General features: G+C 45.8%; 3 protein-coding genes and 1 pseudogene across 3 annotated transcripts; all 4 read left to right on the top strand.

Annotated features, from left to right (window-relative positions):
* Window positions 1–39505: 39505 nt before the first annotated feature.
* LOC109762267 (transcription factor VIP1) lies at window positions 39506–43318 on the top strand. Its single transcript, XM_020321093.4, has 4 exons — window positions 39506–40114; window positions 40327–40459; window positions 42530–42614; window positions 42765–43318. Exons 1-4 carry the CDS (start codon window positions 39603–39605, stop codon window positions 43025–43027), a joined length of 993 nt encoding a protein of 330 aa, XP_020176682.1. The 5' UTR covers window positions 39506–39602; the 3' UTR covers window positions 43028–43318.
* Window positions 43319–55516: 12198 nt separating this feature from the next.
* LOC109762270 (protein NODULATION SIGNALING PATHWAY 2-like) lies at window positions 55517–59781 on the top strand. The gene has a single exon (XM_020321096.4). The coding sequence runs from the start codon at window positions 56414–56416 to the stop codon at window positions 57836–57838; it is 1425 nt and encodes a 474-aa protein (XP_020176685.1). The 5' UTR covers window positions 55517–56413; the 3' UTR covers window positions 57839–59781.
* Window positions 57898–62090, top strand: LOC109762268 (putative disease resistance protein RGA1). The gene is made up of 2 exons (XM_020321094.4): window positions 57898–60123; window positions 60288–62090. Exon 2 carries the CDS (start codon window positions 60296–60298, stop codon window positions 61781–61783), a length of 1488 nt encoding a protein of 495 aa, XP_020176683.1. The 5' UTR covers window positions 57898–60123; window positions 60288–60295; the 3' UTR covers window positions 61784–62090.
* LOC109762266 (putative disease resistance protein At3g14460) lies at window positions 58818–59781 on the top strand (annotated as a pseudogene).
* Window positions 62091–72089: the final 9999 nt, after the last annotated feature.

The raw sequence follows: 72089 nt of genomic DNA, 5'->3' as shown, positions 1-72089 counted from the left end.
AGGAGCATCAACTGTTGATGGTTAACAAGACCACTAGTCTCAAGAAAAAGGGCAAGCGAAAGAAGGGGAACTTCAAGAAGAATGGAAAGCAAGTTGCCACTCCCGGGAAGAAGCCCAAAGCTGGACCCAAGCCTGAAACTGAGTGCTTCTACTGCAAAGGAACTGGTCACTGGAAGCGGAACTACCCCAAGTATTTGGCGGATAAGAAGGATGGCAAAGTGAACAAAGGTATATTTTATATACATGTTATTGATGTGTACCTTACTAATACTCGTAGTAGCGCCTGGGTATTTGATACTAGTTTGGTTGCTCATATTTGTAACTCGAAACAGGGGCTACGGATTAAACGAAGATTGGCTAAGGACGAGGTGACAATGCGCGTTGGGAATGGTTCCAGATGTGATCGCCGTCGGCACGCTACCTCTACATCTACCTTCGGGATTAGTTTTGACCTGAATAATTGTTATTTGGTGCCAGCGTTGAGCATGAACATTATATCTGGATCTTTTTTAGTGCGGGACGGTTATTCATTTAAATCAGAGAATAATGGTTGTTCTATTTATATGAGTAATATCTTTTATGGTCATGCACCCTTGAAGAGTGGGCTATTTTTGTTGAATCTCGATTGTGGTGATACACATATTCATAATATTGATGCCAAAAGATGCAAAGTTGATAATGATAGTGCAACATATTTGTGGCACTGCCGTTTTGGTCATATTGATGTAAAGCGCATGAATAAACTCCAAGCAGATGGGCTTTTGGAATCATTTGCTTATGAATCATTTGATACTTGCGAACCATGCCTCATGGGCAAGATGACTAAAACTCCGTTCTCCGGAACAACAGAGCGAGCTAATGACTTATTGGAAATAATACATACCGATGTATGCGGTCCGATGAGTGTCGAGGCACGCGGCGGGTATCGTTATTTTCTGACCTTCACAGATGATTTGAGCAGATATGGGTATATCTACTTAATGAAACACAAGTCTGAAACATTTGAAAAGTTCAAAAAATTTCAGAGGGAAGTGGAGAATCATCGTAACAAAAAAATAAAGTTTCTACGATCTGATCGCGGAGGCGAATATTTGAGTTACGAGTTTGGCCTTCATTTAAAACAATGTGGAATAGTTTCACAACTCACGCCACGTGGAACACCACAGCGTAATGGTGTGTCCGAACGTCGTAACCATACTTTATTAGAAATGGTGCGATCTATGATGTCTCTTACTGATTTACCACTATCATTTTGGGGTTATGCATTAGAGACAGCTGCATTCACGTTAAATAGGGCACCTTCTAAATCCGTTGAGACGAGACCGTATGAACCGTGGTTCGGCAAGAAACCTAAGCTGTCCTTTCTTAAAGTTTGGGGTTGCGACACTTATGTCAAAAGGCTTCAGCCTGATAAGCTCGAACCCAAATCAGAAAAGTGCGTCTTCATAGGATACCCTAAAGAAACAATTGGGTACACCTTCTACCACATATCCGAAGGCAAGATCTTTGTTGCCAAGAATGGAAACTTTCTAGAGAAGGGGTTTCTCTCGAAAGAAGTGAGTGGGAGGAAATTAGAACTTGATGAGGTAATTGTACCTTCTCTCGAATTGGAAAGTAGCTCATCAGAGAAATCTGTTCCCTGATGCCTACACCAACTAGAGAGGAAGCTAATGATGATGATCATGAAACTTTAGATCAAGTTACTACTAGACCTCGTAGGTCGAACAGAGCACGTTCCACACCAGAGTGGTATGGTAATCCTATTCTGGAAGTCATGTTACTAGACCATGATGAACCTACGAACTATGAAGAAGCTATGATGAGCCCAGATTCCGATAAATGGCTTGAGGCCATGAAATCTGAGATATGATCCATGTATGAGAACAAAGTGTGGACTTTGGTGGAGTTGCCCGATGATCGGCGAGCCATAGAGAATAAATGGATCTTCAAGAAGAAGACTGACGCTGATGGTAATGTTACTGTCTACAAAGCTCGACTTGTCGCAAAAGGTTTTCGACAAGTTCAAGGAGTTGACTACGATGAGACTTTCTCACCCATAGCGATGCTTAAGTCTGTCCGAATCATGTTAGCAATTGCCGCATTTTATGATTATGAAATTTGGCAAATGGACGTCAAAACTGCATTCCTAAATGGATTCCTTAAAAAAGAGTTGTATATGATGCAACCAGAAGGTTTTGTCGATCATAAAGGTGCTAACAAAGTGTGCAAGTTCCAGCGATCCATCTAAGGACTGGTGCAAGCATCTCAGAGTTGGAATGTACGCTTTGATGAGGTGATCAAAGCACATGGTTTTATACAGACTTTCAGAGAAGCTTGTATTTACAAGAAAGTGAGTGGGAGCACTATAGCATTTCTGATGGAAAAAGTCCATTTTAAACCATGAATTCGTAGATGTTGGGCGAAACGAACCCCAACGTCGAAATCCCTGTCGATTGAACCCTAAACTATGCAATTCAGATCTAAAAAGAACCCTGGGTTCGTTTCCAAACGGGAATTATCGGCGTGGCCGAGATTGGGGCCAGCCCAGTGACGCCCAGCTCGCTCCCCACGGACGTGTTCTACGCGAGGCCCAGCAACCACAGAAATCACGCAAAAGAAAAAAAAACCTCAAGCTAATATTTCCGAGTAGCAAGATACGAACTCAGGTCACTTACATTGACGGTTGTACCCATAAACCACCAGGTCACCTTGACTTAGTTGTACACTATCAGGAAAACATGCCTATTTGCCCCTTATTTAGTTCACACAAATGAAAAAAGATCGGTAGAAATTCAAAAAAAAAACATAGAAATAAAAAAAGTTCATCAATCTTTTTTAGGAAGTTCACCGATTATTATCAATTTTGAATAAGTTCCTCGTTTTTACAAAACAATTCATCGTTTTGGAAAAAGTTCATCGATTTTTAAAAAAGCTCATCAATTTTGATAAAAACAAATCACATATTTGGAAAAGGTGCATCAATTTAGAGTTAACTAATTTTTTAAAAATTCACAGATTTTGAAAAGAAATTCAGGGATTTCGGAAAAAAAATTGTGAAGCCCTCCGGTTATATTTTTTTATGTAGGAAGCATCTCAAATGAAAAGGAAACAATAATGGTACGGGCGGGTTTCGAACAAATGATGTACTGCTACTTGGCTTGCGTGAACAAAGGATGTACTGCTACTTTTTCGTATATATCGGATACATTTTTATACACATTCAACATTTTCCAAATACAAGATTGACAATTTTTTAAATTTATTTATTTATGTATACGTCTATTTTTTTATACACATTCACCTTTTTGGTATTTAAAATATTGTTAACTTTATTTTTTCAAATACAAATATTTGAAACTTACTACGAAAACATGTTAACCATTTTTGGGATGGTATGAAACATTGTTTAAAACTACGTGATATTTTTGCACATTGTATACATTTTTTAGAATATCACGAACATTATTTCAAATTGGGTGAACATTTTCAGAATGTAATGTACATTTTTAAATTATAGATATATACATTTTTATAATGTTTGAATATATTTTGAAATGCCACATACTTTTTTGTAATGGTTGAATATTTTTCGAAATTTCACAAACACCAAAATATAAGTGTAACAAAAAAATGACAAATGGGCCGGCCCTGTGCGGTGGACGGGTGTGCCGTGGTCAACATTGTCGCTTCCTGGCCCACCAGTCAGAAGAATCCCGGTTGACATTTGTCAGGGTTTGATTTGGACCGGGATTGCATAGTTCAGGGTGCAAACGACAGGGATTTCGACGTGGGGGTTTATTTCGCCCAACATCTTCAAGCTCAAGGTTTAAAATGGACTTTTTCTATTTCTAATATTATATGTGGATGACATATTGTTCATTGGAAATGATGTAGAATTTCTGAATAGCATAAACGGATACTTGAATAAGAGTTTTTCAATGAAAGACCTCAGTGAAGCTGCTTATATATTGGGCATCAAAATCTATAAAGATAGTGTCGGGGGTTGGGTGCGACATATGCCAATGGATGGCTTATCATGGTGGGAGCGAGTAGAACGTCGCCGGTGCCTGGAAACGGGATGAGGCGTAGACATGAACGCCGGCGCACTTTACCCAGGTTCTGGGCTCTCCTAGGAGATAACACCCCTAGTCCTGCTCTGCGGGGTCTCCGCATGTTCACTAAGGCACTAGTGAGTACAATGGTGCTCCTCGAGCTGTATGCTAGAGGTAGAAGAAGGCAAGGCTTGCTCTCCTCTTCCCCTAGGTGTGAGTCTAATTCTAACAGGTTGGAACCCTTTGCATGGGTGCCCTGGGGGTTTATATAGGCCTACCCCCCAGGGGTACAATGGTATTCCGGCCGGGCGTAGGACCCGGCTGTCAGTCTCTCTGGCCGCCGGCTTCTCCGCCGGCTGCTGGGGCCCGCCGCCTGGTGGGCCCCGCCAGCTGGTCTGGTACGGCGCCGACAGGCCGCTCCCGCCGCTCGCGGGTCTTGCCGGCTGCTGATTACTGTAGTCGTGATGCTAATGACACAGGCTTGGTCAAGGGGGCGTGGCTACAGTCCCGCCGCCTGGTGGGGGATCACTGTAGCCACTCCGGGTCTTGTCTGGTTAATGGTGCACGGGCCCCAAGGAAGGAACGGGCTGCCTGCTGGGAGCCGGCCTCCCTCGGGTCCGACTGGTGATGCTTCCGCCGTCTTCCAGGCTCTCGCTGACTGGTAGGGCCCGCCGTCTTCGGGCCGTACCGACAGGCGGTCGTGGGAGCACGACTCCGCCTGACGGGAGTGACGTCAGGGGCGGAGTGGCAACAGTACCACGCCGGGCGGAGATCTCCACCTATACGGAGCACTGTGGCCACGCCCGACCCTGGATACGGGGGGATGGGCTGCACTGTAGCCTCACCCTGTCTTGTCGTCTTAATGGGGGCGCGGACTTTGAGGGCGCCATGGGCCGACTGCTAGGAGTCGGCCTCTCTAGAGGCCGCCTGCTAGGAGTCGGCCCGTCTTAGAGCCGCCTTCCTGAGCATGGCCGTCTTCTGGCAGTCGGCTGTTCAGCCAGCCGGCCACCAGAAGGCGGCGCTTCGTCTTGACGTCTTGAGGGGCGCAGCCGACCCCGATGTCTTGAAAGGTTCTGGGACTCGGGTTAGGCTACCCGTGGCCCATTACTCCGATAGTAGTCCCCGAAGCTGGTGAGGTGGCGTTGCTGAAGAGCCATGGAGCCTCAACAGCTTCATCCTCCAGGTGCTCTGGAAGGAAGCTTCATCCGACTCCTAGCAAGTCGGCCGGTAGGAGTTGGCCACTTCTAGTCGGATTCGTCTGAAACTTCGAACGCCACGGCGGGAACTAGGTGGCATGCTAGATAAGCTTCTAGGCCCGCCGCCCATCGTGGGCGCGCCGCGTGGCGTTAGCCAGCCGGGACAGCCTGCCAGCCCACGTGCGCGTTGGGACGCAACTGCAGGCCGGGCCCGCCACCACCAGGCCTCGGCACGCGAGCGGATCCGCTGCGGCCGAGGCGGGCGGTTGAGTTTCCCCGCGGAGTTACTGCGCGCAGTAACTCGCGCGATAAAGGTGGGAACGTGCGGTCGTGGGCACAATTAATCCCACGATCCCACGCCCGCCCCCTCGGCTTCATAGCCCATGGGCTATAACTAGGGGGAGAGGGAGCGGCAGAGCACGCGCGCGCCCCTCCACCCCGCCCTCGCCTCCTTCTTCTTCCTCTCGCCGCAGCGCCCCCGAGCCATGCCGAAGCGCTGCCGCAGCTCGTCTTCGTCGAGCTCATCCGCCCCGAGCCCTCTTGGCCCTGCCCCATTCTCGTCTCGCCCGCCGCGCCATTTCCTCCATCGAGCTCTCCATGGCGCGCGAGCAGGGAGGAGACTGGGACGGATCGAACGTCAAAGAAGACCACATCACCTTCCTCCACGAGACGCGCCGTCTTCCCGGCGCGGGTTACGTGAAGGCGCGCGTGCCGCCAGAGGGAGAGATCTCGCTGGCGCCGGGGGAGGGCGAGCGGGTCGTCTTCCACTCGCACTTCATCTGCGGCTTCGGCCTGCCGGCGAGCGGCTTTCTCCGCTCGTTTCTCGAATTTTATCACCTCCAGCCTCATCACCTCACGCCCAACACCATGATGCTCCTAGCCGCCTTCGTCGCGTTGTGCGAAGGCTACCTCGGCATCCTCCCCACCATCGAGCTGTGGGGAGCATTCTTCTACACCAAGCTGGGCACCTCCGTCCGGGAGGTGGCTGCCCAGTGTGGTGCCTTCATTGCGGTTCGCCGGCCGTCGCCAAAGAACGCCTTCCCCACCATCAAGCTGCCACAGCCGGTGAAGATGTGGCAGCAATCTTACTTCTACGTGAAGAACGTGGACCCGGCCGTCGACTTCATCAACCTGCCGGCTTATGTAGCTGGCCCGCCGGCCGAGCCTCGGGCCAGCTGGGGCTACAAGCAGAAGCCGGTGTCAGCAGACGGCGCCGTCACCATCCAACAACTCCGGGAGCTGACCAACACCGAAGGCCTCAAGGCGTCCGACTTGTTGGTTGCCTTCGTCGCGCGCCGGGTTCTCCGCTCCAAGGCTGGCCACACCTGATCAGCCGGATGAGCGGGCATCGCGACCCGTGCCGGCTGAGCACCAAGGAGATGCCGGCTGCCGAGGTCGCAAATTTGGTGAACGAGATCTCCAGCCTCAAACTGGAGGGGTCTTGGAGCTTTGGCAAGCGGCCATATTCCCGTGCCGACCCGCCGCCTGTGGTAAGTTCTCCAATTCTTTCTTCTGATACTTGTCTTAGTCTCAATCTTAGTCTTGATCAGCCGGCTTCTCGTCATTTGAAACAGATCTACATGTCGGACGCGGCGGCCGCCATCATAGGGGCGGGTGGCGACTACCAGCCGGACCGGGCGGTGAGCGACGTGGACGACCCCGACTTGGGGGCGGTCGCCTTGGAGGACACCGCGACAGGCGGCGTCTACGAAGCAGGCGGCTCCGAAGAAGGCGGCATTGAGACCTGGCCTGATGAGGAGGAGGAGGAAGAAGAGCCGCGCCCTGCGCGGGCCGCCGGCAGGTCGGACGCGGGCCCCTCCGTTGAGCCGACTGTTCGAGGCGGCACTCGCAAGCGCAAACAGGGCGCCGTCTTGTTCGGCAGCGCATCGAAGAAGGCCAAGAATCCGGCCGCCGCGACCAGGCGGAAGGAGGCCGCAGCGAAGGCGAACAAGTTCCAGAGGCTCCCAAAGGCGCCTCCCTTGGTGTCGCGTAAGTATCTTTCCTTGTGCTTTATTTTCCTTGTCAGCTCTTTCTGAACTTCCTTTGCTTTATTTTCTTGACTTAGGGCTCCGCTCTCTCTTGAGAAGTCGGCCGCCGCCTCCATCGTTGGGTCGGCGGAGACCTCCACCACCACCCGGCGAATTGATCCGGCCGCCGACCTTCGGGAGGCGACAGAGCAAAATGCGCGGGAGGCGCGCGAGGAGCGGGAAGCCGCCCGCCTGGAGAAGGCGGAGGCGGACAAGGCGGAGGCTGCCACCTTGAAGAAGCTGGCGGAGGTCGAGGTCGCTACTGCGGCGAAGGAGCAGGCCGAAGAGGCCGCGCACCGCCAGTCGGCGGTATTTGTCATGCCCCTGAACTCCGCGCCGCCACTACCAGAGTTCATGGCGCCTGCTAGGGGAGCCTGCGATGAGCACCCGATCATGGAGAGGGATGGTGGCGATGTCTTCATGTCGGACGCGGTCGTGCCTCCGCCGCCGCCATCCGGAGATGCGCAAGACCAGCAGCCGGCGAACGCACCGGTGCCGCCAGCCGGAGACGAATTGGTGACCGGCCCGACTCCCGAGGTTCGCACACCATCGCGCCGCCAATTTGCAAAGGCGGCCTCGGCGCCACGCCCGCTGGAGACCGGTGCCGCGAGCTCTTCGATCCCGGACTCCGAGGCGACCAGCGCCGCGCCCACTTGGTGGGTGCGGGGAGGCGGGACGGGCCCTTTGAATAAGGCGATCCTGGACGTCCAGGCCAAGCTCCGCGCTGAAGCCGATGCACTTAAGCACTGCAACAATGCGTTCTTGGAGTCGCGAGCAGCCGTCCGGGTATGCTTCTTGCTTCTTTGTTTTTAATTCTTGTATTGCTCCGTGGAAGCGCGCCAGCGCACCCACTCGGTGTAGTCCCCAAGTTTCGGGCAGGCTGCTGAGCAGGCGGCTCGGAACTTTAATTGGCAAGCTCCGAGTACTAATACTGTCTGATATCTTTGCTGTAGGATTATCATAACCTCCGTGCAGCCGCCTTCAACTCCAAAGTCCAGGAGTTGGATCAACGGACCGTCGACTTGATGGAGAGCCCGAATAAGTCTTTTCTTTCTCTGCGGGGGCACGCTGGTGCACCCGCGGGCTGTAGTCCCCGAGATTCGGGCCGACTGCTGAGCAGTCGGGCCGGATCTTCCCGGCAACTGTTCTTCTTCTCTGTTGATATTTGGTAACTTTTTTCTCCGCGGGGGCGCTGTGGCGCACCCGCGGGCTGTAGTCCCCGAGATTCGGGCCGACTGCTGTGCAGTCGGGCCGGATCTTCCTGGCAACTATATCTTTCTTTGTTGATTGTTGATGTCCTTTCCTTCTTCTAATTTTGCAGAGGCCAACGCCGTCCTGCAGCAGCAGCTGGGCAAAGCCAACACCGCGCTGCGTGCCAAGAAGGCGGAATGTAACAAGCTGGCCGAGGAGCGTGACCGGCTGGTCACGCAACTGGCGGAGCAGGCGGAGCTTCTCAAGAAGACCCAGAAGGAGGCGGAGGACAAGGAGGCCGGTCTCCTTGCTGAGTTCGAGACTGAACGCTCCGCCTGGACCGACAAGGAGGCTTTGCTGACCGCCGGCTTCGGCAAAATTGAGGACATGGTCGACGGTGAGCTTCCCTCTTTTTTTTCTTCGAGCTGCCGGCTGCTGACCAAGACGGCCTCTTATTTCTAACTTTGGCTCTTTGGCTTTCTCTTTGAGCAGACTTCTTCCCTCGTCACTCTGACGCTGCCAACTAGGCCATCGAGGCTGATCATGAAGAGCGGAGGGCGGAAGGTGTGCAGATTGCTACCAACGCCCCCGGACCCTCAGCGAGCAACTCCTCAGCATCCAGGCCCGTCTTCGGCCGGCTCACCGGATGTTGCGCCATCTTCAGCGTGTCGGCGCCCAGGCGATCGCCGCCCTGTGGCCGGACATGCCGGCTCCACGCACGCCCAGCGGGATCGCCGACTGGCTTGAGGTGGCGGTCGACCGCCTTGAGGCCTGGAAGGGTTCTTCGGCCCGGGCTGGAGCACGCCGGGCCTTGGAGTTCGTCAAGGCGTGGTACCCTGGGCTAAATCTAGCCCAGTTGGCCACGCTTCGACTGGTAGCCCAAGAGGAGCTGGTGGCGGTGGAGCGTGATCTTGTCCAGCGAGCCGCGGCAATCGCCGAGTACACCAACACCAGCGTCTTCGTTCCGGAGCTGGCTGAGAACGGCACCGAGGCGCCGCAGGAGTGGTTTGGGCTGAACCCTGAGGATGGCGAGGACTCGGCCGAAGTGATCGACTCCAGCGACGAGGGAGAAGGCGAGGAGGACGAGGAAGGCGAAGAGGAGGCGCTAGAGGTCGGAGCGGACGGCTAGCCTCAGCTCGACAGCGCCTCCAGCAACGAGCCACGCCCGAGCGAGCCGGCTGCTGCTGAAGGCGACCAAGCGGAGACCAACGAGCCGGCCGCTCCACCAACCGGCACCACTGACTCCACCGTTCCGCCGAACCCGTCTGCTGCTTCCTAGGCTGCCAATTTACCTTTGTTTTTACCTGCTTACCAGTCTCGACAAACTTTGTTAATTTCGCACAATTCCACCCACGGGGTGTATTTCAAACTTCTGTTGAATGCTGGCCAAGGGCCTTTTGATATGTAAATATTTTTGTCGAGTTCCATCTTTCCTTGCTTTCTGCTCTTTGGCCTTTTTCCTTTGCCGCCTTCCCTCAGTTGCCGTCTTGCCAGCCGAACAGCCGCTCTGCAGACTGTGGCTGGGTCAAGTACTTAGCTACTTTCGGGGAGGCAAGTACTTAGCCGATTAGAGTTTTTTAGCAAGTTAAGCAGAAGCCGGCCGGCCGGCTGCTCAGCAGCCGGTCGGCGATGCAGGAAGCCGACTTGGGCTATGTGTACGCTTTGGGTCCTTAGCCATTTTTCATGCAGACACCCTTTTTGCCTTAACTCCTGCCGACTGAACAGTCGCTCTGCGAGCTGCGACTTCTGGCAGGAGAAAGCTTAAGTGCCAACACATTACTTGTCCGGCTGCAGGAAGCATTACATAGTACAAGGCGGCGAGTCCCCGGGTCGACTGATCGAACCCGGTGCCCGGTGGACTAAATGAAATAACACGCTGATAGGCATAATATGTATCATATAGATAAAAGAGGGCAGTCCCCGAGCTCTTCTCGGGGGACCCAGAGTCTTCGTACTTAATACAAAAGTTGGCGTGGTACATACTGCATCAACTGTAAAACCTTCAAAGGAGGTTTGCATTCTATGGTCGCTCCGTCTCCTTGCCGGAGTCATCTCTTTTGCGTGCTCGAGGCTTCTGAGCGTCGATGAGGTAGTAGGAGTCGTTGCCCAACACCTTGCTGATGATGAAGGGGCCTTCCCAAGGTGCCGAGAGCTTGTGCTGGCCGGCTGTTCGCTAGATCAGCCAGAGCACAAGGTCTCCCTCTTGGAAGGATCTTGGCTTGACCTTTCGGTTGTAGTATCGGCACAGGCTCTGCTGGTAGATGGTGGACCGGCTGAGTGCCAACAGCCGGCCCTCTTCCAGCAGATCGACGCCATCTTGTCATGCTTCTTCTGCCTCCTCTTCGGTGTACATGGTGACTCGAGGGGAGTCGAATTCTATGTCTGTCGGGATGACGGCTTCGGCACCGTAGACGAGGAAGAAAGGCGTAAAGCCGGTTGACTTGTTCGGAGTTGTGCGCAGGCTCCAGAGGACGGCCGGCAGCTCGTCGAGCCAACAGCCAGCCGACCGCTCCAGAGGCTCGACCAGTCGGGGCTTGATGTCGGACAAAATGAGGTCGTTTGCTCGCTCCACCTGGTCGTTTGACTGCGGATGGGCAACGGACGCTAGGTCTAGTCGGATGCCCTGCGTCGCGCAGAAACAGGCCAAGGCGCCTTTGGCAAAGTTTGTGTCGTTGTCGGTGATGATGCTGTGTGGTATGCCATACCGGATGGTGATGTCGGAGATGAAAGTCACAGCAGTCGGATCATTCAATTTTTTAATTGGCTTTGCTTCTATCCACTTGGTGAACTTGTCCACCGCGACAAGCAGATGAGTCATGCCGCCGCGTGCTGTCTTGAACGGTCCCACCATATCCAGCCCCCAGACAGCGAAGGGCCGGGCAATGAGGATGGTCTTGAGTGCAGAGGCCGGCTGATGTGGCTTGGAGCGGAACTTCTGGCACCCTTTGAATTTCTGGACCAAGTCTTTGGCGTCTTCTAGAGCAGTCGGCCAGAAAAAACCGTGGCAGAAAGCTTTGGCCACGAGTGCTCTTGAAGCTGCATGGTGACCACACTCACCTTGATGGATATCTTTGAGGATTGCTTGGCCTTGCTCCGGCTCTACACAGCGCTGGTAGACACCAGTGACACTGCGCCTCACAAGTTCTCTGTTGACGATGGTGTACGCTGCTACCCGGCGTTGCACTTGTCGGGCCGAGATCTCATCAGTCGGCAGCTCTTTGTTCACCAGAAAGTTGAGGATGGGCTGGGCCCATGAAGGTGCTGCAATTTCTTCGACTGCTAGGACTGCTACTTGCACTAGGGCGTGTTGGAACCGGCTGCCGCTTGCCGCATCGATGAAGTCCCCGGGCCGACTGCTGCAGTCCCCGGGCCGGGTTCTTAAGTCCCCTGGCCGGGTGCGGCTGTTGCAGTCCCCGGGTCGCCTGCCGAACTCCTCATGCCGGCTGCTGGGGTCCTCAAGTCAGATCCGACTGCTTCAGGAGGAGCCGGCACAAAGATGGAATCTGATTCTGGCGATGGCTTGACAGACGGCTTGAGGAGGTGTTGCAGGGCGACGCCGGCTGGTATTGCTTGCCGGGTGGAGCCGATTCGTGCCAAGGCGTCAGCTTACTCATTGTCATTTCTTGGCACATGGAGGAACTCGCACCCTTCAAAGTATCCGCTGAGTTGCTGGACGAGGAAGCGGTAGCTGGCCATATTTGCATCCTTGGCGTCCCAGTCACCAGACGACTACTGGACCACCAAGTCGGAATCTCCATAGCACAGGATCCGGCGAATGCCGAGTTCCTTAGCAAGCCGAAGCCCATGAATGAGTTCTTCGTATTCAGCAACGTTGTTGGAGGTGGCAAAGTGAATTTGCAGCACATATCTGAGCTTGTCGCCTTTGGGAGAGGTGAGGACGATGCCGGCTCCCAAACCTGTGCGCATCTTGGAACCATCAAAGTGCATCCGCCAATGGGTGGAGTCTGGCGCTGGCGGCAGGTACTGGGTCTCGGCCCAGTCGACGAGGAAGTCGGCCAGTGCTTGTGACTTGATGGCGGTGCAAGGCTGGTAGTAGATGGTGTAGGGGGGCAAATCTATGGCCCATTTGGCCACTCGGCCCGAGGCATCTCGGCTTCCGATGATCTCAGCAAGGGGAGCAGTGCAGACCACAGTGATTGGGTGCTCTTGGAAGTATGGCTTCAGTTTCTTGGCGGCAAAGTGCATGCCGTAGCACATCTTCTGGTAGTGGGGGTAGTTTTGCTTGGAGGCGGACAGCACTTCACTCAAGTAATACACCGGCCTCTGGACTGGTAGTGCTTTGCCTTCTTCCTTGTGTTCCACCACTATGACTGTGCTGACCACTCGGCTGGTGGCGGCGATGTAGAGGAGCATGGGCTCCTTAGGAGTCGGAGCCGCCAGGACAGGCGGAGTGGTCAACATCTTCTTGAGCTGGAGAAAAGCTTCATCCGCCTTGTCGTTCCACTCGAAAAAAGTGGTCTTCTTCATGAGCTGGTACAGGGGAAGAGCTTTCTCTCCCAGCCGACTGATGAAACGGCCGATGGATGCCAAGCAGCCGGTGAATTTTTGCATGTCCAGCAGTCGGGTGGGCACTTCCATCCTCTCGATGACCTTGATCTTCACAGGGTTGCATTCTATGCCGCGTTCTGAGACCAGAAAGCCAAGAAGCTGGCCGGCTGGTACTCCGAAAACGCATTTCTCCAGGTTGAGCTTGATCTAAAATCGGCACAAGTTCTCAAAGGTCTCCTTGAGGTCTTCTAGCAGTGTTCCACGCTTCTCCGTCTTCACCACAACATCGTCCACATAGACATGGGCGTTTCTGCCGAGTTGCTTGAGGAGACACTTCTGCATGCAACGCTGAAATGTGGCGCCAGCATTCCTCAAGCCGAACGTCATGGTCAGGTAACAGAAGGCTCCGAATGCCGTGATGAAGGCGGTCTTCAGCCTGTCGGCCGGGTTCAACTTGATCTGGTGATACCCTGAGTATGCATCCAAAAAGCTCAACAGCTCGCATCCGGCTGTGGAGTCTATCACTTGGTCAATTCTTAGCAAGGCAAAGGGATCTTTGGGGCATGCTTTGTTGAGGCTGGTATAATCGATACACATGCGCCACTGCTTATTCTTCTTCAGTACAAGGACTGGGTTGGCTAACCACTCTGGAAAGAACACTTCCATGATGAAGCCGGCTGCTAGAAGCCGGGCTATCTCTTCTCCAACAACTCTTCTCTTCTCTTCTGACAGGCGGCGCAAGGGCTGCCTGACTGGCTTGGCATCAGACCGAACATGTAGCTTGTGCTCGGCAAACTCCGTCGTAACACCCAGCATGTCCTTAGGTGACCATGCGAAGATGTCCCGATTCTCACGGAGGAAGTCGACGAGCTCGCTTTCCTATTTGTTGTCTAGGTTTGCACCTATGACAGCGTGCCTCTCCGGGTGCTCCGGGTCCAAGGGTATCTTCTTCGTTTCTTTCGCCGGCTTGAACGAGCCCTCGGCTTCCGACTCCTTGGGGTTGGGTGACATTTCCGGCTGCTTGCCTGCCATAGCCACAACCCGCTCAAGGAGCCGCTTCTCTGCTGCAATCACGAGGGACTCGGCTAGCCGACTGCTGTCTGCTGCACAGGCGGACGACTTCTTGTAGTCCCCTGCTATGGTCAGGATTCCCTTGGAGCTCGGCATCTTCATTTTGAGGTAAGCATAGTGGGGGACCGCCATGAACTTGGCCAGAGCAGGCCGGCCAAGCAATGCATGATAGGGGCTCTCAAGGTCCACCACCTCAAACCAGACTGGCTCTCGGCGGAAATGATTTTTGTCCCCAAAGAGGACATCTATCTGGGTCTTGCCGATTGGTGAGCAGGAAAGGCCAGGAACTATGCCATGGAATACTGTCCGACTGGGCTGAAGCTGCCTCTGTTTGATTCCTAACTTCTCCATATTATCCTTGTACAGGATATTGATGCTGCTGCCGCCATCTATCAGAACTCGGGAGAAGCGAGCAGCTCGCCTTTCTGTGGCAAAGGTGGCATCCAACACCAGAGCGTAGGAGCCGGGATTGGGCATCACCTCCGGGTGGTCGGCTCTGCTCCAGCTGATGGGCTTCTCACACCAATGCATGAACTCAGGAGCCTCTGATGCTACTGCATTTACTTCTTGTTGTCGCTGCCATCTGCTGTGCCTGTCGTCGGCCATGCTGGTGAACACGACATAAGCTCCATGCTCCTCAGGGTATTCATCCTGTATGGCGCCGACTGGCCGAACCGCCGGCTGCTGAGGAGGGGGAGGCGGCGGGCCGGCAGGCGGAGTGGGCTGGAGTCCATCACCCTTGGCGATCCTGGTGAGCCAGTGGCACTTCTGAGTGGTGTGATTGGACGGCTTCGCGCCGCTGTTGAACTTGCAGGGTGCATCGAGAGTCTGCTCGTACGAGAAGGCGGGTAACCAATTGGGCTTGTCGCCCTTCTGGCATTTGGGAGGAGGCTGCCCTTCAGGCTGCTGATCTTCGACTGTTGCCACCTGCCGGCTCATGGAAGCCGGCTGCATGGCCTTGCGCTTGTTGTCGTTTGGTTGCTGTCGCCGACTGGTGTCACCAGCCGGGGTCCGAGGAGCTTGAGGGGCCACCTTGCCCGACGCATTGACTTGGATTTCTGCATTCATGGAGGAGTCGGCCGTGGCGTACTTGTCTGCTATGATCAACAGCTTGTCGAGGGTTGCCGACTCGTCGCAGAGGAGCTTGTGCTTGAGGAGGGTGCCCTCTTGGCACCCGGCAGTGAAGTATTCAATGGCCTGCACCTCGTGCACGCCCTCGCAAGAGTTGCGCAGCTTGGACCAGCGCGTGAGGTAGTCGCGAGTCGGCTCGTTGGGGCCTTGGACGCACAAGGACAGCTGGCGAGGCTTGGGCAGCCGCTTGTACGTGCTGGTGAAGTTGCGGATGAACGCTTCAGTGAAGTCAACCCAGCTGTTGATGCTTCGGGGCTTCAGGCTGTTCAGCCATGTCCGGGCTGTGCCCTGGAGCATGAGCGGAACGTACTTCACGGCAACGCGCTTGTTGTCGTTCGAGATGCTGATGGCTATAGAGTAGTCGACCAGCCAGTCCTCCGGCTTCACAGAGCCGGTGTACTTGGGTGTATCTCTCGGGAGCGTGAACCCTTTGGGGAAAGGTTCGTCTCGGATGCGGGGGCCGAAACAAGGCGGACCCAGCTCATCATCTTCTTCTAGCGCCAGGGATCGATTGAGGCGATCGATCCGGAGGTGGGCATCGTTTTCTCCGATTCCTTATCGGCGGCCAAGGCGGTCACCGAGTGACGGGTGATCAACAGGCGGCGGGGAAATGGGCCTCTCCCTGCGGGGAGGAGGAGGCGAACAGTCGTCTCGTTGCTGCACTGCTTTGGGGCGGCCGTCTTGGTCGCGCTCGATGGTGATGCGAGTCCGGTTACGGCTAGCAGCCGGCTCCTTGTCTCTTCTGTCACGGACGCCGACGGGAGGTCGCGCCTTGGTCCCGGCGAGGAGGCGGGTCGTCGTTTCGCCGGTTGGGCACTTCAGTGCGGCTCCCGGCCTCTTGCTGCTCAGCAGCCGCGTCGAGGAGCTGCTGGACTCGCTCCGTCATGCGCGACGCTCGTCACCCTCGAGCTTGTCTAGCTCGTCTGCTGCCGCCTGGGCAGCGCGTATGTTCTCTGCAGGCGTGGCATAGACGGGACGATCTGTCCCGAACATGCTGGTGATGGTTGCGCCACGCTGCCGGACCAGGCCAATGCGGCTAGGACCACCAGGAGCCGGCGTGCCGCCGATAGCACGGTCCATCTCCCGCTGGTAGGCCTCCGAAAGGCGTCTCATGCTGGCCAGCCGGTTGGCGCTTTTGACGAGCTAGACGCGGCGTGCCTCCAGTGTCTCGGCGTCGGCGTCTTCCGGGATGGGCGCAGTCAGGTCTTGCATCGCCACCTGCAAAGGATCCTGGCCACCTCCGCCAGAGTGCTCGCCGTGGCTAATGACGAGCACTTTCGTGACGGTGCTGCCGCCACTGTCTGCGCGAGGGAGCGGCTCGTCATATACCACCACGTTGGTGGGGAACGCGTCAAGCGACGCCGTGTCGGAGTCGACCAACATTGGGTCGGTGGAGCCAACCGACTCCAAGTCAGCAGCAGGCTCGCTGGTGACGTGGAGCTGATCGAGGAGGCTCACGAGGCGGCTCTCAGGGCCATCGGTGCCCGCATCAGACGCGGGCTCGTCGGAGAGGCGAATCTCGCCAACAAGATCGGCGAGGCAGCTCGCCGCAGGCAACCTCCGCGCCGTGCAGCGCATCGGCGCAGACGCCGTCTGGCGTGCCGGGCTGGCTGCGCTCGCCGGGAAGGAATAGGGTTCCCGTCCAGAACAGATCTTCGGGAGACGGTGCACCTCGCCCCACGGTGGGCGCCAAATGTCGAGGGTTGGGTGCGACATATGCCAATGGATGGCTTATCATAGTGGGAGCGAGTAGAACGTCGCCGGTGCCTGGAAGCGGGATGAGGCGTAGACACGAACGCCGGCGCACTTTACCCAGGTTTGGGGCTCTCCTAGGAGATAACACCCCTAGTCCTGCTCTGCGGGGTCTCCGCATGTTCACTAAGGCACTAGTGAGTACAATGGTGCTCCTCGAGCTGTATGCTAGAGGTAGAAGAAGGCAGGGCTTGCTCTCCTCTTCCCCTAGGTGTGAGTCTAATTCTAACAGGTTGGAACCCTTTGCATGGTGCCCTGGGGGGTTTATATAGGCCTACCCCCCAGGGGTACAATGGTATTCCGGCCGGGCGTAGGACCCGGCTGTCAGTCTCTCTGGCCGCCGGCTTCTCCGCCAGCTGCTGGGGCCCGCCACCTGGTGGGCCCCGCCGGCTGGTCTGGTACGGCGCCGACAGGCCACTCCCGCCGCTCGCGGGTCTTGCCGGCTGCTGATTACTGTAGCTGTGATGCTAATGACGCAGGCTTGGTCAAGGGGGCGTGGCTATAGTCCCGCCGCCTGGTGGGGGATCACTGTAGCCACTCCGGGTCTTATCTGGTTAATGGTGCACGGGCCTCGAGGAAGGAACGTGCCGCCTGCTGGGAGCCGGCCTCCCTCGGGTCCGACTGGTGATGCTTCTGCCGTATTCCGGGCTCTCGCTGACTGGTAGGTCCCACCGTCTTCGGGCCGTACCGACAGGCGGTCGTGGGAGCAGGACTCCGCCTGACAGGAGTGACGTCAGGGGCGGAGTGGCAACAGTGCCGCGCCGGGCGGAGATCTCTGCCTGTACGGAGCACCGTGGCCACGCCCGACCCTGGATACGGGGGGATGGGCTGCACTGTAGCCTCACCCTGTCTTGTCGTCTTAATGGGGGCGCAGACTTTGAGGGCGCCATGGGCCGACTGCTAGGAGACGGCCTCTCTGGAGGCCGCCTGCTAGGAGTCGGCCCGTCTTGGAGCCGCCTTCCTGAGCATGGCCGTCTTCTGGCAGTCGGCCGTTCAGCCAGCCGGCCACCAGAAGGCGGCGCTTCGTGTTGACGTCTTGAGGGGCGCAGCCGGCCCCGATGTCTTGAAAGGTTCTGGGACTAGGGTTAGGCTACCTGTGGCCCATTACTCCGACAGATAGATCAAGACGCTTAATAGGACTTTCACAAAGCACATACCTTGACAAAGTTTTGTAGAAGTTCAAAATGGATCAGTCAAAGAAAGGGTTCTTGCCTGTGTTAGAAGGTGTGAGATTGAGTCAGACTCAATGCCCGACCACTGTAGAAGATAGAGAGAAAATGAAAGTAATTCCCTATGCCTTAGCCATAGGTTCTATCATGTATACTATGCTATGTACCAGACCTGATGTGTGCCTTGCCATAAGTCTGGCAGGGAGGTACCAAAGTAATCCAAGAGTGGATCACTGGACAGCGGTCAAGAACATCCTGAAGTACCTGAAAAGGACCAAGGATATGTTTCTCGTTTATGGAGGTGACAAAGAGCTCATCGTAAATGGTTACGTCGATGCTAGCTTTGACACTGATCCGGATGACTCTAAGTCACAAACCAGATATGTATTTATTTTGAATGGTGGAGCTGTCGGTTGGTGCAGTTCCAAGCAGAGCGTTGTGGCGGGATCTACGTGTGAAGCGGAGTACATAGCTGCTTCGGAAGCAGCAAATGAAGGAGTCTGGATGAAGGAGTTCATATCCGATCTAGGTGTAATACCAAGTGCATCGAGTCCAATGAAAATCTTTTGTGACAATACTGCAGCAATTGCCTTAGCGAAGGAATCCATATCCTATATACCTAAGAAGTTCACCCTCACTACCTTATTTATCTCAACATGCAAGCTGTCCACATCAGCAACCATGCCATCTAAGCAAAAAACTGATTTTATATGTAGCCACATCATCACTAACACAACAGCTGGCGCCCACACAATCCATCACCAAATCATTAGACTTGGTTTTTCATTAGTACGACGCAAAGATCCAGGTCACTGAAGCGACCCATTATTTCCACAAGATTATTTTAGTACGCAGCCATTGTTTCCAGGTCACCGAAGCTATCCTGGTCACTGAACCGATCCTTCATTTACTTAGGGTTCAGTTTTTAATTGATGTGTTTGGAGTCCTGTCAACGAAGCGATCCACCCTTTCCTATTCGTAACGTAAGATGCACCCCTTTTATAACTAGACTAGAAGAAGAGCCCAGATGCATCATCTCTCACTTCCTCACGCATCTCATCTTCCCACGTACGTATTTCTTATCAAGTTGCGGCTGTCAAAACCGAGCTCCAGCACGAGCGACCTCCATGCTAAGATTGGGTTCGATGCAGCGCCACCACATTGTGCATGGACGAAACCGCCGCATGCCAATAGTGCTTCGCTGGCTCCCGCATGGGCTTCGCTCGGATGACCACCGTCGACCGTCCGCATCGGCTTCACCCACCCGGCACCCCCGCACACTCGTGGCGTCACGAAGAATCTTGCCGCCGCCGCCCATGGTACAGCCCTCAGTACCTCCTCCTTTTCCTCTGGCTTGGAGGACGGCGAGCCGGTCGGCATGGTTTGCAGCGAGAGAGGAAGAAGAAGCCCTATTTGCAGTTGAGATCTGTTCGCGTGTACTACCAAACTACTTTCCATACTCATGTCTCTCCTGTCTTCTCAATACCGCTAGCGCCACCTTAAGCACATGGAATTTTATCACAGTGTGCAAACTGAACTCCTTCCTATCGTTGGCGTCAATGTTCCCGTGTGAAAGCTAAATGGGTAATGCATGACTCTTTCCCTAATTCCTTTTTCATTTTGGAATCTAAAGGACAATAATTTTATTATTTACATATTGCACTTGATCTTTTGTTTGCGAAATATATTGCACTTGATTATGAATTAGTAACCAATTAACCATCACATATTATGATTGAACGATCTGCTTTGTTGCATCTATACATATATGTGCATTGGGTTTTGTTCAAAGAAGTTTGGATCTATACTTTTATGAGAAGTCCATTGCTCGATCTCTTTGTATCTATTATTTGTTGATCTCCCAATAGTTTCTTAATTAAAGAGGGAAGAATGGATGAAGTAGAAGATTAATTAAGTTCAGTAAAGGCATCCAATACTTTCCCTTTGATGGTCAGAATCATTGCAACATGAAAATACTTTTATCAATTTGCATGAATTAGTCCGTTCTTTTCATGAATATTCTGCAGAGAATCCATTTTCTGTGCTATTTGCCCTTTCTTCAAATAAAATCGGCCGCTTAACTGAAAGTATTGTCAAAGTAATACCTTCTATGATTATTGGTTACTTGCTTGCATGTGATTGTCATTTTTAACTACATGGGAATATGGATCTTAATGCTTACCTATGTATAAGTTCTTATGCTCTTCATATATTATACGATGCTATTTTCATTTTCTTTTAGTTGTCCTGGACATGTTTTGATTGCTAACGGTATATGTCTAATTTTCTCATGCTTTTTTCAGGAATAGTATTGATGTGTTCTGTCCTCATGCTGCCTACCAAGGGGTTGCCAAGGTTTAGAAGTAGGCTACGGGTAAGCTCTTCTCAACTATCAGCGCTTCTCACTCCTTTAGAATAATGATGTGTTTATTAATTCCCAATCCATGGACACGTGCTTCCTATCCATTCAATTTGTTCATGTACTAGACAAAGGAGTTTGGATTGAATGGGAGGAAGCGGTTTATGTTTGGCTGTGAGTACTGGATACATGGTGAACGATGTCCGAGGCAGTCCTCTCACTCATCTTGACCTGCAATCTCCTTTTGTCAGTTCGATTTGTCGTGTACTCATATAACTCTATTTTTGTGGAATTGTACCCTTTGTAATATTTTGTTCGCTAACAATCCTTATTTTTAAGTTTCGTCCATATAAAAAGGGCCTTACGCTAATTCCTTGCTTTTTCCAGAGGAGTATTTCTATGCAGAAGTATAGATTATGAGTACACCCTCCTCAGTTACATTTAGTCTGCATGAAAGAATTTGCAGTAGAGCCACAAGAGGAAGCCATGATAGAAAAGAGTTTTTTTGCAGCAGGCATTTAATTTAGATTATCTCTTACAATCATGGGAACTATAGGGATAACAGAAAATTGCATGATTTTGTTAACTTACATGATTGATGTGTTTACTTCACCTTATTATGATTGCTGTTGCCTGGTAGGCCCTCTGTGCAAGAAAAGTTGATATATACTCTGTCCATTTCACATTGTTGTTGTTGGAATTGTCAGTGCCAATTTAGCCTTATATTCCTTTTTCTTAAACAAGACCCTTAATGTCAGCGAAGAATACCACATCAATTAGTGGACCACCATCATATTCTATATAACCAAATATATTATTCCAGTAATATATATCTCGACACATGTACATATATATGTAACCTTAACAACTAATAAATAGTAAAATAAATTGTATGTATTTTTTAGTTTTACTTCTCTACCAATAAAATATATGTTATACAAAAATTAAATCTCATCAAAATATATTGTAACCAATTCCCGCAGCAACGCGCGGGGTATTATCTAGTTTCACAAAAGAACCAAACACATCAAGAGACGCTTCAACTCCATCCGTGATCAAGTCAAGGAGGGAGACATAGAGATTTGCAAAATACATATGGATCTGAATGTAGCAGACCCATTGACTAAGCCTCTTCCACGAGCAAAACATGATCAGCACCAAGACTCCATGGATGTTAGAATCATTACAATGTAATCTAGATTATTGACTCTAGTGCAACTGGGACACTGAAGGAAATATGCCCTAGAGGCAATAATAAAGTTGTTATTTTATATTTCCTTATTCATGCTAGAATTGTATTGATCCGAAATCTAAATAGATGTGTGAATACATAGACAAACACTGTGTCCCTAGTGAGCCTCTACTTGACTAGCTCGTTGATCAAAGATGGTAAGGTTTCCTAACCATGGACATGAGTTGTCATTTGATAGCGGGATCACATCATTAGGAGAATGATGTGATGGACAAGACCCATCCGTTAACTTAGCATAATGATCGTTTTGTTTTATTGCTATTGCGTTCTGCATGTCAAATACATATTCCTTTGACTATGAGATTATGCAATTCCTGAATACTGGAGGAATGCCTTGTGTGCTATCGAACGTCACAACATAACTGGGTGATCATAAAGATGCTCTACAGGTATCTCCGAAGGTATTTGTTGAGTTGGCATAGATCGAGATTAGGATTTGTCACTCCGAGTATCGGAGAGGTGTCTCTGGGCCCTCTTGGTAATACACATCATAAGCTTGCAACCAAACGATTAAGGAGTTGGTCACGAGGTGATGTATTACGGAACAAGTAAAGAGACTTGCCGATAACGAGATTGAACTAGGTATGCAGATACCGACGATCGGATCTCGGGCAAGTAACATACCGATAGACAAAGGGAATAACATATGTTGTCATAACGGTTCGACCGATAAAGATCTTCGTAGAATATGTAGGAGCCAATATGAGCATACAGGTTCCGCTATTGGTTATTGACCGGAGAGGTGTCTCGGTCATGTCACATAGTTCTCGAACCCGTAGGGTCCGCACGCTTAACGTTCGATGACAATATTGTGTTATATGAGTTATGTGATTTGGTGACTGAATGTTGTTCAGAGTCCTGGATGAGATCACAGACATGACGAGGAGTCTCAAAATGGTCGAGAGGTAAAGATTGATATATAGGACGATAGTATTCGGACACCGGAAGTGTTCCAGAGTGTATCAGGTATTTATCGGAGTGCCGGAGGGGTTACCGGAACCGCCGAGGGGAATATATGGGCCATATGGGCCATGAGAGGGGAGCACACCAGCCCACAAGGGGTGGCACGCCCCCCTATGGTAGGTGGACGAATAGGAGAAGGAGAAGAGGGGGTTCGCCCCCCCCCCCCTTCCTTCTCTTCTTCCCCTTGCTTTCTTCTCCTGTGGAAAAAGGAAAGGGGGGCACCACTTGGGGAAACCCCAAGTAGGATTCAGATCCTACTTGGGGCGCCCCTGGCTGCCTCTCCTCCCCTCCCGCCTATATATATGTGGGGAAGGGGCGTCTAGAACACACAACATCAACTGTTAGTCGTATGCGGCGCCCTCCTCCACAGTTTACACCCAGGTCATATTTTCGCGGTGCTTAGGCGAAGCCTTGCGAGGATCACTTCACCATCACCGTCACCACGCCATCATGCTGACGGAACTAATCTACTAACTCAACACCTTGCTGGATCAAGAAGGCGAGGGACGTCACTGAGCTGAACGTGCGCAAAACTCCGAGGTGTCGTACGTTCGGTGCTTGATCGATCGGAGCTAGAAGAAGTTCGACTACACCAACCACGTTGTCAAAAGCTTCCGCTTTCGGTCTATGAGGGTACGTAGACACACTCTCCCCCTCGTTGCTATGCATATCCATGGATAGATCATTGCGTGTGTGTGGAATTTTTTTGTTTTCCATGAAACGTTTCCCAACAGGCAGATGCGTGGACGATTACCATGACGGGCCGCCGCATCGCGCGAGGCTGCCGGGTCAAAGAAGAGGATGGGTGGTCGCGCCGGTGTCGTAGTAGAGGTGCGAGGGTCGACGACAGCTGTGAGCGACACAAACAGATCTTATATCCAAAAACCAAAAAGAAACACCGATCAATGCGACTGGCGGGAGAGAGAAAACCAGATCATAGGACAGGGAGAAGACTGTTTAGGGCAGCCGATCAACACGATCGACGGATGAACCCTAGGTACGGCGGTGCGACCCCTGGTGGCGATCATGGAGATCGATGCCCCGAGGGCGGCGTGGTAGGGAAGCGGCGACAACGGCTAGGGTTGTGGATCGAGGTTAGGCTGATTGATGAGGACATGGCTACCTTGAATATGATAACAAATATTGCATACGCGTATTTATTTGAGGTGATTTCTGATAAAAGTTATGCAATAATTTATTTATGTTATATGGAACAAAAATACTTCACCTCTTTTTGTTTCATGCCTAATTGCAGAACTACCGGACACTTGTATAATCCACATACGAAGATAAGGGGGAAAAGACGTTTAGGTGTTGTTCAAGAAGTTCTCTCACGTCACTTTTAGTACAAGAGAAGATAGAGTTCAAGTCTCTCATGTTCTAGACTCAGATTCGTATTTCACAGACATACCTGACTCAAAACGCCAATATCTCTTTCATCCGGACTCCAAATTGGGTCAATCTTTTTTTTGTTGGAAAGTAAATTTCGTGCATTTTCCAACCCAATTGGACTCACCTTCAAATTCGTCCGGAGCGTTGAGATATTGATGAAACAATCTGACGCTGCAGCAGAATCCGGGTCAAACTACAAGTCCAAAGGTGTTACATCACCTCCAGTTGGGCCCATGAGCCTTGTACGACCTAGGTTTAGTTTTAGGCTGCCTTGGGACATCCTCCCACCTCCTTGGCCGCCACCCCTTGCTCCTATATAAGTAGATCCATCTAGTAGCTTTTTCCTTGGGATTTGTTTAGTTAAAACTTAGCCATTGCAACTTCGTGTACTTCGTTTGTGTCCAATGACCAGACCAGGACCGCTTTCGAATGCCCACCCTTATTAATACTTCATACATATTCACAATATTCAGATTGCTTTTATCATATGCTTGCACGTTCTTCGATTGCTTGTAGGAATAGACCTTCGTGGTTGATGACCCACAAGTATAGGGGATCAATTGTAGCTCTTTTCGATAAGTAAGACAGTCGAACCCAACAAGGAGCAGAAGGAAATGACAAGTGGTTTTCAGTAAGGTAATGTCTGCAAGTGCTGAAATTGTAAGTGGCGAGTAGTTTGATAGCAAGGTAATTTGTAATGAGCAAGTAACGATAATAGTAACAAGTATGCAGCAAGGTAGCACAATCCTTTTGAGGCAAAGGACATTCCAAAACGGTCTCTTATGATAAGCAAAGCGTCCTTGAGGGTACACGGGAATTTCATCTAGTCACTTTCATCATGTTGGTTTGATTTGTGTTCGCTACTTTGATAATTTGATATGTGGGTGGACCGGTGCTTAGGTGTTGTTCTTACTTGAACAAACCTCCTACTTATGATTAATCCTCCCGCAAGAATCCGCAACTACGAGAAAAGTATTAAGAATAAATTCTAACCATAGCATTAAACTTTTGGGTCCAATCGGTCCCTTACGAAATAGCGCATAAACTAGGGTTTAAGCTTCTGTCACTCTCGCAACCCATCATCTAATTGCTACTCCACAATGCATTCCCTTAGGCCTAAATATGGTGAGGTGTCATGTAGTCGACGTTCACACGACACCACTAAGGGAATCACAACATACATACTATCAAAATATCGAACACATATCAAGTTCACATGATTACTTGCAACATGATTTCTCCCGTGACCTCAAGAACAAAAGTAACTACTCACAAATGATAATCATGCTCAAGATCAGAGGGGTATTAAATAGCATATTAGATTTGAACATATAATCTTCCACCAAATAAACCATATAGCAATCAACTACAAGATGTAATCAACACTACTAGTCACCCACAAGCACCAATCTATAGTTCCGGTAACAAGATTGAATACAAGAGACTAGGGTTTGAGATGAGATGGTGTTGTTGAAGATGTTGATGGAGATTGCCCTCCCCAAGATGGGAGAGTTGTTGGTGATGATGATGACGATGATTTCCCCCTCCGGGAGGGAAGTTCCCCTGGCGGAATCGCTCCGCCGGAGGACAAAAGTGCTCCTTCCCAAGTTCCGCCTCGAGACGGCGGCGCTCAGTCCCAAAAGCCTTCTCCTCATTTTTTTCTAGGTAAAAATGACTTATATACCAGAAGATGGGCACCGGAGGTGTGCCGAGGAGGCCACAACCCACCAAGGCGCGCCTGGGGTGGTTATTTGCTTCAATAATTTTTAAATAATCCATAAAAAATCTCCGTGAAGTTTCAGCTTGTTTGGAGTTGTGCAGAATAGGTGGCCTGACGTAGCTTTTCCAGGTCCAGATTTCCAGCTGCCGGAATTCTCCCTCTTGGTGTGTTCCTTGCAAATTATGAGAGAACATGCATTAGAATTACTCCAAAAAGCATTATTATGGATAAAAACATCATAAATAACAGTAAGAAAACATGATGCAAAATGGACGTATCAACTCCCCCAAGCTTAGACCTCGCTTGTCCTCAAGCGAAAACCGAAATCGAAAAACATGTCCACATGCTTTGAGAGAGAGAGGTGTCGATAAAAACAAAATTCAGACATAGAAGCATCATGTTGATTATTATAACAGCAACAAATTTGAACATTAGACTTTTATCATAGAACTTTTATCATATACTTCTCATGAATAAGTAATAGTTCATCACACAATCGAAATATAAAGCAAAAACTCTATTAGAAACCAACAAACTATGTTCTCAGTCAACTTTGCAACTACAATTCATCATCTTTTCGGGAAGAGTCACGTGTCGGAGCCTTTAGGCAAGTCCACATACTCAACCATCATATAGTCTTCTATGATTGCTAACACTCACCTTGTACCCATGAGCAAAACGTTTCAACCGGACACATAGAAAGATAGGGGCTTATAGTTTCGCCTCCCAACATACTCACCTCAAGGGTGATGTCAACAATAATAACCCATGCTATCTATATTCAACTGGACATATGTGCCTAGATCTTTCCTCACCACATGATGCTTGCCAAAGGAGAAAATTAAAAAGGAATAGAAGGAAAACTTTGACTCTTTGCATAAAATTAATACATAAAAGTAAAAGATAGGCCCTTCGCAGAGGGAAGCAGAGGTTGCCATGCGCTTATTTGTTTGCATGCTCGATCCCTTAGTGCAAGAGAACGTCACGTTGTATTGCCCCTTAAGATGAAAACCTTTATTATGCAGTCTGTCGCTTTTATTCTTTGTCATCCAAGTTCGTACAACACTCAATTTTCTCTTACACTAAATGATCTCACACATTTAGAAGCAATTTTTCTTGCCCTTTTGCACCGATGACAACTTACTTGAGGGATCTTACTCAATCCCTAGGTAGGTATGGTGGACACTTGAAAAAGATTTGGGTTTAAGGGTTTTGGATGCACAAGTAGTATCTCTACTTAGTGCGGAATTTTTGGCTAGCAAAGATAGGGGGCAAGCATCACATGTTAAAGGATCTATGACAATATGAATTCTATGTGAATATAAACAAACATAAACCATTAAATTGTCTTCCTTGTCCAACGTCAACAATTTTGGCATATAATATTTTGATGAGGGCTCAAAATCACAAAAGATTTCTAGGATAGTATATTTATATGTGAATCTTCTCTTCCCTTATTAATTCTTTCATAAGTTGCATCATTGACTAATGCTATGTTTGTAAATCTCTAATAAAATTTTCTACTTATACTTTTCCTTATGTGGTGCTATCACCTACCATAGGATTAGTATATAATCTTATTGATTTATTTCCTTTCTTTTATTTATTTATTTTCTCTTTTTCTTTCTTTCTGATTTCTTTTCTTTATTTGCAACATGAAAGTAAAGAAAGCAAAAACTCAAACTAAACTTTATTATATGACTTCACACGATTACAAGGATAAATCACTAAGCAAACTCCTAAAGAAGAAAGGATCGAACTAACTTTTATTTCATTCTAAAGTAAAAGATCGAACTAAGATAAGTAAAAGCAAAAAAGGTAGTGGGATGATACGATACCGGGGCACCCCCCAAGCTTGGCGGAAGCCAAGGGGAGTGCCCATACCCGAAACTCAGTTCTCCTTTGGTGGTGAAGAAGATGGTGGCGGTGATGACAATTGTGCCTTCAGCTTTTTCATATTGTAGTTGAGGAGAGCAATTTCCTCTTTTAAATCATCGACCTCCAACTCCAGCTTCAAGATCTTGTCACATAAATCCCCTTTGCTTTTCTGCCAGAAACGAGAAGGAATAGATCGGTTATTAGACCGTTTAGCTCTCTTAGGGAGACTGGACTTCTTGAACTCCACGTGCATATCCCCGGGTTGAGGTAGAGGGACATCCTCCTCCTCCGAACTTGAATCATCGATCCTCATCAAATGAGCGTCCTCCTCATCATCCGTAGATCGACCATAAGGAGATAGGTCCCCATAGGTCTTTGGGTCAGCAAGGAGATGTGAGACATAGCTCTCTCCGTCGGAGTCTTGGGATGACATATTTTCAGATCTACACAGAGAACAACAAGAAAAGAGAACAGAGGATTTCTTCGCGATATGATGGTTAACAGGTTCGGGAAGTATATATAGATTTCTTATCTTGGGGGACAAGTACACGGAAGAAAAACGGAGTACGAAAGGTGTCCTAGGTGGGCACAACCCACCTGGGTGCGCCAGGCTGGCGCGCCCTGGTGTCTTGTGCCCACCAGGGGACGCTTCCTGGGAGTTTCTTTATTTCCAAAATTCTAAAATATTCCAAAACTGATAAAAAAATATTTTTGCGGATTTTTCGGAGTCCGTTTACTTACCGTATCACGTACCTCCTTATTTTCACGATTCTGAAGTGTTCCGGAAGGACTCTTTTATGTGTTCTTCCGGTGTCAAAGTTTGGATAATATTACTTTCAACACTAATAGGCGTACCTAAGATATAATGCTTTATTCGTTGCCCATTGACAACCTTCGGGTTAGTACCTTCAGAATTATTTATTTTGATAGCTCCAGACCGGTAAACCTCCTCGATGACATATGGGCCTTCCCGTTTTGAGAGGAGCTTTCCTGCAAAAAATCTAAACAAGAGTTGTACAAAAGAACATATTCTCTGACTTTAGACTCACGCTTTTGGATTCTTTTGTCATGCCATCTTTTAACTTTTTCTTTGAATAACTTTGCATTTTCATAAGCTTGGGTTCTCCATTCATCTAATGAGCTAATATCCAATAACCTCTTTTCACCAACAAGTTTGAAATCATAGTTGAGCTCTTTGACTACCCAATATGCTTTATGTTCTAACTCAAGAGGCAAATGACAAGCTTTTCCATAAACCATTGTATAAGGAGACATACCCATAGGATTTTGATATGCTGTTCTATAAGCCCAAAGTGCATCATCTAATTTCTTAGACCAATTCTTCCTGGACCTATTGACAGTCTTTTGCAAAATTAATTTTATTTCTCTATTTCTAAGTTCAACTTGACCACTAGACCGAGGATGATAGGGTGATGCAATTCTATGGTTGACATCATACTTAGCAAGCATTTTACGGAAAGCACCATGAATAAAGTGTGAACCACCATCAGTCATTAAATATCTAGGGACTCCAAACCTTGGAAAATAACTTCCTTAAGCATTTTAATAGAGGTGTTGTGATCAGCACTACTGGTTGGAATAGCTTCTACCCATTTAGCAACATAATCAGCAGCAACCAAAATATGTGTATACCCACTAGAGGAAGGAAAAGGTCCCATGTAATCAAATCCCCAAACATCAAATGGTTCAACAACAAGTGAATAATTCATAGGCGGTTCTTGATGCTTACCGATATTACCTATTCTTTGACATTCATCACAAGATGAGACGTACTTACGGGCATCCTTGAAGAGAGTAGGCCAATAAAATCCAGATTGCAATACCTTGTGAGCAGTTCTATCTCCAGCAATGCCCTCCATAAGCTTCGGAGTGACATTTCCGTAGGATTTGTCCCTGTTCATGCTCAGGTACACAACATTTAATAATACCATCTACTCCTTCTTTATAAAGATGTGGGTCATCCCAAAAGTAATGTCTTAAATCATAGAAGAATTTTTTCTTTTGTCGGTATGTAAAGCTAGGTGGCAAATATTTAGCAACAATGTAATTAGCATAATCAACATACCAAGGAGTGCTATTAGCAACATTTATTGCAGCTAACTGCTCATCAGGAAAACTATCATCAATAGGTAGTGGGTCATCAAGCACATTTTCAAGCCTAGACAAGTTATCAGCTACGGGGTTCTCAGCTCCTTTTCTATCAATGATATGTAAATCAAATTCTTGTAACAGGAGAACCCATCGAATAAGTCTAGGTTTAGCATCTTTCTTTTCCATAAGATATTTAGTAGCGGCATGGTCTGTGTGAACAGTTACTTTGGAATCAACAATATAAGGTCTAAATTTATCACAAGCAAACACCACTGCTAAGAATTCTTTTTCAGTAGTAGCATAATTTCTTTGAGCACTGTCTAGAGTTTTACTAGCATAATGAATAACATTCAATTTCTTACCAACTCTTTGTCCTAGAACAGCACCAACAGCATAATCACTAGCATCACACATAATTTCAAAAGGCAAGTTCCAATCAGGTGGTGAACAATAGGTGCAAAAATTAAGGCTTTATTGAGTGTTTCAAAGGCTTCAAGACAATCATCATTAAAAACAAAAGGAATATCCTTTTGCAAAAGATTAGTAAGAGGCCTAGAAATTTTAGAAAAGTCTTTAATAAATCTCCTATAGAAACCAGCATGACCTAGGAAACTATGAATACCTTTGATGTCCTTAGGACATGGCATTTTCTCAATTGCATCAACCTTAGCTTGGTCCACTTCAATACCTCTTTCAGAAATTTTATGACCCAAGACAATGCCTTCATTGACCATAAAGTGACACTTCTCCCAATTCAAGACAAGATTTGTTTGTTCACATCTCTACAAAACTCGCTCAAGATTGCTTAAAACAATCATCAAAAGACTTCCCATAAACAGAAAAGTCAGAGAATATAGCAGTCATACATCTTTGAAAGGTAGCAGGTGCATTACATAAACCAAAAGGCATACGTCTATAAGCATAGGTTCCAAAAGGACAGGTAAAAGTGGTATTTTCTTGATCAGGTTGAGAAACAGGTATTTGCGAAAAGCCAGAATATCCATCAAGGAAGCAAAAGTGTGTGTACTTAGATAATCTTTCAAGCATTTGATCAATAAAAGGCAAAGGGTAATGATCTTTTCTAGTTGCTTTATTTAATTTTCTAAAATCAATTACCATTCTATAGCATGTGACAATTCTTTGTGGAATAAGCTCATTCTTATCATTAGGAACAACAATTATGCCTCCTTTCTTAGGGACACAATGAACAGGACTTACCCATCTACTATCAGCTATGGGATAGATTATACCTGCTTTCAGAAGTTTTAATATTTCCGTTCTTACCACCTCTTTCATCTTCGGATTTAACCGACGTTGGTGATCAACAACAGGTTTAGCATCAGGTTCCATATTAATTTTGTGCTGACATAGAGTGGGACTAATGCCCTTTAAATCATCAAGAGTATATCCAATAGCAGCCCGGTGCTTCCTTAGAACTTTCAATAATCTTTCTTCTTCATGTTCTGAAAGGTTAGCACTAATAATAATAGGATATATCTTCTTTTCATCAAGATAAGCATATTTCAAAGTGTCTAGCAATTGTTTTAATTCAAATCCAGGATCTCCTTTAGGTGGAGGTGGACGTCCTAGAGTTTCAATAGGCAAATTGTGTTTAAGTAGAGGACGTTGTTCAAAGAAAATCTTATCTTCTTTCATGCATATGTAAATCATTTTCATGGTCTAGCAGATAGTGTTCTAAAGGATTAGTAGGTGGCACAGCAATAGAAGCAAGACCAATTAATTCACCCTTACTAGGCAATTCTTTTTCATGAAGATTTCTACTAAACTTGGAAAAATTCAAATCATGAGACTCATCACCAAAGCTAACACCAACAATTTGTTTCTTACAATCTATCTTAGCATTAACTGTGTTCAAGAAAGGTCTATCAAAGATAATGGGACAAAAGTCATCTTGTGGGGAACCAAGAACAAGGAAATCAGTAGGGTATTTCATTTTCCCACACAAGACTTCAACATCTCTAATAATTCCAATTGGTGATATAGTGTCTCTGTTAGCAAGTTTAATAGTAACATCTATTTCTTCTATCTCAGCAGGTGCTATGTCTTTCATAATTTCTTGATATAAAGTGTAAGGAATAGCACTCACACTAGCACCCATGTCACATAAACCATGATAACAGTGATCTCCTATTTTAACTGAAATAGCAGGCATGCCAACAACAGGTCTATGTTTATCTTTTCTATCAAGTTTAGCAATTCTAGCAGCTTCTTCACATAAGTAAATAACATGCCCATCCATATCTTCTTCCAAGAGATCTTTAACCATAGTAATGCTAGGTTTTACTTTGATTTTTTCATCAGATTTAGGTGTTCTAATATAGCTTTTGTTAACCACAGTTGAAACTTTAGCATGTTCCTTTATCCTAACAGAAAAAGGTGGTTTCTTTGTATAAGCAGAAGGGACAACTGGATCAACATTATAAAGTATAGTTTCTTCTTTAACTGGTACTGGTTCCTTAATTTCTTATTTAATAGGTGGGTGATATTTAAACCACTTCTCCTTAGGGAGTTCAACATGAGTAGCAAATGATTCACAAAAGGAGGCTACTATCTCTGAGTCAAGTCCATATTTAGCGCTAAACTTTTGAAAAGCATCGGTATTCATAAAAGATTTAACACAATCATACTTAAGTTTAATACCTGACTCTTACCTTCGTCGAGTTCCCAATCTTCAGAGTTGCGTTTAATTCTTTCCAAATGATCCACCAGAATTCAATAGTCTTCTTCATAAAAGAACCAACACAAGAAGTATCAAGCATGTTTTGATCATTACGAGAAAGCCGAGCATAAAAGTTCTGGATAATAATTTCTCTTGAAAGCTCATGATTGGGGCATGAATATAACATTGACTTAAGCCTCCCCCAAGCTAGAGCGATACTTTCTCCTTGACGAGGCCAAAAATTATATATATAATTCCGATCACGATGAACTAGATGCATAGGATAATTTTTTTGGTGGAACTCCAATTTCAAACAATTCCAATTCCATGATCCAATATCATCGCATAGCCTATACCATGCCAATGCTTTTCCCTTCAAAGATAAAGGGAAAACATTTTTCATCACCTCATCCCTGGGTAAACCTGCAAGCTTAAACAATCCACAAATTTGTTACACATATATCATGTGCATATCAGGATGTTCAGTTCCATCTCCTGCATAAGGATTAGCTAGCAGTTGTTCTATCATACCCGAAGGAATTTCATATTCAATATTTTCAATAGGTGCAGTAGGTTGAGGGGTAGCTAATTGTGGTTCCAGACGAGGTGAAGATACCCCGAACAAACCCCTCAAAGGATTGTTTTCCATAGTAACAAGTGACAATAAATTTCAGCACACTATATAAATGTTTCCTTACCGAATTCCATTACCAAAGGCGCTTCACTCCCCGGCAACGGCGCCAGAAAATAGCCTTGATGACCCACAAGTATAGGGGATCAATTGTAGCTCTTTTTGGTAAGTAAGAGTGTCGAACCCAACGAGGAGCAGAAGGAAATGACAAGTAGTTTTCAGTAAGGTAATGTCCGCAAGTGCTAAAATTGTAAGTAGCGAGTAGTTTGATAGCAAGGTAATTTGTAATGAGCAAGTAACGATAATAGTAACAAGTATGCAGCAAGGTATCCCAATCCTTTGGAGGCAAAGGACAGGCCAAAACGGTCTCTTATGATAAGCAAAGCGTTCTTTAGGGTACACGGAATTTCATCTAGTCACTTTCATCATGTTGGTTTGATTTGTGTTCGCTACTTTGATAATTTGATATGTGGGTAGACCGGTGCTTAGGTGTTATTCTTACTTGAACAAACCTCCTACTTATGATTAACCCTCCCGCAAGCATCCACAACTACGAGAAAAGTATTAAGAATAAATTCTAACCATAGCATTAAACTTTTGGGTCCAATCGGTCCCTTACGAAGTAGCGCATAAACTGGTGTTTAAGCTTCTATCACTCTCACAACCCATCATCTAATTGCTACTCCACAATGCATTCCCTTAGGCCCAAATATGGTGAAGTGTCATGTAGTCGACATTCACATGACACCACTAAGGGAATCACAACATACATACTATCAAAATATCGAACACATATCAAGTTTACATGATTACTTGCAACATGATTTCTCCCATGACCTCAAGAACAAAAGTAACTACTCACAAATGATAATTATGCTCAAGATCAGAGGGGTATTAAATAGCATATTGGATCTGAACATATAATCTTCCACCAAATAAACCATATAGTAATCAACTGCAAGATGTAATCAACACTACGAGTCACCCACAAGGACCAATCTATAGTTCCGGTAATAAGATTGAATACAAGAGATGAACTAGGGTTTGAGATGAGATGGTGCTGTTGAAGATGTTGATGGAGATTGCCCTCCCCAAGATGGGAGAGTTGTTGGTGATGATGATGACGATGATTTTCCCCTCCGGGAGGGAAGTTCCCCCGGCGGAATCGCTCCGCCGAAGGGCAAAAGTGCTCCTGCTCAAGTTCTGCCTCAAGACGGCGGCGCTCCGTCCCGAAAGCCTTTTCCTCATTTTTTGTAGGTAAAAATGACTTATATACTAGAAGATGGGCACCGGAGGTGGGCCGAGGAGGCCACAACCCATCAGGGCGCGCCTGGGGTGGTTATTTGCTCAAATAATTCTTAAATAATCCATAAAAAATCTCCGTGAAGTTTCAGCTTGTTTGGAGTTGTGCAGAATAGGTGGCTTGACGTAGCTTTTCCAGGTCCAGATTTCTAGCTGCCGGAATTCTCCCTCTTGGTGTGTTCCTTGCAAATTATGAGAGAAAAGGCATTAGAATTACTCCAAAAAGCATTATTATGGATAAAAAATCATAAATAATAGTAAGAAAACATGATGCAAAATGGACGTATCAGTGGTCAGGTTGATCGTGCTCTGGCGTGGTCAATAACCTCACGAGACTGGTTTAGCGATTGCTAATGCGTGACGTCGCGCATGTTTGTAGTCGGATTGTCAAAGTCGTTCTCCACCAAATCGATAGTTATCATCTCATCGAAATATTTGGACACCCTTGCCCCTATCAAGTGGTATCAGTTTTCAGGTTGCGCGGTGAGATTTCCAGTTTTTCGTAGTCTAGACAACATATGTTCTTCATACCTAGAGTCCAAGAAAAAGCCATAAAAAGTTAGATTTGTTCATCCTTTGTCCAAGACAGTCTGAGCCTTTACAGTTTTCTTTTCATTGCTTGCATAGTTGAATTATCGGTTGCATCATCGTGTCGAGTTGCTGGTCTTAGTGTCTAGTTCGTTAGAGTTTCGAGTTCTATTCACATTAGTCACGCCGCCGCTGCATCGTTATCCCTTCCGCTGTCCACCACCCCATCCATCAATTTTCACCATATGCTACCCATCGTTCATTGACATAATCATAGTTGAGGTCGTTCACATCTTTGCTTGATCCAATCTGCATCTTATCTAGTTTGTCTTGGAAAGAGGGAGAGAGAGAAAAAACAAGACAAAGAAAAAAAAGAGAAAAAAAAGGAAAAAAATGGTAGATAAAAAAAGGAGAGAAAGAAAAAGAAAAAAAGTGTGATAAAAAGGAAAAAGAGAAAATTTGGATCTCTCTAGATTCAATCTTGTACCTGAATTCAGATTCAAATTTGTTTTACGCACTGTTCAGTAAAACAGGCATATCTTCCTCATACGAAGTCCATTTTGGCTCCGCAAGTACTCAAATTAAAGCTAGCGACGAGCCGCATCTGAATAGTTGCAGGAGCTAGTTCAATATTTCGCACCTCAAAATCAGCTTAGAAATAGGTCTTTTTGCCCTTCAAAGTTCGCGAACACAGCTTGTTCCAGTTTTTCAGGCCAGTTTTAGAAAAAAAATTACTCCTCATATCCACTCGGAATTGAGTGATTCTTTTTGCATTAGAAAGCTTGAGTCATTAGCATTCTGTAGAAAAATTATCAGGAAATTGACACAAACTTTTCCAGAGGAAAGTTGGAGAGAGAGTTGTTGGTATATCCTGCTTGGGAGTTGTTTCTCATCATTATCTTTATTGCCATTGTGATCTTCACTTATATCTTGCTGTCCAGAGCTACTTCATATCCTTTATTGATGCTAGTTGTGCTATGTCGTGACCTCATTAGTGTTCTAGGCTCGCGTCTTCAGTCCGGTCTAGCCTAGAACTAGCACAGTACCGTCGTTGAGCGTCTATTGAACATTGCATTTCTGAATTGATTATTGCTAATATTTTGCTACCAAATATTTAAGCCTTCCAAGGTAGACATATTTCTACATCGTGTATACGTACGTTCCCATGGCAATCGCTTTACTCATTCTTTGGAGTTATTTGACACCGCTGGTTGCATGTCACCACCTGCTGCATGGTAAGAACTTGTAAGATATTGATATTTGCTTTACTATGAGCGCTTTACCACCACATCCTAGTAGTTTTCTTGAATTTTCTTTCTTGTTTCTACTAGTCATGACAGGTTACGGAGCATCTTCATCATCACAAGAGGTGGGACAACACACGCAAGCACATGGCCAGGTTATCTCTTTACCGTCATTTGAGGGTAGATTTAATCCTGCTATTTATCTAGCTTGGGAGCTTGAAGTAGAACAAGATTTTAGTCACCATGGTTTTTCTGAACTTGAGAGAGTACGAGCCACTTTAGCATTTACTGGTTTTTCTTCTGTTTGGTGGAGTGTACATTGTAAGAAAAACATTAATAACCAACCCACAACTTGAAAAATTTTGAAAGATGTAATGAGACAACAATTTTTTTCCTTCTTACTATCGCCGTGAATTGATTCGCAAATTGGAACAATTAAAACAAGGGAGTAACACTATTAATGCTTACTTTCAGGAGTTCAAATCTTATATGCATCATTGTGACATAGATGAATCTGAGGGTGATACGAAGAGTATATATTTTCGTGGTTTGAACCATGACATTCACGCAAGATTTCCTCATATTCCGCGTTGCATTACTGGTATGTATGTTCGTGGTTGTACCTTTAAGAGACATATGCAGGAAGATGTGTTGGGAGACTACGATAGCTACTACTCCAGTTCATGCTCACCAACACTGGTTGTATCCTCCCTCGATGCACCTGCTACAGCGGCGACACCTCAGATTGTGAGCGCGCCATCGCCTCAAGTCTATGGTACATTACCATCATCTGAGTCATTTCGACAAGGTAACACTAAAGTTATTCATGACATAACTTCACATGAGGATGATGAATGCCTAGTTGACTTGAATACATCATGTGTTGAGTTATCTGTTCACTTGAGCATAACACCTATTTTAGAGAATTTTGCTACTGTTATGAAGGAGTCATGTGATCAAACAACTGAAATACTAAAAAAATTGAGTACACCCATTGAACTAATTATGGATGCAAAAGAACCATGTGAATCAGAGAATAAATCAGATTTAGATCAAATACATTTGAAAATAATTGTGCCAATGTTTAATCATTTTGATATGACCTCTAATCTTGGTGATGATTCTATGTTGAATGACTTGTTGCGTGTTTGCTTATTTGAACATGTTGTAGCATATAATTATGAAACTATTAACGCTTACTCACCAACATTGGGATGGTTTAACGATGAGCATTGTCAATCTTTTCATATGAATAAGAGCTTAACTTATACATGCAAATTAAGTTGCAATATTTTTATGCCTTTTACTTCTTGTGAAAGTTACTCACTTATAAATGTGTCACATGAACAAAAGTTGAGGGAAATAAAAATGGATGACATATACATATACAACATGTACACCTTGTCTCTTTTGTTAGCAACGTTTCAGATTAAGCAACGACGATGATGGCTTTGTTTTCAAGAAGGGGAGGATGATGAGGACATGGCTACCGTGAATATAATCACAAATATTGCATACGCGTATTTATTTGAGGTGATTTCTGATAAAAATTATGCAATAATTTATTTATGATATGCGGAGCAAAAATACTTCACCTCTTTCTGTTTCATGCCTAATTGCAGAACTTCCAGATACTTGTACAATTCGCATATGAAGATAAGGGAAAAGAAGACATTCTTGTGCTGTTCAAGAAGTTCTCTCACGTCACGTTTAGCACAAGGGAAGATATAGTCCAAGTCTCTCACGTTCTGGACTCAGATTCGGACTGCACAGACATACCTGATGCAAAACGTCAATATCTCTTTCATCCTGACTCCGAATTAGGTGATTCTTTGTTTGTTGGAGAGTAGATTTCGTGCACTTTCTAACCTAATTGGATTCACCTTCAAAGACGAAATAATCTGACGATGCAGCAGAATCCGAGTCAAACTACAAGTCCAAAGGTGTTGCATCACCTCCACTTGGGCCCATGAGTCTTGTACGACCTAGGTTTAGTTTTAGCCTACCTTGGGACGTCCTCCCACCTCCTTGGCCGCCACCCCTTGCTCCTATATAAGTAGATCCATCTAATAGCTTTTTTTCTTGGATTTGTTTAGTTAAAAGTTAGCCATTGCAACTTCGTGTACTTCGTTTGTGTCCAACGATCAGACCAAGACCGCTTTCGTATCCCCACCCTTATCAATACTTCATACATATTCGCAATATTCAGATTGCTTTTACCATATTCTTGCGTGTTCTTCGATTGCTTGCAGGAATAGACCTTCGTGGTCAGGTTGATCGTGCTCTGGCGTGGTTAATAACCTCAGAAGATTGGTTTAGCAGTTGTTACGATGCAACGTCATTCACATTTATAGTCGGATCGTTAAAGTCGTTCTCCACCAAATTGATAATTATCATCTCATCGAAATATCAGGACACCCTTGCCCCTATCACTCATACCATGAAAAAGGAATAGAGAGAAGATTGGTGTAATGGATAATGTATTGCTTGAGCCTTGTGAGCATATATATAGAAATACATGATCTATTTAAAGTATAAGATAAGATAGAATAAATCTTACGTTATCCTATCTTTTCTAACTAATCATGATACTCAACGGAAGCTACTACCGCCACAACCAATGATGCATAGCTTGAACAATACTAATCCGAAATTCGCAAAAGGGGATAATAAACTGCAAACAATACAACACTGCAGGTTGAAATTTTAAAAAATGAAACCGAAAGCCCTCTTGGCAGTTGGCACGTACCCTTGCCGCCGATGCCAAGGGGTCCGTCCGCGCCGCGGAGACCGACAAGGCAGCAGCAAAACGCACGGACCAGTTGCTCGCTCCCTCCCGGCAATCACCGGAACGCCACGTACACCCGCTAGCCCCCAAGCCGCCGGGGCCCACATGTCATTAATTTTCAAGTAAAGCGCAAGGAACAGCCAAACAGCGACCGCACAGCGACAGGGGGTGCTCTTTTTCTCGGAACCACGCGGCGTTCCTTCCACGGCCAACGCAGAGTTACCGTTTCGCCCCTCACCCTCCTTTTCCCATACACCCGCCTCATGCACCAGAGACACATCGCGCCGTCGGTACCACGGGCACATTCGCACCCTCTGGCTGCACCATCCTAGACCGGGTTCAGTCAATCTTCGGTGCCCCCCGAGGGGAATTACTGCCACTTCACACCGCCGGATATTCTTCACCTCCCTGCACCCACCGCACAAACCACAGGCCGTATCAACCGTGTACTCTGCCTCGTGATGCGCGCGGGCGGCATCGAGTTCATGCACCGGGTCCACGCTGAAGCGAGCCGCAGCCTCCGCCCTTCCTCCCCACTTTGACTCTTGTACCAGCCCCCCCACCTCGAGCTCCCCCCCCCCCCGACGCATACGCCCACCCGCATCTACTCCCCCTCCGGCTCCGAGCGAACCACGCGCCGACCTTGACCGCCGCCATGGACCCTCGCTTCCCGCCGCCGGCGCCGTCCTCTGCCGGTGGTGCGCCGCGCGGCCACCGGCGGGCCCACTCCGAGACCTTCATCCGCTTCCCCGACGCGGACCTGCTGCTCGACCCGGACAGCGACTTCTCCTTCTCCGACCTCGACTTCCCCTCCCTCTCCGACGACTCCCCCGCCGTCTCCTCCGACCCCACCCCGCCTCCCCCGCCGCTGCCGCCGCAGCAGCAGGGGGCTGCCGCGTCCCCGTCGCCGGCGCCGCGGCCGCCCGGTGGCGGGGGCGCGCATATGAGGAGCCTCTCGCTCGACGCCGCCTTCTTCGACGGCCTCGCGCTGCAGGGAGGAGGCGGAGGCGGGGCTGGGCATAAGAGGAGCGGCTCCATGGATGGAGCCAGCTCGCCGTCGGACGGCGAGTCTGCGCTGTCCGGTGGGCTGCCGGACTACGCCAAGAAGGCCATTCCCGCGGAAAGGCTCGCTGAACTCGCGCTCCTCGACCCCAAGCGCGCTAAGAGGTGAGGTCCTCTTCAGCTCTTCCCCTTTCGCTTTATCCGTCGAGCGAAGCTTGATAGATCCAAAGGGTAGTTTGCTGCTAGTTCTAGTGCCCTGCGTTACTGGCATCCAGCTCCTTGCTCGTGCTGCTTAATTTTTAGTTTCCAGGGTTTCCTGTGGTTCAGTCGAGTTATATTTTAGGTGTGGTTTCATGGCGGTAGTCTCTGGTATGCAGGATTCTGGCCAACAGGCAGTCGGCCGCGAGGTCCAAGGAGAGGAAGATCAAGTACACCGGCGAGCTGGAGAGGAAGGTGCAGACGCTGCAGACAGAGGCGACCACGCTCTCTGCACAGCTCACGCTTCTTCAGGTGTGTATAATTGATCTGTGTTGTTTGTAGTCCATAAACGCAAACTATGGCAGCATGATTGCTTGAGCCAAACCTAATTAATTGACTAGCTGAAGCCAGTATTCTGTCTGATCAGTCTACATTAGTTGGTTGCTTTCCTTAATTGCTGGACAAGTGTGGAAACTGCATTGGTAACACTTGTATGAACCTGACTAACTCAAAGCTTGCGTCCTGAAAGAAGCAACTAGGATAAACAAACGGTTGCCTTCGCTTACAACTTCTTGTCATACTGCTTTAATATCTTAACTTATCTGTTCCCCTCATGAACAGTTCTAATTACTACAGTTGTTGACATTTCTATGAGCATTTCCTTTGAAAAACAGTACTAGCTATTTTCTCTTCTTAAGAGTTAATAAGGACATTCTCTTTTTTATTCTCTGAAGAGAATTTTGTAATATTACACTTTAATGCTGTTCACTTTTATTTTATTATATCTGAGGGTCACAACATATACTGGGTCCGAGATGATGTGTTACCCTCTGTTTTCTGAATCTCATCTTCCATTCGGTGAAGATTGTGTTTTTTGACCCCACCACTTAGTTGTTTCCAATTGTCGAGTTGGTAGAGCTTTTGATAATTGACTGTTCAAGTGTAGTGGATGACATGATCCTAATGAGTTTAACTCTCCGTTTGATAGTTAGTTTACACATATTGCTGTCTGTCACTACGAAATACAGATATCACTTCTGCTTCCTGAGGACTCACCATTTTGTTACCAACTTGTTTTCTTGCTTGTCTTACTTTTGCTTGTTATAGTATATAGATCTTAGGATGCATCCACCCACCTTTAATGAATGTATAGGATAAAATTTTATCATAATTATGTTGAAAGCTTCCTTGCTACACTGAAGCTATAAACTATCAGTCTATGTGGAGAAAACTTGTTGCACTAGGTTAGCTCCCCAAGGTTGATTTGTTGTTTTTATGGCAATCGATAAAAAAATATCATGAATCAAGTACTTCTCTACCTGTATATACTGCCTATTTTCTTTTTGTTTGAATTCTTTCCTTACTAGAGAGGGGCCCGGGGGCTGGAAGAGAAGAACCTTACAATACTACTCCCTCCGTCCCAAAATAAGTGTCTCAAGCTTAGTACAACTTTGTACTGTACTAAAGTTAGTACAAAGTTGAGACAGTTATTTTGGGACTGAGGGAGTAAATTACATGAGGGAGTACAGTACAACTTTGTACTGTACTAAAGTTAGTACAAAGTTGAGACAGTTATTTTGGGACTGAGGGAGTAAATTACATGAGCATGTAGTGGATTTCCTGTATAGCCCTTGAATAGCTAACTGTTGATTTCTAGTTACACACAGATATTGTTAAGGAAAACGTATGACACACATACATATAAATGAATGCTCTGGAGCATAAAAAGCTAGGAACGCAAGCGGACGCGTCCGTGTTGTCCGCGACAGCAGGAGAGGAACTAATGTGTTGTTGCTTTAATAGTGGTGCTGCTCTAATTATACGCTTGTGTATGTATGCGGACACTGTCCGCCTGCATCCCTATACAAAGCTGGTCCTGTAGTTGATGTGACTACTACATGATTTGTTGCACCCAAAAGTAGGTGGGATAATGCAGGCGCCTCTGCTTGATGGCTGGTCATGTCAAAAACAGGGGAAGTGATGGTCTATTTGAAAGCTAATTTGATTGAAGATGTTGGAACCAAATGGGTGGTGTTAGGGTGAAGCTTTGGCTTGGTGGGCAGGGAGATAGTAACAGAAGATTCATCTTTTTCTCTAGAAAGCTTTGCCAGTGCTGAACATCTTATTTACGCTGGAAAAGAAATAAGCAAGCGAAAAAGATTTATTAAGACCTGATCCATAATCAATACTAATAAAATTTTGTATTAGAGCTAGTGAACTTTGTATTCTTGGTAATGCTATTTTCTGAGTATGACGACATCAAATTTATACTCCACTGGCAGTTGTGTTTGTGATTGCTCATCAGGCCTGTGACTGTGATAACCAATATTTTGTTCCATCATCTTACAGTCTCTGTGTTGATTTTTTTTTTTTGTAACCCAGAGGGATACCTCCGGTTTAACTGTTGAGAACAGAGAGCTCAAACTCCGGTTGCAGTCCATGGAAGAACAAGCGAAACTTCGAGATGGTATGTCCTAGTCTTGTTTTCGAAGTTTGCTAGTCGTTGTAATATATAGGCTCAGAACAAAAATCATCCTGTTCCGTGAACATTTAAGGCATCTGAGGGTCGACCAGTGATCAATCAGTCACCTTGTGACCATGTATCTGTTCCGTGCAGCTCTAAATGATGCCCTCAGAGAAGAAGTCCAGCGGCTTAAGATAGCGGCAGGTCAAGTTCCAAACATGAATGGAAACCCCTTCGGCGGAGGGCTGCAGCAGCATCAGCAACAGCAGCAGCAGATTCCGAACTATTTCTCGCAGCAGCAGATGCACTACCAAGGTCATCCGCATCACCACCCCCAAAACCACTCCCAGAATTCTTCGAATGGAGGCCAGTCGCTGAGTGGTCAGTCTCTAAGCGACTCCATGGATTTCATGTGAGGAGTCTCTGGGCAACCTCGGGGCGCATACCGACCACAGTTCGGTAGCTGTAAAGATAACTGATGTATACTGTATGCACATGAATCATTCGTAGGGTAGCTAGATGTTCTTTGTACCATTAATCAAGAAAATTCATCCGTGTGTGTCGCAGTTGATCATCTCTCTTTCTTTTGGGGTTCATGCATGCCTTAGCCTGAAGTCTGAACGAACCATGCTTGACATGTTCCCTGTAGTTGTCACCCTGTAAAGGTGTTATAGTGAATGGAATGGTTTCTGGTTGGAGGTCTTGAATTTTTCTGGTTTCCGGTTGGTGACTGGTGTCTGGTAAGCAGGTGCCGTCAACTGGCGGTGCATACAAAGATTTTAGCTACCGGTTTAGGGGAAATACCGGTAGATTTGACTGCCGTGGGTACTGCCGGTAACCGCAGTTTTACTGTCCAAGAAAATAAATTCAACTGGCTTTGTCTAAATTGTCAGATTCCTGTCACATCTGCTTGAAATGCTTAAGGTGTGCGGTTGGGCTATCTCACTCGCCTGACGGAACAAGACCATATGTCGGGAACTGATGTGATGAATGATGTGCATCCACCTGCAAATATCTGTTCGCCCAGTGTCCACTTTTCTCTCGTGCCTTTCGGCGCGGAAAATAACACTGTCTGGAGACAACTTATCGTTTCTGTTGAATCATCCATTGTACTCCCTCGGTAAAGAAATATAAAACTAAAATATAAAGAAATATAAGAGTGTTTAGATCACTAAGAACATTTCTAACCGATCCCTATAACCGGTTAGTGTAGTAAAATTTCGATTTTACTCCACTAACCGGCACCTAGTCGATCCCCTATCCGCGGTTAGTGGAGTATATTTTTACTCCGGCTTAAATTTTTTCCCTATATTTTACTTCACTGATTGGCGGCCGAGTAAAACGTTCGCCTCTTTCTCGCGTCCGCGCTGCCGCTGCATCTTTGCCGGCGTGCCTCCCGCCGGTCCCTCGCTGGCCCCGTCGCTACCTTGTTCCATCCCTTGCCCTCCGCCGGCGTTTTGCCCATCGGCCAGCCCGTTCGGCCCCGTCGCTGTCGCCCGTATCAAGGTGGGCCGCCGCCGCCGTCGCCATTGTTGATTCGTCCGATTTCTTTCGAGTTTCTTCTTCTTTTAGCGGCCGCCGCATCTCACCTTGCTTGCGCACCGCTGCAGGTCACCCACCGCTCACCGGTTCGGTCTAAACCACGCCAGCCGGCTTTTGCACCACTACCACATCCCAAGTGTTCGAATAATTGACTAGGTGAGTTTTTTTGTTTGTTTCTCTTTGAACCGAGCCGTTTGGATTGTAGATGAAGAGGTTGAGGGAGATGGCATTGGAGGACTCCTCGTCATCCGAAGAGGAGGAAGAATACGACGATGATTTTGACAACGTTTTAGGCATGATTTTCAATGATGATGTTCGGCGGCCAAGGAGAGGATCACAATTGGGCCACATACACATCAACCGTGATAGAGCGGAGGGCCATGCCAAGATCATGAAAGATTACTTTGATCCAAATCCAACCTATCCGGAGAAGTACTTTAGCCGACGCTTTCGGATGCACACAAGTCTTTTTCTGACCATTGCAAAAGTCATTGAGAGATATGATGACTGGTTCAAACTCCGGAGAAATGCGTCTGGAGAGATCAGTGCAAGTCCTCTGTGCATTGCGGCTGTTCGAGTCTTGGCATATGGGTGTTCTGCCGATGCAGTTGATGACTATGTACGCATTGGCGATGACACAATCTTGGAGGCTGTTCGAAGGTTCACCAAAGCAGTGACCATTGTCTTTTGCCCGGAGTACTTGAGAGCACCAACCGAGGAAGACACCGAGAGGCTGATGACTAAGAGTGAAGCAAGATGATGCTCAGGGATGCTTGGATCACTTGACTGTATGCACTGGAGATGGAAGAATTGTCTTCCAGGTTGGAAGGGTCAGTACAAAAGCCACGTTAACAATCCAACGATCATTCTTGAGGAAGTTGCATCGAAGGATCTTTGGATATGGCATTTATTCTTTGGTCTGCCTGGCTCTCACAATGACTTGAATGTGCTATCGAGTCTCTATTTTCCAGGCTTATACAAGGTGAAGCTTCCGCTTGCGACTGCTCGGTCAACGGGCACAACTACTCGATGGGTTACTACCTTGCGGATGGCATATATCCATCATGGTCCACCTTGATCAATACAATTATGCGTTCAAAAGGTAGCAAAAACACTCACTTTGCCCAATGTCAAGAAGCTGCAAAGAAAGATGTGGAAAGAGTCTTCGGTGTGCCTCAGAAGCGCTTTGCAATTGTTCGTGGCCCTACCGAGTACCGGAACTCCAAGGTTCTATGGAGAATCATGACTCGTTGCATCATATTGCCTAACATGATCATTGAAGACGAGAGAGATATGCCTGAGAACTTTCGGTACATCACCAACAGGATTCCGGTTGAGCCAGAGTATGATACAAACAGGATCTTGACATTTCTTGAGGAGCATTGCAAGATCGAGAACTGTCAAGTTCATACTCAGCTCCAACAAGATCTTGTTGAGCATCATTGGCAACGTCTAAGTGAGTCTTAGTTGTTCTATGAAATGCTATTTGCTACATTTGAACCTTCTGGTGTGTTTAAATTTGTTTGTAAACTATATTCGTAATTTGATTGAACATTCAAATTTATGTTTGGTTTGCCTATGTGTGCTAATATGTAGTTGCAATTTATACTAGAATTGCAAAGTTTAGAAAAACAAAAATTTACCCGATTATATTTAGGGGATCGGCTAGGTCCGGCCAAAACTTAGTGGAATATATATACTCACTAAGCCTTTTACTCCACTAAGTTTTAGGAATGGGTTAGAGTTGGCCTAAGTACTACTCCCTCCGTCCCATAATATAAGGGTGTTTTTGACACTATATTTTGGGACGAAGCGAGTAGTAAATACTCTCTCCGTTCTTAAATATAAGTTTTTTAGAGATTCCAATGCGGACTACATACGAAGAAAAATGAGTGAATTTTCTCTCTAAAATATATCTATATATATTTGTATGTAGTTTTTATTGAAATGCCTAAAAAGACTTGGGAACGGAGGAAGTACCTATTACTAATTGACACGGTTAAAGTATGTCCGAAGATGAAAATGCTCTAGCTTTCGCCTCAATATTTCAGTTATCACGTTGCAGCCTTGCAGGTATAAACTTTGAACTCGAATAACTGTAGTTTTTTCACTTACGAATTTGACTTTGAAATGATATCTACTCCCAACGTATATTTCTTGCAAGTAGAGAACGTATAACTCATGATTCTTCCCCATGCAGGAAAAGAAGACACAAAAAATACAAGATTCTTCATTTTAGACGAAAAAGTCCCATGGACTCGGACTTTGACCCATCATCATCAATTCATCATCAGATCGGTGCCAATGCCCAATGACGTCATTAATCGTGGGCAAGTGCAGGGCTGTGTGGTGGTGAAGATGAAAAAAAATACATGTGTTTAAGGGCATATACAATGGTTTATAAGACATTCTTATTTTATCCCTGCCATGTAAAAAAAATTGCGGGGACCTGCCATATAATTTAAATATGGCAATAAAACTAATATACAATGAATTATCTCTTAGTCTTATCTCTAGTAACTAGATATAGCTAAATATGTGGTAAGTGATGTCGTGCTAAGTGATCGTCTCTTAATTAAGAGCAGGTAAACTTTTTCTTCTGATTTGTCTCTCCCACCTCAGCATTTATTCTACGCGGCACCGCTAAGATATTACCATTGTACATGCCATACGACCGTGATGAACCAATTCAAAGAAATGATTAAATATTTTGAATCATTTACATTTTTCTCTAGTTTTTTTAGGACAACATCGCTAAGCTTTATTAATCAACTTTATTTTACAAGAATTGATGTACTCCCTCTGTTTCTTTTTAGTCTGCATATAAGATTTGGTCAAAGTCAAACTTTGTTAACTTTGACTAAGTTTGTAGAAAAAATATCAAGATTCATAATATGAAATAATTAATGTTAGATGCACCATGAAATTAATTTTCATACCATATAGCTTTAATATTGTAGATGTTGATATTTTTTTCTACAAAGTTGGTCAAACTTTACAAAGTTTGACTTTGACCAGATCTTATATGCAAACTAAAAAGAAACGGATGGAGTAGTGTTCATAGGGAACTCCAGGCCACACATGGCGTCCCACACTCAAAGAAATAACATACTTAGCAATGTTGTGAGCTTCATAATTATGATTACGCCGTTCATGGATAAAAGAACATTTTGAAGAAGATAAAACTCAGAATGCTGAGTGATCTCCTTAATAACTACTCCATGCAATCCCATCCCCCCTTGCTTGATATTTCTTGCAAGTAGAGAACGTATAACTCATGATTCTTCCCCATGCAGGAAAAGAAAGACACAAAAATACAAGATTCTTCATTTTAGACGAAAAAGTCCCATGGACTCGGACTTTGACCCATCATCATCAATTCATCATCAGATCGGTGCCAATGCCCAATGACGTCATTAATCGTGGGCAAGTGCAGGGCTGTGTGGTGGTGAAGAAGAAAAAAAACTTACATGTGTTTAAGGGCATATACAATGGTTTATAAGACATTCCTATTTTATCCCTGCCATGTAAAAAAATTTGCGGGGACCTGCCATATAATTTAGATATGGCAATAAAACTAATATACAATGAATTAACTCTTAGTCTTATCTCTAGTAACTAGATATAGCTAAATATGTGGTAAGCGATGTCGTGCTAAGTGATCGTCTCTTAATTGAGAGAAGGTAAACCTTTTCTTCTGATTTGTCTCTCCCACCTCAGCATTTATTCTACGCGGCACCGCTAAGATATTACCATTGTACATGCCATACGACCGTGATGAACCAATTCAAAGAAATGATTAAATATTTTGAATCATTTACATTTTTCCTCTAGTTTTTTTAGGATAACATCGCTAAGCTTTATTAATCAACTTTATTTTACAAGAATTGATGTACTCCCTCTGTTTCTTTTTAGTCTGCATATAAGATTTGGTCAAAGTCAAACTTTGTTAACTTTGACTAAGTTTGTAGAACAAATATCAAGATTCACAATATGAAATCAATAATGTTAGATGCATCATGAAATTAATTTTCATACCATATAGCTTTAATATTGTAGATGTTGATATTTTTTTCTACAAAATTGGTCAAACTTTACAAAGTTTGACTTTGACCAGATCTTATATGCAAACTAAAAAGAAACGGATGGAGTAGTGTTCATAGGGAACTCCAGGCCACACATGGCATCCCACACTCAAAGAAATAACATACTTAGCAATGTTGTGAGCTTCATAATTATGATTACACTGTTCATGGATAAAAGAACATTTTGAAGAAGATAAAACTCAGAATGCTGAGTGATCTCCTTAATAACTACTCCATGCAATCCCATCCCCCTTGCTTGATATTTCTTGCAAGTAGAGAACGTATAACTCATGATTCTTCCCCATGGAGGAAAAGAAAGACACAAAATACAAGGTTCTTCATTTTAGACGAAAAAGTCCTATGGACTCGGACTTTGACCCATCATCATCAATTCATCATCAGATCGAACGTATAACTCATGATTCTTCCCCATGCAGGAAAAGAAAGACACAAAAATACAAGGTTCTTCATTTTAGACGAAAAAGTCCTATGGACTCGGACTTTGACCCATCATCATCAGATCGGTGCCAATGCCCAATGACGTCATTAATCGTGGGCAAGTGCAGGGCTGTGTGGTGGTGAAGAAGGAAAAAAACTTACATGTGTTTAAGGGCATATACAATGGTTTATAAGACATTCTTATTTTATCCCTGCCATGTAAAAAAAATTGCGGGGACCTGCCGTATAATTTAGATATGGCAATAAAACTAATATACAATGAATTACCTCTTAGTCTTATCTCTAGTAACTAGATATAGCTAAATATGTGGTAAGCGATGTTGTGCTAAGTGATCGTCTCTTAATTGAGAGAAGGTAAAATTTTTGTTCTGATTTGTCTCTCCAACCTCAGCATTTATTCTACGCGGCACCGCTAAGATATTACCATTGTACGTGCCATACGACCGTGATGAACCAATTCAAAGAAATGATTAAATATTTTGAATCATTTACATTTTTCTCTAGTTTTTTTAGGATAACATCGCTAAGCTTTATTAATCAACTTTATTTTACAAGAATTGATGTACTCCCTCTGTTTCTTTTTAGTCTGCATATAAGATTTGGTCAAAGTCAAACTTTGTTAACTTTGACTAAGTTTGTAGAAAAAATATCAAGATTCACAATATGAAATCAATAATGTTAGATGCATCATGAAATTAATTTTCATATCATATAGCTTTAATATTGTAGATTTGATATTTTTTTCTATAAAGTTGGTCAAACTTTACAAAGTTTGACTTTGACCAGATCTTATATGCAAACTAAAAAGAAACGGGTGGAGTAGTGTTCATAGGGAACTCCAGGCCACACATGGCGTCCCACACTCAAAGAAATAGCATACTTAGCTATGTTGTGAGCTTCATAATTATGATTACCCGTTCATGGATAAAAGAACATTCCGAAGAAGATAAAACTCAGAATGCTGAGTGATCTCCTTAATAACTACTCCATGCAATCCCATCCCCCCTTGCTTGATATCATCATGACTAGATCAAAAGCCCCCCCCCCCCTCAAAAAAAGATATCATGCTAAGGGATCATCTCTTAATTAAGAGAAGATAAATCTCCTTTTAGTTCCTTTCTCCTCTATCTCATCATTTATTCTATGTGGCACTACTAAGATAACATAATTGTACACGCCTAAGGCCCTGATAAACCAATTCAAAAAAATGGTTGAATATGAATCATTTCCATTGTTCTCTGGTGTGTATATCATGTTCATCACTCGAAAACGCATAGGAGCTCTCGTGTGCCATGCACCCTATATGAGTAGTAAAAAAACTAGGAACAACTAAAAAAATCTGAAGTTTTGGGGTATCAAACGTGGTCGTTCATTCTATTCACGTATGAAGTGGTACTCTTAGTGAAGAAAATAGAGTCAACCTATGATTTATTCAAACAATTTTTTATGTAATCATTTTTTGTCTTTTTTGCTGAGAATACCATGGATATCATTTCTTCATGAAACTTGATACGCGAGTAGACTGTTCGACTAGGTTTGATACCCCGAAATTTTAGTATTTTTTTAATTTTTTAGTATTTTTAATTTTACTATTCATATACGGTGCATGCCCGGGAGCTCCTTTTTTAGACAAACCCTAGAGCTCCTTTTTTTGAGGGGACCTAGAGCTCCTAATCCGAGAGCAACTAGTTAACGAGCGCTTCTTCGGGAGCCTCGCAACGATCGGCGTCACTTGGCGCGCTCTCAGCCATTCGCCACGTGTCGCGCTCTGGACGTTTCCTTTAGATTTTGTTTTTTATTATTTTCCGCACGCATTTTCGGCTTTTTAAACGGTTTTTTTCGGGTTTTTTCGACGTTTTGGTTTTCCCTCGGTCTTCTTAGCTTTTCGAAAAAAAAATTCTTTTGATTTTTTTGCGCGAAAAAACGCGTTTTTTTATTTCGCGAAAAGTCACGGTTTTTCTTCCGCGAGAGGCACAGTTGTGCTTTAGCGAGAGTCACGGCCGTGCCTTTCGGAAACAAAAAAAACGCGTTTTATATTTTTTTTCTTTCACGAGAGTCACGGTTTTACTTCCGCGAGAGGCACAGTTGTGCTTTCGCGAGAGTCACGACCGTGCCTCTCGGGAAGGGAAAAACAAAACGCGTTTTCTGTTTTTTTTTCGCGAGAGTCATGGTTGTGCTTTCGCGAGAGTCACGACCATGCCTATCGGAAAGGGAAAAAATACGCGTTTTCTGTTTTTTTTTCCGCGAGAGTCACGGTTTTGCTTTCGCCATAGGCACGGTTGTGCTTTCGCGAGAGTCACGGGCATGCCTCTTTCGGAAAGGAAAAAAATGCGTTTTTTTGTTTTTTTCCTTCCACGAGAGTCAAGGTTTTGCTTCCACGAGAGGCACGGTTGTGATTTCGCGAGAGGCACGGGTGTGCCTCTTTCGGAAAGGGAAAAAACCGTGCTCCCGGTTTGGCTTTATTCGTCCGGTTTTTTCGTGAAAAAAGTTCGTCAAAACCTATCGACATAGTATCTAGTTTTGAAGATCTCGACGCGAGGAATCCAATGGTGAAAACGGTTTGAGATTTAGACGCACGGTTTAAGAGATAAAACATTTTGAATAAACAGATCTACGAAAAAAGGAAAAACTCCAGGTTGCGACAAGTGGCGCGCTGCATGTGCGCCACTTGTCGTGACCTGGGAAGGTGGAGTGTTCATTGCAACGAGTACTCCGTGATTTCGTCGGTGTCCGTTCACCATTTCCCTATTTTAAACTTGCAACTAATACTACGGCCCATCTAAAACAGCCCAACGAAGGGGTCGCCGTCGCAATTAAACTACGGCCCATCTAAAACAGCGAATCCCCACCACGCCTGAGCTCACCGACGCGTGTGAGCATCTCGGCTCCTCCACTCATGGGCGCGCGTCACCATCTCCATCTCCGCCGACCACCCGACTGTCTCTCCGTCCATCACGGTGGCGCCGGAGCCGGTGAAGCAAAATGGACGACCAAGGAATCCCTTCCCACCCCTCGCGCATCCATATCCGGCCTGCTCCGATCCAGACCCCCCCCCCCCCCCCCCCCCCCCCCACGCGGCGCCGAGTCAGCCGACCACCAACCCCTCCCGAGGTAGGTCACGAAGGTACCTCACCCCGAACCCGAAGGTACACGCACGCACTGACGCCTGCTCCGCTCGGAGCCTTGCGTCACACACTCACATGGTGGCGCGGTGCGCACATGGAAGATGCAGAGACACCTGCCGACCAAGCCGTGCAACCGCAGGTGCCAATTGGGTTCTAGCGATTCCCGCGTAGAGCATAAGTTTGGCGTCTTGGTTCACCACACCCGACGCAAAGGATTCCCTCACATTGGGATTCTGTTTCATATTTCACCGTGGTGATGCATCGTCCCTAGATTTTGGGTTCTAGCGGTTCCCGTGTACTACTATAACCTTGGCGCGCGTGTCGGTTCGAGGAAACCGTGCTAATTAGCATGCGACAATCATGGAGTTCTTCTCAATACCAGCTACAGTGCTTTATTTTAGTCATTCGAGGGTACTCATGGCAGGACAAGTGCACGGACAGTTGGTCATGAGATTCTGTTCATATGTGGTGGTGATGCAGTAGGACTAAAATTATCTCTGAGCATGACTCGAATGTCGGGTTCTAGCGGTCTCCATGTTTAAGAGTGGAAGGAGACAATGCTAATTAGCACATGATAGTCATGGACTCGTAATTTTGCATTCCGTCGGTTTTAATTCTGTCAGCATTTTGTTTTGCTAATAGTGGTGGGAAAGGATTGGAACACGGGCATGTATATTGCTTCCAGAAATGATGTCAATTTTATTCGATTCAAACATTTAATTGTCAGCAAAACCAGGGTAAGCTTTGCTCCGGAATGGTGCCTGCATGATGTTCCTTCCCTAATATTTTTTCCTGGTCTGAGTCGTGAGTCAGAAGGTCCACGTTAACTGAAGCGAATCGGATTTATCTGGAATATTTTGACTTTGGAGAATGGCTCCGACCTTAGCTTGCCAAGCTTGTTTAGCAGGAATCTACCCCACTTGCAGCAACTTGACAGTACTTTAGTTTTCTATTGTTAGGCAGCTTGGATTATGCAGGTGATGGTGACAAGTTTCCACAGTACTAGTGGCTGTTACCTTCCAATTTCAAAGTGCAATGTACTTCCGATTTCAACAGTAGGACTAAAATTATCTCTTAACATGTCTCTGATATGGGGTTCTAGACTTCTAGTGGTCTCCATGTTTAAGAGTTGGAGGAGACCACGCTTGTTAGCACATGATGGTCATGGACTTGTAATTATATATTCGGTCCGTTTCAATTTTCTCTCAGCATTTTGTTTCTCTAATATGGAGAAGGATTGGAATACGAGCATGCATATTGTTTTGATAAATGACATCAAATTTATTCAATCCAAACAACTAATTGTTAGCAAAACCAGGGTAAGCCTTCATAACATATCTCCCCTAATATTATTCGTGGTCTGAGTGGTGAGTCATAGGGTCCATATTAACAGGAACGAATATATCTATTGTCCACTAAAAAAATAATCAGATTTATCTGTTTTTTTTTTACTGGAGAATGGCTCCGACCTTAGGTTGCCAAGCTTGTTTAACAGGAATCTATCTTGCAGCAACTTGCCAGTACTTATGTTTTCTATAGCTAGGCACCTTAGATTATGCAGGTGATGGTGACAGGTTTCTACAGTACTAGTGGCTGTTACCTTCCAATTTCAAAGTTCAATGATTTCACATAATTGTTGAAATTTCCGGCCGTCTAGCTAGGCTCATATTTCAGTAATGTCTCAGTCATCTGAAAGAGAAATCAGTTGACCGTGCATTGCCGCCCTTGGACTGTAATATATTGCTTACTCTAACTTGAATTTAACCATACGCAAGTCTATGTGGTAGGATGCAAACAATATATTGACCTCAGTTGACAGTGAATTTTTTACTTTAATGTACACAGGCCTCGAGTTGTAGTTTACCTAGAGGAGAGATCGGTTGTCTTCTATCGTGACCGTGGGATTCTATCTTGAGAGTAAGGCATATTGCAGAGGTTTATTTTTGAACTGCATGAGGTATGCCATTCATGGGACCATGCTGTAATATATCTGACCCCTTGAGAAATTTGTTTTGGCTGGCAGTTCTTAGTGAGCTGATAGGCTAGCCAACTAGTAAGTGATGCATCAAACCAGAAATTAGCATGTCCTCTAGTGTTTGCTAATCTCAAATTTTTCGTTTACCTTGAGTGAAGACAAACTTCTTGTACTAGAACTAAGTTTCATTCTTCAGAGGAGGACAGCACACAGCCACACAGGCAAACCACGTTGTTCTAGCATGCTATGTCTAATCAATGGCATCGGAACCTTCTGCCTACCTCTCGTCCAGATAAACCAAGCATATAGTGTACAGTGCTAGTGCGTCTTCGTTTGTACTTCCCTTTGGCATCCATGTTGAGCAGTATACCGTGTATCTTATGAGGGATTAGGGAACATACCGATAGACAAAGGATGATGCTTTAGGTGACTTGCTAACTAGCTGGGGATTAGGAGACCACCAAGCTGATGCTACAGAACGGAAAGCAACAGTTTGTTTTGCTACTCTTGTTTTCAGCAATTGCTGCTCCTCTCAAACACCGAACCCCATAGGCCTTTGATTGGTGAAATTCTCAGTGATCTTTGTCCACTGTTCTTCCTTCACATATTTTGACAGATGTTAGGCCGCGTTGCATCAGTGAAATGCCGACAAGTGTCGTTTGAGAAGCTCTCTATTATCAGCTTCAACCTTCTGACCTCTGCCACTTGTTTCAAACCTTTATTCTTATTCTCACCTGGCGTGGTCATTGGATATTCGGATTGCCCACTCAGGAATAGTTCAAGAGCAAAAATGTTATATATATTTAGGCAAATGCTGATTCCATCAATGTATTACCATATAATACTGAATATTTGATTCATACTGTCTAATTAATAGTTTATTTGCTTCTCCAGTAGTCAGTGCTTACCAACTATGATTATGATGATAATTAGGTATCCACCTGCCGTCCTTAACTCATTTGATATCAGAGAGCATGTTTCCTGAGCATGTTAAGCTCCCGCGTCGTTGACAAAATGGACCATATAACCATTCCTGTCAGTCTCAACTCTCAAGGAATTAATTTGAGCCCTCTATGATGAAATCTTGTGGGGTGTGGTGGGGGCATATGATACTTAATAGCTCTAATTATTCAGATTTGTGACTCTCCTTCCTCCTGTGAAAACATGTTTATTATACTACTTGACATGTCCGGTTGTGAAGGCAGTTGTACTGCTGGTTGTGATTAAGAGTACCATGCTGCCAAGATCCTTTTTGAAGTGATTACTTCTTTTACATCATATTGTCTGCACTCTTACAGTTGTACTTTGGTATCTTTCTCCTTTTCTGATCGAACACACCAATAATCCCTGACCAAGTAAATTCACAATGTTACTCTTGACAATGTGCAGATGTCGCCAGCTTTGCTTGTCCTGTAAAAAGACATCTCAGCATAGTGCAGTATATTTAGTTACCTCAGTGGAATCATCCAGACAATCCTGAGAGAAAAGAATCATACAATGCTGAAAGCTCACCTGAACACACCATTTGTGCACTTTTATCTGAAGTTCTGAAATAGTCAGTGGAAAGCTGTACATTGTTGGACTCCATCCACAATCTCCCGCTGTTGCTACTTTCTGAAAATGATCATTTTGGAATTGCCAGGCGTGAAGGCAGGAGAAACGTTCAGATCAGTAGCAAGAGGCAGCCTGGAACCAGGAAATCTGTGCGGCCCACGCTTGTGTTTTGTAAGTTCCACTTTGCAACAGCTCTACTCCCTCAGACAAGCAGCTTTGTACTCATTTAGTTTCGCTCTATTGTCTACATCTCATAACTCCATTAGAATCTGCCAAATAATTTGTATCACCTTACAACAATGGGATTTATGAATACCTGATTGGTGTCAAATAAAGAATCCAGTCTGGGAGCAAGTTGGTGTCAGCACAAATAATTTGGACACACATTAGCATGCCAAAATTAACTTGGTTTGGGCTGGTCAATGATCATGAATAATGTTTAAGTATTAAACGTCAACATTAATTCTGTATCAGACAGAATGAAGCGGTGCTTATATTTTTAAAGAGATATAATATATAGTACTAAGAAACCATTTCTTGAGCACAAAAGTTCAAATCATATGATTTGCGTCTAGGTCACATTTTGTTGCCTCTCTGCGTTGCCATTGGCACATATGTGCAGGCCATAGCAACTTTGAAGTAGCAACAGCACATAGTCCAACAATTGACTAGATGCTGCCACGTAGCAAGAAGAATTCTTGGAATATGCCATTAGCGTATTCGCAGTCCCTTCTGTTTCATTCTGTCAGGCCAGCAAAATGACACATTGCACACGTATGCATTTCTCTTCTATTTTTATTGTGATGTTTTGGGGGGTATGTATGTATGCTGTGAAGTTGGTGGGGAACTACACAAGAGCCAATCACCTCTAGCTCAATCCATGTTGTATTAGGCTCCAAGATCAGGACAATTTAGCGTGCATCGGCCATGAAGGTGGGGTCCACACATTCTCTTTTCTCCACTACTAGTACTAATCTCTTGCCCCTCCGCCATGTGGTTTCTATATAAGACACAGTCTGAGGCCACACATCAAGGCAATTCTTATCGTAGATAGCAACTAAAATGGAGACCATGTCATATCCTTGTTCCCCTCTTCTCTCCCTCCCCACACATGAAGAGAGTAACTTTTTCATGTGGTCTCCTCAAGTAGCTCTCCACGAGAATGCCACCATCCATGTTGATCATCCCACTGATCAGCAACCTGATAATGTGTTCTTGGACACTGCAGTTCAAGATTATGCTAATGATTGGCATCAACAAGATGCTTCTGATGTTGGTGTGTTCACCTATTGTGATGAGAGGATTCAGGGCCAAGAGAGTGGCAACTTGGTCGCGATCCAGGAAGAGCTCATGGAGGAGAACAGTTTAACTGATCTCCTCCTCACTGGTGCAGAGGCGGTTGAGGCGGGGGATCCAAGATTTGCCTTGGCAGTGTTCTCGAGGCTTGATGGCCTCCTCCTTGGCAGCCCTGAAAATGCAGCAGCCGGCTCTTTTGATCGCCTGGCCTACCACTTTGCCCAAGGTCTGCGGTCCCGGATCTCCAGTGCAAGCACCAGTTGCTCTCTGCCGGAGCCACTGCCGTCTGATAGAATGTCGGTGCAACATATTATACAAGAGCTGTCGCCGTTTGCCAAGTTTGCGCACTTCACTGCCAACCAGGCCATTCTAGACGCCACCAAGGGCGATACACATGTGCACATCGTCGACCTGAACATTGGTGAGGGCATCCAGTGGCCATCGCTCATGTCAGATCTTGCCCGTCATGGTGGCATGTCATTCCACCTCACGGCGGTCACAGCAGACGCCGACTACAGCGACGGCGTTCACCATGCATCTGCGCGGCGGCTCTCGGAGTTCGCGGACTCCTTGAACCTTCCTTTCCAGTACAGCTCTCTCTGTTTACACAGTGATGAAGACCTGCATGAATTCTCCAAGAACTGTAAAGGCTCGGTGATCCTCTCATGTGACACAACAGGCATGCCTTACAAGTTGCTGAGCAAGTTACCGGCACTCCTACCTGCCTGTGTTAAACTGTTACAGCCAAAGTTAATGGTCATCGTAGAAGAGGAGCTGGTTAGAGTCGGAAAGGAGGCGTCTCTATGTAAGGCCTCCTTTGTCGACTTCTTCTTCGAGGCATTGCACCACTTTACCACGGTGTTCGAGTCACTGGCGAGCTGCTTCTTTGGTGGTAACCAGGGGGCGTGCCTGAGACTTGTGGAGAGGGAGATGGTGGGGCCAAGGATACAGGACTTTGTGGGGCAGTATGGGTCTGTGACAGTTGAGGTCACTACTCCTGTGGTTTTGGAAAGGTATGGGGCTTGTGACCTGAGTGGCTGCAATGTTGCTCAAGCCAGGATGCTGGTTGGGTTGTTCAATAGGGGGTTTGAGGTTGTGCATGAGAAGGGTAGGCTTGTGTTGTGCTGGAAGTCCAGGCCACTGACCTCTGTGTCTGTTTGGGCTCCAATCTTAAAAGAAAGAAGCTCATGACGTTCTTTATTTGTGTTGTTGTAAGCGTTGCAGTGAAGAATTTTGAGGAAAACGTATTTGGTTAGTGAGCCACCTTATTTGATTTCGATCTCAGCCTTTCTCTCTTGCTCTTGTTGGCTTCTCATATATCTCCTAGGGTAACTTCTAGTGATGAATAGTCTCAAGTAGCAAGTGGAAGAATAAAATTTTCTCACATATGAGCTGTGCTGATTTTACTGCAAGAATGCTCATTTATCTAGATGTTTGTTTTGCTCTTACGAACCAGGTGTCAACCAGTGCAAATAGAGAGGGAGGGAGGAACTGGGAGAGAGTGGCCGGCTGATGCCCAAGTTGTATTGAAACCATGTTTTTTTAGGTCACCCCAAAATGATTTATCGTAGTTGTCATTATTTTATTTGAAAAATATAACATTTTTTTTGCCCATCTGCACAAAATAGAGAAAACATCAAAAAGTCTGAAAGTGACACTCTTGTAAACACAACAGTGCCTGGGCCATTGCATTTGGTCCATTTGTGGGGTTAGGACTGATTGGAGACTTCCTCATATATTTAAAATGCACACAATTTTTTCTGCAGCCGTATTCATGAAAAGGTGGAAATAAGTGAGCCGAAAGAGACATTTTGTATTTTGTAGGAGCGTCCAACTGTGTGAACTGCTTTCAGTCACCATCATGGTGCCATATGTTTCTGGCAAGCTGCAGACTTTGACCTCATTCTATCACCTCTGAAACAGTGTTACTCTTTGCAAATTAACTCCCATCTGATCACTTACTCCCAGGGAGGGCTCGTCTCAGCTCAGTACGGATGTTCTGATTTCAGCAGTCGCAGGTGATCTTGCCAGCCGTTTCATCTCATTCCTAGCTCACATATATGACACTCGAACTTGTGAGGATGATGATCGTAGAAGGCTGGAATTCGTGTTGCTAAGGATCCACACTGTTGTTGAGGAAGCAGAGGGGTGGCACATCACAAATCGAAGAATGTTCTTGCAGCTTAAGGCACTCATTCAGGGTGTGTATCTTGGGCATTACATGCACGATAGGCGCAAGGCAGTCTCAGGAAGTACTTGTTTGTTGTGGATTTCATCTATGATGTGGCTGAGGCGACATGGACAAACTTCCAATCATATTTGCAGAAGTTGCCAGGCACTGAGATCAAAATTGTAGTGACAGGCAGAGCAGAGCAAGTTGCAAACTTGGGGACTGCTCAACCCATCAGGCTGAAGAGTCAGTCTCAAGAAGAGTACTGGTACTACTAAAAGGCACTTGCCTTTGGAAGCATGGATCCTGATGAGCATCCGAAACTGGCGTCTTTGGGTATGCAACTAGCAACACTCTTACAGGGATCATTTCTTGGTGCAAATATACGAGCCACTAAGAGCGAGCCCAAATGCTCAATTCTGGCGTGGTGTATCATGTAGCATAAGGGGACTGGCTCACAAGCACTTGAGGTTCTTCGGCACTCACCCAGAGGAATTTCTGGGAAGAATACTCCTCTGAATTACACCAATGTGACCTTAGTGGGTGGTAAAGCTCAAGGATGCCATGTATATATGATCTTAGGGAGGAGAGCTGCCAAAGCTGACATCGCTGACACCCATCTTGAGGTGTTCCTGTCGAAGACAAGTTTGAGGTGTTGGTATGGAGATCTCGGATCCTGCCTTGCTGTGATTATGTTTTTACTTACGAGAAACAGAAGCACCATCGTAGCATCAGCAAGAAGAATCACCTGGCACATAAGAAACATCAGCATGAATGTTAATTTGGCCAACAGAGGTGCACGGAGGAGTTATCTGTATCCCCATCCTTATTCTAGATGTAATTCGAACCTTTTTGCTAATATGCACTTTTTAAACGGGATATGTAAAGGGCAGTCACTTCCTATTGCTACATTGAGTTGTGTATGCCATGCAAATCTCATGAAGGGCACATCACGCTTCTGACTATTCTCATGTGTATGCTCAATTCAGTTTAACCCAGTATGTGTCGATGACTAACTGGCTTCAGCCACATGCCCACACCTTTGAATCATTGTGCTGGCAGTTCCATTTCTTGACTTTTAGTCGCCTTAGTGCTATGTTTCTTTTAAAGAGAGAAAAAGGTATTGACAATTGCTTCCTGGTCAAGGCTCACAATATAGATGCTTATCTCTGCGGTTGCTAGTGATGGAGGATGACCTGAAGAAGCTGAGGTGCTCCAGCCAGCGATCCTCACCGACCATTATCGAGAAGGCGGAGGTGCAGCAAAAAACTAACTGAGAAAAGGTCCTCCGCTCAAGGGGCTCAAGGTAGAAATAAAGTTACAAAAAGGAAACTTGGTACATGAGTGTTAGAACGAGCCACCTCATCATATGAATTTCTTTCTGTTGTTGTCATATATAACTCTGGGTTGCTGTCTTTCTTGACCTTATTTCCCCACCTTTGAAATAACTTCTTTGCAAACTAAAATCAGATCTTGGCATGGAGGTTCTGATTTCAGCTGTGGTGGGTGATCTTGTCAGCCGGTTCATCTCTTTCCTGGCGCAAAATTATGGCACTCAAACATGTGTGGAGGAGGACCGTAGAAGGCTGGAACTCATCTTACTAAGGATGCACATGGTTGTTGAGGAAGCAGAGGGGCGGCAAATCACAAATCGAGGGATGTTCCTGCATCTGAAGACACTCATCGATGGTGTGCATCTCGGGTACTACATGCTTGACAGGCTCAAGTTCCAATCCCTTGGAGAAGAGAGCGTTGAAGATGATGAGGTGAGTAACTGGAGCCAGTCTCTTGCCGTTTCTACTTTTAGCGCCGCCAAGCGTCTTCGTCTTGCTGTTGCTGCTTCTATAATGAAGAACGCACCAGTAGCATTTGGTACTGGGAGCACGACAAATTTGAAAAGGGTTCTTGAAAGTTTAGAGGCCAAGACTGCAGATATGAGAGAGTTCGTCGTGCTCCTCGGCAGCTGCCCTCGTCTTCCTCGTCAGCCATACTGTGTGCACCTATACATGGATAAGTGCATGTTTGGTCGCCACGTTGAGAAAGAGCAACTCATCAACTTCTTGCTATGTGATGACAGTCATCACGATTGCACACATATTAGCATCCTGCCGATCATCGGCCCACACAGAATCGGGAAGAAAACTCTGGTGCAGCATGCTTGCAAGGATGAGAGGGTGTGCAATCATTTCTCCCACATGTTTTTCTTCAAAGGAGATGATCTACGGAACGGAGTATTTGCATTTAACAACCAGGCAGCCTCAGGGAAGTACTTGTTTGTTGTGGATTTCATCTTCGATGTGGATGAGGCAGCATGGACAAACTTCCAATCATATCTGCAGAAGTTGCCAGGTGCTGGGATCAAAATTGTAGTGACAGGCAGAGCAGAGCAAGTTGCAAACTTGGGGACTGCTCAACCGATCAGGCTGAAGAGTCTGTCTCAAGAAGAGTACTGGTACTACTTCAAGGCACTTGCCTTCGGAAGCATGGATCCTGATGATCATCCGAAACTGGCATCTTTGGGCATGCAACTAGCGGCGCTCCTACAGGGATCATTTCTTGGTGCAAACATACTCGGCGAGCTACTAAGAGCTAATCCAAGCACAGAATTCTGGCGCGGAGTATTATCGAGCATAAGAGTACTTGTTCGCGAGCACATGTCGTCCTTCGGCACGCACCCGGAGGACCTCCTTGGTAGAAATTTTCCTGTGAATTTCGGCAGTGCGGCCTTGGTGGGTGGTCCGGCTCAGGGATACCTGGTGTATGATCTTAGGGAGGCTGGCCCTGCTCAAAGTGAGCTGCCAAAACTGACATCGCAAGAACTACTGACAGGCCGTGATATACCTGTTGAAGACAAGTTTGAGGTGCTAGTATGGAGATCTCGGATCCCGCCTTACTGCGACTACGTTGTTACTTACGAAAAACAGAAGAATCATGTGGCAGTGAGAAAACGTCAGCGCAAAAGTTAATCTGGCAAACAGAAGTGCACAAAGGAGTTAGATCCCCTTCCTTATAGTTTAGTAAATTATTATTCCCTGTTTTTTGAGAACCTATTATTCGTTTTCCTATATACTGATATACTATGTGTGTATGCACTTTTTAGATGGGGTATGTGAAGTGCAGTGAGTTACTGTTGCTAGCCTGAGTTGTGTGTACGTAATAGAAGCCCTCGTGTAAGGAAACTGCTTAAAACTTGTGACTACTGTGTCTGTGTGTGACCATTTCAATGTAACTCCCCAGTGTGTGTTGGTGGCTAGTTGGCTTTAGCCACACCAAGTTCCACGTAGTCTTTGTACGCAGCACTTGCCTTCCTTGACTGCCACAGTACAGCTTGATCGTATCATTCGTAGAGAGCTCAAATCATTGCATCCTTGGCATCATCTTTCTTGGTTCTTGTTTGGATTTTCTTTATGTGAGTTTTGGGGCATGTGGTTATCTTCATGACAAGCTCAAGTTCATCAAAAATGGATTTCATATGTATCTTCTATTATCTTTTCGATGTTGGACTTTTTGCCGGTTCTTCACTTACGGAGGTTTCCTTCTGCTCTGTTCTTCATTTATGGATTTGATAGTTCTTGTCGTTAGCTTTCTATCAAGCTTGATTTTGTCAAAATTGGAGTTCATTTTCAGAAGTTATGGCGGTTTTGGTCTTACTTGTTTCGTTCTGCTCTGTTCAGGGCTGATGATAATTGGCGGTAGTATTGCTGGCTACCATGGCAGTACCGCTTGTGCGGTACTTCCGTTGGTGTGCCGTGGTTACTACCGGGAGGGTCTCTATTACCCTTTGGGAATTCAAGTAGTATCGCTTGCTCCTAGCGGTAGTACTGCTTGTGTGGTACTTCCGCTGGAGTACCACACGCACTACCGTGGATTTCTCTATTACCCTTCTAGAATCCGCTGGAGTACCGCGCGCACTACCGTGGAAATCTCTATTACCCACCGGCCGCGGTAGTACCGCTTATCTAAGGCAGTAGTAGCACTCCGGCAGTACTATCGCGCCAGCTCCGCACTGGTCCTCAGTGGGTCTCGGCGACTACCCTGTGCTTTGCGGTAGTAATGCTCCGCCGAGCAGTAGTACTGCTTAAGATAGTTCCAGAACATAACGGTTAGATCCACCTACCCACTATTTAAGGGGGTCTTCTTCCCCATTCACCCCAAGGTTCTTGGGCAAGTTTTCACCCACCATTGTTGACCTCTTAGAGCTTGCTTTCTCTCTATCCCTCCTAGGATTCTTGCATCTTGTTGAGGGAAAAGAGAGAGCAGATCTAGATCTACATTATCAACAATCCATCTCTCCTCTTAGCGAGGGGAACCTTGTGGATCTAGATCTTGGAGTTCTTTTGTGTTCTCCTTGTTCTTCCTCTCATATTCCTCCATAGCTTTCGTTGCTTTGGTGGAATTCGCGAGTGAGGGACTTGATCGCTTCGTGTGTTCTTGCCATTGCATTAGTTGCATCGGTTTGAGTTCTCCATGATGATACTTGAAAGTGAAAGTTGGGAAGCTTATTACTCTTGGGTGTTTGGGAACCCTAGAGCTTGTGCCTCTTGGTTGCTTGGGTGCCCTAGATGGTTGGTGGTGTCACGGAGCTCAACCGTTGTGGTGTAAAGCTCCGGGCAAGCTTTGGGGTCTCCAATTAAGTTGTGGAGATTGGCCCGAGCAATTTGTATGGGTTTGGTGACCGCCCCAAGGGTCGCCAAGTGTACTGGTTCGGTGACCGCCCTCAAGGGCCCCTTAGTGGATTCATGGCACCTTGCATTGTGTGAGGGCATGAGGGGAATACGGTGGCCCTAGTGGAATTTGGGGAGCATTGTGCATCCACACTGCTCTAATAGATATTAGCATCTGCAAGGGTGTGAACTTCGGGATACATCATCGTCTCTGCGTGCCATGATTATCTCTTACCCGAGCCCTTTACTTGTGCACTTACTTTGTGATAGCCTTCACGCTTGAAGTTATATATCTTGTTTATCTTGCTTAGCATAAGTTGTTGATGCACATAGTTGAGCCTAGTATATATTTAGGTTCTGTGCTTGACAAATTAAACACTAGTTTTATTCTTCATTTGTTCAGTTTGTTTGAGGAGTTAAATTTGAGGGTTCGGTTAGGTCATGCCACAAAATTCCTCTAATTTTAAGGAGTTACGTTTGAGGAGGCATATAAGGAGTTAAATTATAAGGGATCAACTAGAGATGCTCTTCAGACGTGTTTGGTAGGCTCCGTCCAACCCAATAAGGACCTCACAATGCAAAAATGGCTTGATTGGTTGCGTGGGATGCATAAGATTCATAGCCTGCGCGAAACTCAAAGCACCGCTAGGCCCGACTGAGAGAGAACGAATGATTCGACTATTTTTTTAGAGTGCTCCAACGAGCCACGTGTGCTCCTCACTGACATGCATCTAGGGGAAGCGCGGGGGATGGACAGGACGTCTCAAATCAGCCATAACTCTCATCCCACTTGCTTCCCTCACCGCCCAAACCGCATTCACACCACACATTCTGACCACCGCTTCAGTCTCACTGATGGTCGCTCCACTACTGGGCCGCTCCAATCCTTGCTTCACTAAGGATGAGCCTGACTGGCACTGGCTCAGTGGCTTGACGCAGGGGTGTGTGTGACCTTGTGTAGGTGCGAGGGTTCTCATGGCCATTCCCCCTTTTGCACGAGGCCGCGATCGGTGGCTATCAACCGCCCATTGGCCTTCATTGATCCTCGGCGGTAGCTAGTAGTTCATCTACTACGGTTGCAACAACGGTGGCATGGATGGGGGCTGCAAGTCCCAGCTATCGGCCACGGCTGAGGCGGGGATTTTGACCCACCTGTGAGGGTTTTCTTCCTTGCTCCTGTCGGTACATGGACTGCGGCGGTGGTACCTTGACTATTGTCGCGGCAGGCGTGGGTTCATCAGCTATGGTTGTCAGCATATCCGTCCTCGATGGGTCATTGTTCCCACCAAGGTTTGTTCTAGCACCGTCCGAGGCCGCCCCATCTCTAGTGGCACCGACTCCAATGCCGACGAACACGGTAAGTACAATGCATCTCTCTTTGCAGATCCAAATTCTAGGGCGGTTAATTTGATTCGATTCGATTGACTGAGTGCTAGGTTAACTAGGATTGCTTAGTTGGTCGACTGATTGCTAGGGTTGGTACGAACATAGTATGTGTTCATGACTATGATCGGTGTGTAGGATTGCTTGCCTACAATGTGCATGACTATGATTAGTGCATAGGATTGCTTGCCTAAAATGTGCATGCCCATGACTAGCATGTGTTCATAACAATGATCAATGTGTAGGATTGCTTGACTACAATGTGCGTGACTATGACCAGTGCGTAGGATTGCTAGGATTGGTTTCCTACAATGTGCATGACTATGACCAGTATGTGTTCATGACTATGGTCAGTGTGTGGGATTGCTTGACTACAATGTGTATGACTATGATCAGTGTGTAGGATTGCTAAGATTACTTTTCTAAAATGTGCATGACTATGATCGGTATAGGGTTGCTGGAATGTGCATGACCATTGCATTGATCATAGCTAGGGATAGCAATGGGGCCCCATACCCACCAACCCCATGGAGATTTCATCTATTAGGGGGCGAGGATGGGCGAAAAGGATGGGGACGATATCGTATTCCCTAGATACCCAGGAAAGAATTTTCAATGATGTGTTCATGTCTCAAAAGAATAAGTTTGTGAAGCAACACACTATCAACATTGGTCATATGGGGTAGAAGTTGGATTAATTTGGTGAAGCCTTGGAGATTTGTGAGGAGTTTGGCTTGCTTCGTCTAATGGAGTTCAACTTTGACTTTGCTGATGCTTTGGTGGTTCAGTTCTTTGCCACACTTCACTTTGGCAGTGATGATTATATGACTCTCACTTGGATGACAAAGGAAAAGTGTCTCTCTGCTGCATCGAAGGCATTTTTTCAATGTGTTGGGCTATGATGACAAGGGCCTGGAATCGCAAAATGGGTTTCCACATTCATAAGTTTCAGCAGACAAGCAACAAGGATGTTCTTGGTGATCTTTACAACCAAGGGTGAGGTATATCTGATCAGTCTAAGGACTTGTTTCCAACTTATGATATCATGCATTGTGCGCATATACTGAGAGGGCCTCAATCCCAAGGTTGGAAATCTAGATGACATTCATGGATACCTTGTTGATCTTATGCTCCAGACTCACCCGATGAAGGGGAAAGAAGAATTGCTTGATGTCTCTGATTTCCTTTGGTGAGATGTTCCTTGCCATGATAAACCGCAAGGTGCCTCCTTTTGCACCTTATGTGATGAAGTTTATCCCTGACAAGTGGGAAGAGCTCAGGCTTAATGAGTGTATGGATCGCAAAGCCAATCTCATTATTCATGAAGTGAAGTGCCTCGGTGTGAAGAAGCATGTAGCTCCTCATGGTGTCATGGGTGAGGAGTTATTTGAGGATATCGATGGCTCTAGTGATGAGGATTTTAAGTTGCCACCTCACGCTCAGAAGACAAGATGGTTTGCCAAGATTCAAGCCAAGATTAAGAAGGCCTTTTACCTTTAGGTGGATATCCATAATCACATGTAGTGGATATCCAACATCACATGTATGAAGCTCGGAAGAAGGAAAAGGAGTCTCGCTGCCGTCAGATTCAGATGATGAGGGCCTTGAACATCACTGTTGCTAGTGGTTCTAACAAGGAGATCACTCCACAGACTCAGTGGATGTCCAAGCATAGAACTTGGGATGATGGCAACGACAAAGTACCTGAAACCTCCACTACTCATCGTGCTAGATCACGTCAGTATGATGATGAGAACTCCAACGAGGACGAGGAGTCAGAGGACGACGGGGAGGAGGATTTATCCCATGGGGCGTTAGCATCACTCTTTTTCTTTTTGACGCCTTGAAGCTGAAGCGGGGTAGAGAGTTCTATTAATTTGTTCAGGTTTTGCATGGGTTAAGTCACAAGCTTTCTATTTATTTGATTCCTCATGCTTGTGAACTTATTTTAGTTGAACTTGATTTGCTTATGTTTGAACTTGGTTTGTGTTTGGAGACTATTTTAAGCCTGTGGTAAGACATGCTCTGCTTGTGATGATTATGTTTATTATCTGGTCTTGCCATTCATTTGGGTGGAGCCTAATTTTATCTTTCCCTTATACATGTTGCTCCACCACATGTGTTTGCAAAAGCATGCTTTATTGTATATCCTAAATCGTTTGCAAGTAGTGTTGGTGTATAAAATCTAGAGAGTGTAGATCCTAGCATGTGTGCACTTTGCATTCCAAAAGCAATTCAAATTAGTACACACTTCTAGGGGAGCCTATTTATATCTTCTAGACCATGAATGAGCTTTGTCATAACATCTTGCAAATCGTTGTGTTGTCATCAATCACCCAAAAAGGGAAGATTGAAAGCGCACTTCTATAGGATCGGAAGTATGTCTAGAGGGGGCTGGTTAGACTGCTTGACCAAATAAAACCTAACATTTTCCCAATTTAGTTGTCGGCATATTTTAGCAATTATGACGAGTCAAGCAACACCCTACACATGCAATTCTAAGAGTATAGCAGCGGAAAATAAAACATTGCACATGTAAGTAAAGGAGGGGTTTGGAGAAGGCAAACGCAATGGGGACACGATGATTTTTGCCGTGGTTCCGATAGGTGGTGCTGTCGTACGTCCACGTTGATGGAGACTTCAACTCACTAAGGGTAACGGCTGCGCGAGTCCACGGAGGGCTCCACCCATGAAGGGTCAACGTAGAAGCAACCTTGTTTATGCCACCATGGTCATCGTCCACGAAGGACTTGCCTCACCCAGGTAGATCTTCACGAAGTAGGCGATCTCCTTGCCCTTACAAACTTCTTGATTCAACTCCACATCATGTCGGAGGCTCCCAAGCGACACCTAACCAATCTAGGAGACACCACTCTCCAAAAGGTAATAGACGGTGTGATGATGATGAACTCCTTGCTCTTGTGCTTCAAATGATAGTCTCCCCAACACTCAACTCCTTCTCACAGATTTGGCTATTGTGGAAGAAGGATTTGAGTGGAAAGCAACTTGGGGAAGGCTAGAAATCAAGATTCTAATGATAGGAATGGAATCTCTTGATCTCAACACATGAGTAGGTGGTTCTCTCTCAGAAAATGAGTAGTGGAAGTGTAGGCATGTTCTGATGGCTCTCTCATCGAGTAAGAGGGGTGGAGGGGGTATATATAGCCTCCACACAAAATCCAACTGTCACACACTTTTGACTCAAGTTGGTGGCACCGATCAGAAATCTCGGTGGCACCAACCTGTGTAAAACATATGAACGTTGGAGGTCTCGCTGGGACTGACTAGAAACAACCTTGATGGACCGATGTGCAATGGTAGGGAAGAACCTCATTTCGGTGGCACTGATTGCATCAACTTGGTAGGACCGAAATGAAGCAATAAGGCAACAGAAAGTTGGCAAGCCATCTCGGTGGCACTCGCAAAACTTGGTAGGACCAAAATAATTGCAACAGGTTACAGAGAGTTGGCAAGGCCATCTCGATGAGACCGAGATCCATATCGGTGGATCCAATCTGTTAGGGTTTGGCTGTGGTAGTGTCCAGATGAACTCGGTGGGTCTAGATAGGGAAGTTTCGGTGGGACCGAGTTGGAATGTAGGGTTTTGGACATATTTGGATAGATAAAGTGGTTGAGGGTTTTGGAGCAATATCACTAAGCACTTGAGCAAATAGATCATAATCAGAACCTCATCCCCTTTTAATAGTATTGGCTTTCCTATGGACTCAATGTGATCTTCGATCACTTAACCAAAAATGTAGAGTCTTGAGCTTTTGCCAATCCATGTCCTTAGCATTTTGAGGGGTCCACAATCACTAGTCCTTGCCATGCCAAACATTGAACTTCTTGAAATCTTTTACTTGAATGGATATTAGTTCAATGAGATATATGTTGTTATGAATTACCAAAACCACCCAGAGATTAGTTTCACTTTCAATCTCCCTTTTTGGTAATTGATGACAACATATAGATCAAAGCTTCGACAAATGATAAATGAATGAAATGCATCGTCGCTTTGAGAAGTATGTGATAAGCAAGAGCTCCCCCTAAATTTGTGCATTACTAAAATTTGCGTTTGAATGCAAATGCACAATCGATTAGGATCATGGGTCACTCTTCCATGTCACATACGACTTGGTGGAGCGCACAAAATGATATGATTGGAATAGTAAGCACGCATCACCAAAAGCACAAGTGAATGATCATACAAGGATGATGATAATGGTAAGCATTCAGCATAACATGAAGCATAGTATGATGAAACACAAACAACCAACATAGTATCTCACAAACATAATCGAACAAAGTAGCACGAACCCAGTAGTAGCAAAAACTATGGAAAACAAATGAACCAAAGCAGGACTCTCTCTCTCTCTCGAAGCCTAATGATCTATAGAAATTCTCCCCCTTTGGAAACAAGTACCAAAAAGCTTGAATAGGTATAGAGCTATGCGCCTCTCTAGGCACGATCCTCGGCAACTCCTGATGGCGATCTCTGGCTGGCAGCTCCGGTGTGCGTAGATGGCATTGAGAGAAGTGCATCCGAAAAGTTTCGGCTGATATCTGCTGAGCTGGTGGAGTACAAACTGGTGGTGGCACTGATGAAGCAACAGTTGGGGCAGAAACTATAGTCCTCGTGTCAGCAACAAGTACAACATCGGACCTGGATGGCCTAGGCACTGTCTAGAATCTGTCAGTCGTCGATCTATCATCTCCACTATGCTCTGCAGCAACTCTGGCTGCATCAACGTCATCCCTCAACTTCTCCACTATGGTCCGAACCTCTGTGATCTTCACATCAAGATCATAAATCTTTGCCTCGACTACACGCTCTAAGCTCTCCTGGTTCTTGGTGAGGTTGGCCAGACTTTGCTCAATCCTCAGAGTTGCTTCTAGCAGATAAGTCATTTGATCGTTCTTTTTCTTGAGGTTAGCAATGGGAGCATTGGGAGCAGATGCTTCCTGGGCCGCTTTAGCTGCTGCAGCTGCCTGTATCTTATCCTGTGCCTCAGCAGAAGTAGGGTGAGAAGGATCCATCACCACTACATTATCCTTGAACTGTGGCAACAAAGGGAGATGCTCGCGATCAAGAAGATATGTGCTTGTTCCAACCTTGGAGTTGATGAGCAATTGAATGTGCGGAGCAAATCCATATGATCTCTTTTGGCCGACCGCGGTTCTCTTCATAGTTTTAACAATTAAGCTCATCACCTTGAATTTCTAAGGTGTGTCAAAGAGATGCAGAAGGTTGATGGAGTGGCCACGAATCATCTTCTCATCTCCAGATTTGGAAAATAGAGTGTGCCTCAAAATAGTCTTAATGGTGGACAAACCAGATAGCAAATGCTTCACAGATCCCAACTTGTGAGTCTTAAGATCTTTCTGAGGAATGGGCTTGTACATGTTCTTCGTAGAATTATGGTCCATCTTGGTCTTGGCAAACACATCAATATCTCTCTCTCTCTTCTTCTTCAGGAGCACCAAGAAGAGCATCCCACTCAGAGATGGTTAACCGGTATCTCACTCCCTCAATCATCCACACAATTCTCCCATCTCGATAGAAATGAGCAGTAGAATAGAATTGCATGATCATCTCATCATTCCATGAGGTAAGCTTATTCCCAACAAAAGCATCAACACCATCAAGTTTGAAGCTCTCATGAACATGGGGAAAGTTGTCTTCATTCTCATCAATGTATTCCCAATCCACCCATTTCATGTCACTGACAATTGGCTTCTTGTCTAGCAGCACTGTTTCATAGAAATCTTGTTGCTCTCTGGTGTGAAAGCGATAGTCACAAGCACTTCTTCTTACAGCATAGGGATCAGACATTCTCCATTGATGCAAACCTTTATCTTTTCTCTCCATCATGTTTTCAGCAACAGGATGAGCATTGTCATGATCTGGAATCTTAGGTCTCAATTTCCTGAGCACTAGTGGCCCATCATCAACAGCAGCTTCAGACACTGGGCCCTTGTTTTTCTCACTTGCAGAAACATTTCTAGTAGTCCTCTTGGGTGCTGGAACTTTGGGTTTGGACTTGGAAGTAGCAACAGTCTTCATTGCATCTACCATAAGTTTTCGAGACTTGGCAGGAGGTGGATTTGCTGCTGGTTCTTCCTCTTCACCTGCCGGATCTTCATACATAGTGGGTTTTCTGCCAACAACATAAATTGTCTTCTTCCTCTCTTTCCTTTTCTTTGTTGGTTCCTTCTCTGCAGCTTCTGGGACTTTGTCTATCTTGGAGACAGAAACTTTCCTCACCGCAGTCCTCTCCTTGGAACTAGCAGATGGCCTGGAACTTGCAGTTGTTCCATATTCCTTTGCAAGAACCACCTTTTTCTTCTTTGAAGTTGCTTCACTTGCAACAAAATCCTCATCCTTATCATCTGAGGTTCTCTTATTACGTGCCCTTGTAGCAGCTTTAGGCAATTCTAGAGAACTCCTTTCTCCCTCATAATAGCTGCCCTCAGGACTAGAGTCTGTACTGAGATCAACATTTGTTTCCGAGGCATTCTGACTATCACTGGCTTCAGACATATTGCAAGCTGACCCTGTGAACAGTTGGGTATGGGCAGAGTAGATGAGTCATCACGAAAAGCAGATTGTTTTGAAGAAAATTGAGTTCAAATATTAGTTTCAAGTTTTCACAAAAGACATTTCAGATCAGCCAAGTTGATCATCTCGGTGATATAGAAGCGCTTAACAGAGACATGGCACATAGTTTCGGCCAGACCGATATGTGACTCAGTGTCTCCGATATGCTAGGGTTTCACTGAAACTTTACTTCCAGCCTCACCGATTAGTACAACTCGGTGGCACCAAGACGTACTAGTGCAATGGCCCGGGCCAAATCGGTGACTCTGAACATTGGTCGGTCCGAGATGCATTCAGGGGAAACTTAAACCTAATTTTTTTGCTCGAATCTAATCCACAGAATTAGCAATGGACATGAAGATTTCAATCCGTAGCAAGAGTAATGGCAATCCATCCGTGCATTGAATAAGAATTTAGAACATGGAGGGGGTCGAATCTCACCCTAACTTGGTGGAGATTCTCTACGGCGGTAACGGCGGGGAAGATTCCCGTTGACAGCGACGGAATCCGGCGGCGAGGGCGCGCTGGAGACAAGGGCGACGATCCGGAGACCAGGGCGACGACAGCAACAGGGTGCAGGAACGTGACGTTTGAAGAAATTTCCAACATACAGGTCGGGAATGTATA

Source organism: Aegilops tauschii, chromosome 4, assembly GCF_002575655.3.
Source record: "Aegilops tauschii subsp. strangulata cultivar AL8/78 chromosome 4, Aet v6.0, whole genome shotgun sequence".
Lineage (NCBI taxonomy): Eukaryota > Viridiplantae > Streptophyta > Magnoliopsida > Poales > Poaceae > Aegilops > Aegilops tauschii.
The sequence above is the reverse complement of the archived record's forward strand: the minus strand, read 5'-3'. Positions and strand labels throughout refer to the sequence as shown.

Excerpts from the sequence above, each read along its gene's own strand:
- LOC109762268 (XM_020321094.4), top strand. The coding sequence starts at position 60,296 with ATGGAGGTTCTGATTTCAGCTGTGGTGGGTGATCTTGTCAGCCGGTTC.
- LOC109762270 (XM_020321096.4), top strand. The coding sequence starts at position 56,414 with ATGGAGACCATGTCATATCCTTGTTCCCCTCTTCTCTCCCTCCCCACA.
- LOC109762267 (XM_020321093.4), top strand. The coding sequence starts at position 39,603 with ATGGACCCTCGCTTCCCGCCGCCGGCGCCGTCCTCTGCCGGTGGTGCG. Across the intron at positions 40,115-40,326 it reads GACCCCAAGCGCGCTAAGAG|GATTCTGGCCAACAGGCAGT; the intron begins GTGAGGTCCTCT and ends TCTGGTATGCAG. Across the intron at positions 42,615-42,764 it reads ACAAGCGAAACTTCGAGATG|CTCTAAATGATGCCCTCAGA; the intron begins GTATGTCCTAGT and ends TGTTCCGTGCAG.